The sequence below is a fragment of the Chamaea fasciata genome, unplaced genomic scaffold, assembly GCF_029207755.1.
Source record: "Chamaea fasciata isolate MVZ Bird 193981 ecotype frontalis unplaced genomic scaffold, bChaFas1.0.hap1 SCAF_36, whole genome shotgun sequence".
In the NCBI taxonomy this organism is placed as follows: domain Eukaryota; kingdom Metazoa; phylum Chordata; class Aves; order Passeriformes; family Sylviidae; genus Chamaea; species Chamaea fasciata.
This window is the reverse complement of record NW_027094121.1, coordinates 1011695-1082125: the sequence shown is the minus strand read 5'-3', so window position 1 is coordinate 1082125 and position 70431 is coordinate 1011695. Positions and strand designations below refer to the sequence as shown.

Genomic DNA, 70431 nt, shown 5'->3' with positions numbered 1-70431 from the left:
AGGAGCTGAGGCAGCTGCTCCCAGCTCTCCTGCCTCCTGCTCCAGCTGCTCGAGTGCTTCGGGACAGGCCTTTGGCCTCTGGGCCCAGCAGCGGCAGGGTGGGCTAGCAGAGCCAGGGCGGTGTTGGCGCTGCAGCTCTTGGTGGCTTCCCAGCACAGCCTTGTGTTCCATACAGGCCGGAGGTGTACGCAGCCTGCTTCCAAGCCTCCTGGAGCGGCTTGGTGATGCCGACGGAGAGGTGGTCGCCATGTCCCTCGCTGCGCTCACCAATGTGTGCCAGCGGAAAGACTCCGTGATCGGCAGGACCACTGCCCTGAAGCTAGCCGACCTCCTCCTGTCGCTCTTTGGAAACGTAAGGCTCTGCGTGCCACGGGCATTAGCTGCTGCCCAGAAACTTTGTGCCCTGGGGATTTTTAGGCTTTTGCCTGGCTGGGCTGGAGAAATTGGTGCTGAGGCCTCTTCCGCTTCCTTTCCTTCAGGACAACAGCCACGTGCAGCTGCTCTCCATTCAGCTTTTCCAAAAGGTGATGGGCTTGGTAGCGGATGAGGGCAAAGAGCCACTGAACACAGTTGTGAGCCAGAGCCTGCTCCCACTCTACTTGCACTGCCACGAGGTGAACGAGCGCGTGGCCAAGGTGAGGCGTTGTGTGATGCCGGTGCATCCCTGACAGGGGGCTCGGCTGCCTCCTGCCCGGGCACCTCTCCCGGCTCGCAGCCTCCTGCTGGCCCTGGCGCAGGGACGCAGGGCCCGTGCCCTGGGCTGGGCTGCGCTGCCAGCTCCCGTCTCTGCTGCTCCCCAGGCCTCTCGGGAAACGCTGCATTGTGCGGCCGGCTTCCTGAAGAGGAGCGACCTCCAGCACGTGCTGAAGACGGAGAAGCTGTTCAAGTTCACCGAGTGCGTGGTAAGGACGGCCTCTGGAGAAGCCCCCTGACGGCGGGGCTCGGTGTGCGGGGCTGGCAGCCGTGGCCCCTGCGCAGCGCCGCACGCAGGGGCTCCGGCCTGCGCCCCACACGCCGCTCCCTTCCGTGGGGCCGCGCGGGCTCTTCTCCAGGCTCCTGTGCCCCGAGTCGGGCGCCGACGGAGCGCCGGCCCAGCGGGGCCGCGGGGCGGGGCGGCACCGCGGCTCCCCGGGCAGCGCCCGGCCCTCCGCCCCCTCCGGAGCCCGGCGCCCGCTGGCCGGGCCTCGGGGCTGTGCGGGCAGCGCAGGCCGGGGCTGGGCGCCGGGAGCGCCCGGCCGAGGGGCTGAGCCCGCGCCAACCCTTCCCTCCCTCCTGCCGTTCTCTCCAGCTGGCAGACGACAAGAGTCGAGCGGCCGAACACCTGCGCCTGGCCCTGCCCTACCTGGAGCACCCACAGGAGCCCCTGCGAGAGGCGGCCATCAAGCTCATCGGTGAGCCACGAGCCCGGGCTCCCTCCCAGCCCCAGCCCCAGCCCCAGCCCCCGTCCCGGCAGCGGCATCCGCGCCCGGCGCCGTGGAGCCGCGCCTGCCCTCGGGGCTGCTGCCGCCCTCTGCGGCCGTGCCCTGGGGCGGCAGGATGCGGCAAGGGCCCGGGCCGAGCCCTGCCGGGGCAGGAGGCCGTGTGGCCACAGGGCTGGCAGCGCCGCTGGCAGGGCGCCGTGCCGCTGGGGCCCTGACAGGCTCTGTGTTCCCAGGGATCGCCGGGGTGCGCCTGAGGAGGCAGAAGGAAGAGCTCCAGGCCCTCAGCGAGGGTGAGTGAGGGCAGCGGGTTCTCAGCGGGGCTGCCGGGGGGAGCCGCAATGCTCGCGCAGGGGGCTGCAATCCCTGTCCTGCCTGCGGAGGGCCTGGCTCCCTGTGCGGACAAGGGCTGGCGTGCGCAGAACACGGAGAGATTTCGGGGACGCGTGCGGGGCGATTCGTGTTTAGCACCTTGCGGCGAATCCCGTTGGCCCCTCTCTCCTCTCTTGTGGTGGCCACGGCAGGAGCTGGCTCGGATGGCCCTTGGCAGGAGGGTCTCCTTGGACTCCCGCACATCCGGGCTCTGACCGGGGCTCTGTGCCTGTCTCTTCCAGCTCTTCAGGCCCTGAGAGACGACGACAGCCCCTCTCGGATAAGCCTCTTTGTCCAGCTGATGTTCGAGGAGCGAATTGCAGAACTGCAGTCATCTGCTGGCTCAGAAAAACCGGTGGCCTTAGAAGACCTTCAGGGGCCACAGAAGATGAGACCGCCTGGAGACGGAGGAGCCGGAGCTCCAGGCACAGCTGATGATTGACGCAGCTGATGCCTGTGGGAAGCTCCCGTGCCTTCAACCCTCTCCCTGCCTTGCTACACCATCCGTCCCTTTTCCCTCCACCCTTCCTCCCTTTGGACAGCTCCATGTCTTCAGCCCTCAGACCATGCCCCTCCCCTTTTTTCCCTCCCAGCTCATCCCTTTGCTTTGCCTTCCATTAATAAACATTCAAAGAGAAGTTGATTGAAGGCACTGAGGTGCTTTTCCCAAAGACTGGACTCGGTTCCATGGGATCACAGACTGGTTTGGGCTGGAAGGACCTTCAAAATCACCTTCCACCATGCCAGGGTGCTCCAAACCCCAATGTCCAGCCCGGCCTTGGACACTGCCAGGGATGGACACCCCAGGATGGACACCTCGTGCCAGGACCAAGGCTGGTGCACATCAGGCACCCAAACAAGCCCCAGCAGCTGCAGCCTCGGCGGTTTTAATCCCAACCATCCAACATTCCTGAGCCGGCAGCGCGGCAGTGCTGACGTCTAGTGAGAGGCCCCTGGAAAAGGGAGGATTTCTTGGGATAAAGTTCCCTTCCCAAAGCCTCCAAAGGCAACACCAGAACCCTCAACAACCAAAAAAGCACGGGTGACAGTGTCCAACGAAAGGTTTTCTTTAAAAAACACCCCAAATTCACAAGGAAAGCGTCCAATCAAAGCCTCAGGGCTGGTCCCGAGGAGCCCAGAAAGGACCAGGACAGCTCAGGGGGACAGGGAGCTCCCAAACTGCTCCTTTGGGTCCCCTCATTGTCCTCCAGAATCCAGAACTTTCACCCAAAATGTCCCTCGGGAAGATGAGAATTTTCCAGGCACGTCAAAGAAATCTCCACTGCACAAAAATCTCTTTTAAAACCAAGCTTTAAGACTGGGAGTTCTGCTTAGATTGAAATGATGAAATTCAGGATATTCTACATCAAATGCAGCTTTTTGATTCTAACGGACTCCTCTCCCTGCAGCCAAACAAACGTCAAAGGCTCCTGAGCTTTTTGTGGCACACCAGGATTCCCTGGAGCCATCCCAGGAACATTTCCTGGAGTATCCCAGGAATATTCCCCATTCCTGGGGCTCCACAAACCTCCTGCCCCTTTACAGCAAGCTCAGCTCGGGTCAGAGATAATTGATCCAATTACCTATAGGAGGAATGAAAGCAAAGCAAAGCGCACTCTGCAGGAGCCCTGGGAAGTCCCTGTTCAGCAAGGAGCTTCCCACTGAAATGATGGGAAAATGATGAGTTCCAGCATGAAATTCAAGGCTTTTCCCTCTGGAAGCAAAATCCAGTCCTTGCATTACCTCTTTTTATTGGTTTTAGTCACTAAGTCTTAAAAAATAAATCGGTTTTCACATTGTTCAGGCTTGGAGAGGTTAGTGCTGTTCCTGAGCTGGGATAAATTCCTGAGGCTGGGCACTTTTTGTACTTCTGGAACTGGAGATTCCTCTGCAATATTCCCTGGGGAGCTTCTCCTCACCTTTTCCTCCCCCAGAAAAACGAAGCAGAGCAAGGAAGGTGTCCAAGAAGGAGAGGCTGGAGAAGCCCCACCTCCCTCCAGGCTCATCCCAGCACTTTCCTGATGGAATTTTCCCATTTCACAGCCAGAGAGCAACCCCTGGCCCCTGACTCAGCTACTCATGGAGTAATTAGAGCCAAGAGGCTGGAGCAGGTACTCACAGGTTCCACCAGAGCCACCATCCCCCATCAGGATCCTCTGGATTGTCCAGGAAGGAGGAATTTTTAGGCAATATTGGAAATCTAGGATCTAGGCTTGCCGCAAAGCACGGAGCGTCTGCTGGCGCTGGGCTCTGCGTCCCAGGAAATTCAGTGGATTCCTGCTTCTCCACAGGGCCAAGCTGCTATTTCAACACACTTCTGTGGGCCAGGGTTGAGAAACAGGAGGAGTAATGAGCTGGGAGCTGCAAAAAAATAAAATTCAAGACATTCCTCAGCTTCTGAAATGGGCCAACCTTCGAATCCTTTCTCTTCATTAGATTTTTCATTACTGGGAGGTTTCTTCCTGAGAACAAATCCCAGGGATTTCACTCAGAGGTGGAGTTGCTGGCTGGTAAAAACAACCAAATCCTTTAAATAAACCCCTCAGCATTCTGGTTTTTAATCAGTGATACCTGAGTTCCAAGTTTGGACAGGTATTTATTCCTTAAACTAAAGGCATCAGCTTTTGGCAGCAATTTGGCCAAATCATCGTCCTTCTGTCTCCTGAGCCTCTCCTGCTCTTCTGCTCTGCAAAAGGAAAGCGGCGAAAGATGGTTTGCCCTGAGGGAAAAGCCTGCCAAAGCAGGGAACTGCTGTTATTTGAGTGTTAGTTCATATTTTAATGTTGTTGTTGTTGTTTGAACACCTAGGAAACGCTTTGGGGCAGCAGGTGAACGACCCTGAGAGGCGCAGGGCTCAGTAACTCAGTGTAAAGAAAGAGAGAGGCTGATTTCTGCAGGTTCCTTTTATTTCACTCCAAGATTTCAGTAGAAAGAGAAACCTTTTGTTTTTTCCCCAGATTACAAGGTGCTCCTTTTAGGATTTTTTCAGATGTATCTCAGGAGGAAAGAGCATTTACCTCTCTCACCTGTGGAAGCAGCCTGGGTTTGTGCACACTGCCAGAAAGAGTCAAACATGCCCACAGGCTTTAGTGCGTGTTGCTTAAACACATGCTCTGGACATTTTCCTACTGGCAGCAGAAAGGATGATGGGGACAGTTACATCAATCGAACTGAACTCTAGAATTCCATATCTAGTTTTTTAGTTCCTTTTTTTATGCATTTGCAAACCATCATCTTACCTTCTGCCCCTTCTCTTACTGTTATTGGATATTGTCTTGTTGGATGTAATGTTTTAGGGTAGCTCAAAATAAATTTTAACAGCTTGAGATTTCCTTACACCTTAATTATAGAGGTTGTAAGTCAGTCCGTATTTTTTTCTGACAGATGCCTCATTTTTATACCTCAAGCTTAGTGTATTAAAGTCTCTACTGTTTCAGAACCCACAGTTATCATGGATACAAAGAACAGTTTAAAATGCATCATTTAGTAATAGATACAAAGCTGAGGGGCAAATGGGCATTATGTACCCTTTGTGAGAAACCAACTCCAAAAGCTGTACAGACACATTGCCACTCACATCTCAGGGAAGGGATAGATTTTTTCATTTAGGTCAGCAGGAAATGGAAATTTTCTGGCAGTTTGAAACTTATCACCAACTCCTGAAGTTTTGTGCAAAATCCCAGTGTGCAACATCTGGGTATTTTGCAAAGTCACCTGGCTGCAAACCTCAGCCTCCAACAAATGAAGTGCAGCTCAGCTGTGAGGATTTTTCTGTAACATCTTTAGAACATAAGAGGTAATTAAAACCAGTTCTGTTGCCTAGTGTTACAAAATTGATTACAACTACATGCAGTAACTGCTTTAGACTTGGGAGTTATTTTTAAAAGAAAAAAAGTCCACCACATAAAACATTGCCCAAAAAATCCCCTTGCAAGGTAGTTTTAATGAATCTCTCATGGTTCAATGAGCTATTGTATTAGGTCATTCTCCTGATGAAGCAATGCTCCAGTCTCATTACATTTAGTCAGAAAGAAATAAGCTGCTAGTGTTATTGGATTTCTTATAATTAGTTAAAAAGCAATTTTTTAGAATTTCCTTTCATAGGGTTGGGGGAGGAGGGAAGTTGAGACAAGTAATATTGTGCTGCATATAAGTAAAATATAGTGCTCCACACACAATAACCATTCCCAGCTGAGATGTGCTTTAAGGTTTGGGTAAGTCAGCCTCTTTCTCCTGTATCCTTCCTTCCCGCTCCTGTCATCTCTGCTTTTCCAAACAGCAAACCTGAGAACGATCTCAAAAGGCTGAAAGTCCAAAGGAAAAACACCAGGCAGTCCCCATAGCTGGTGGTAATTAATAGAAAGTGAATCAGTTGCTTTGTACAGCAGATAAAGGAAAAGCCCAGCCAGAATAACCTGCCTCATCACCACATTGTGTTCCCAACAGAAATTAATTTTGTGAGCTGTGGGAGTTTGAAACAAACATGTGAGGGCTAAAAAGACCTAATGCCATCATCCCAGCGTGGAGAGGAAGACTGAAAGGTGCTTTCAGGAGAACGGCTGCAGTCTCTGGGTAGGGACAATGTTTTCCCCCCTGTGGCCTTTATGAAAAAAGAGTAGAATAAATAGTGCCACATGTCTGCACAGCTGGAACATCTGTGACTGGTTGGCACAAATTTACAATCCTACCTGACCGCCTGAATCTGGCTGTAATTGACAGACACGGCCGTAATGGCAACATCCTATCGATCTTCCCTGGGACCAGAGCACCTCAGGCTTGAACGACTAAATTGTGGAAAAAGAGCATGAGATCCCTCAAACATTCACAGAGAAAAAAAGCATTCTCACATTTTAGAACGTACGCCTGATTTTTCATACGAGCCCAAAGGCAGCCTGCACAAGTTGATGTAAAGGCATCTGATGAAGGTTGCTAAATACACAGAAGCTCATTAAGTGCATGCTTCAAAAAAGCTGGAGCCTGGAAAAACTTTTCAAAATACCAAGTATGCTTATCCGGCATCTGGGTAGAAATCTGCTGTCAACACAGCTAGAAATGGGCTCATTGAACTCCATGGAGTTCTCCTAAATCCTTGTTTAACACGAGATACAACGGATGTGATTGCAAGTCCTTGTATGTAGGTGATAAAGCAGCCCATCCACAACAAAATAAATGCTATTTTATAAAACTGCAGCTTCTTATTCAACATGCTGAAGGCACCTAAAAGTTTTGCAGTGCAGCATGAACTATATTACCCCAAGTAAACAGCATGAAAACACAACTGGTGCGAGCAAAAACCCTCTCAGATTTTCAATACCTCCACTCTCCTCCCCACATTCAAGTTTCCTCTAGATTCAAGATTATTCTAGTATAAATTCCTAAAGACATGATTCCATCTTTATACTAGTTGGCGTTTTTATTTATTCCCACTAAAATGTGTTCTGCAGAAAAATATTTTCCAATACAAAACTCCAAAACATTTCACAGACATACTTCAGAAAAGAAGAAAATAATAGGTTTGCTAAGGAACTCACAGGCCTGCCGTGCATAACTACAAACCTCTTTCAGCTGTGATCAAGACACCTTCTGTAGTTATAAATCTTAAAACTTAAGTCTTATTTACTGGATAGAAGCTTGGGTTTTTTTGTTTTAGTTTTTTGGGGGCTTTGGGGGGGTTTTTTGCTTGGTTAGTTTTTGAGGTTTTTGGTTTTGGTTTTGGTTTGGTTGGTTTTTATTTTGATTTTGTTGGTTTTATAAGAAAGAAAAAGCATGCTGTGATAAGACTGTGAGATTTTTTTTCCTGGGTTCATTTCTTGCTTTGGGAAGCACTGCCTTTTTAACAATATTTGCAAAAGAGGTTGAGGGATACACTGAAACACACTCTAAAATACTACAGAGATAAACAGGGATCCACCATCCCTGTGTGCTGGATTCCTATCCCTCATTCCCACTCCTGGAAATGCTTTTGATAACAATAAAACATGTTGAACTCTTTTTTGTACTTGCTGACACCACTGCTAAATCCCAATAAGACATAAAAGATTTGCAGCTTGCTTGGATTTACATCCAAAAGAAACAAAAGGCACAAGGCTGGGAAAGGGTGAAAAGTCCTCCACAAAAGCAGTCATGCTTTGCAATGTCCAAATGAAGGAAGACACACAAATATTTTCAGGAAGACCGAATGTAGAATGGAAACACTTGGAGATGGGCAAAAATAATAGAAAAGTGAGCAACCTGAAACTCCTGGCATGCCCAGAGACCTCCTGACACCACGCCAGCCTTAAAACAGACCTACTGCTGCTACAGAATAACCATTCTAGGGAGGCTATTTTGAATTATTTCACATAATTTCAGTTCCCAAAGGGGCTATATAGCACTATTGGTAGTCATCTGTACTACAATCATTGATCTTAACTTTAATTATTATTAATGCAAAAATATTTATGAACCAAAGCTATTCCCTTCCATTTCTCTGTCCCTTTCAAAGCTGCTAAGAGCTGGATAACTAAGCGAAGGAGTGCCCTCTGGGAAGTCAGCGGTGATTGCCTCATCCTCAAAGGGGAAATTGGAAATTCAGAGTAGGGCAAGAAGCTTAACTCCAGCTATTGAACAGCTGCCATAAAAGAAAGAGTTAAGTAGACAAGGGCACTTGTGTGGAGAAGAGGCAGCTGAAGAAAAGGTAAAAAACAGACAGCTGTGAATGCAGGCACTGAACAGAAAGCAATTATTCTTTTTTAGAAGAATATGGAAACATCAAACTAAACCAGCAGAATGAAGACCAGGATTCCTCGCAATGTGCAATGGGGACACTTTTGGACAATCCTATGTCCCAGGTGCACAGTTAGGGACTCTTCCAGAGCCAAAAGACTAGACTGGAAATCCCCTTAACTGGATTTAGCACACGCCTGCAGCTTCATTGTGTTCAGAGGAACACTCACCGTAAAGGTAAAATCCCCAGGAAGCCACACACAGCACACTGTGGAACAAGCAATTTCCTCTTAACCCATTTTAGTTCTTTTGCCAAGACCCAAAATTAGAAGAATGGCAGCAAAGTGGATTTTTCCCCTGATATACCTAATCTTTCTATCAATTAAATGTATTCCCAAATGCTTTAATAGACGGGTTTTAATTATTACTTCTACCACTTAAAAAATAGTCTCAATAATTTCCTTAAAAATCGCTGAAGCAAGGCACCGTTCAAATGAAGGATACAATTAAATGGGGCTATTGATAAAAATTTTCTCCATATTCAGAATTTTTCCTGTGATTTACATGCATTAGCAAAAACAGTATCAACTCTTCCCTGCCAGAGTAGTTGAGCATCTTCCTGCTACTAATTCAGCACACATATTTCAGCCATTACCCAGGGAAGGCAGTGATTAGGCAGCTTTCCAGTAAACAGTCCTTAAAACAGTTCATAAAAATTCCATTTAGAAAAAGGTTTGTTTCCTGCTCGACAATTTGATAAGATGTTGCAATTACTGCTTAGGGATATATTTCAAGTCCACCAAGTGAGGTAAATTCCATTTCCACACACGCTATCATAGCGTTTGCAGGTTAAAATGCCATAGAGTAGTTCTTACGTACTCAGAAGATGCAATTAATTTGGGTGCTGCTTTTTTAGAAACACACGCTTAGAAAATCCTAAAAACTTGCAATGAAAAAAGTGAAAATACCTACAAAACAGGCCACAAAAGGCAGATTCTCAAGTAGAAATCTAGTGGCATTGTCTGAATCACAACTTGCCCAGACCAAAAACTGTTCCTAGTAATGGAGAGAAAACAACATCACAATCTATATATTCTTTTGACATCCCACCTGAGGTAAGACCCCTAGTTCAAAGGTCCCAGAATAACCAGAAACAGTCAGTTTTACAGGTTACAAGGAAATCAAAGAAATACTCAAATTTTGGCACAGTAATTCCTAAACTTAGAGCATCAGTTTGTTATCTATAAATGGAAATCATTTAGCTTGTTTTAACAACTTCCTAAAAAAACCAAAATTCAATTGCAACATTTATTATCTAAAAGTGTTCTGGTCAAAATAAAAATGAAACTCAAAATTATGAACCCTTTTTATGAAAATAGCTGATACTTATTAGGCAATAAACGCTTGCTCTCTCCTGTTTTTATTTCCTCAAAAAAGCAACATAAACTAAAACAATGTAATCTCATGTGTTCAGGCTCCATATTTGTTGTTTTGAGAAAAGGCTTTATAACAGCATCATTGAGGGCTCTTTAAGAAACTAAATCTTTCTAGTTTAATAGAGTGACAAGGTGTATATGAGGGCATCAAATGAAAAGGAAAATGAGCTGTCACAATAAAGTACTACTGAAAGCCTCAGCACAAACTGCATGACAAGCTAAAAGAAAAAGAATTATTTTGTTCCTTTTGCTTTAACCAAAGTCCTAACACTTAGGACCTGCAAACCGCTGCCATTTTAGAGCCAATCTGTATTTTAAGTGGATGCAACTAGCCCTAGCAAACGTAGCAAAAAGTGAAATGTTCTCAAATTGGTCTTAGCATGTGCACTAATCCATCCACACCACATGAGACGTATCTTGTAGTTGATAATATTTTACATGCTTACAATAATTACTGTAATTCAGAACCTTGACACCCATTTTCCTAAGATAAATCAACGTAAGAAAAATTATTCAACCTCCCTTTTCTTCTAAGGGTAAATGCAAAGCAGTTTGAAGCTCACTGTAGGTTTAAATTTTAATCCAAGGGCTGATGGTCTGCAATATGATTACAGTCCTTCCAATGTCAAAAGTTAACAGAGGAGTGGAGTCTATTTCAAATGACTGGCTCTAAACATCTCATAATTACATTAGATAAATTACACTTTACACATAATTGCAACAAGTTTTTGCCTTATTAGGCACCGGTCTGAAATACTTGGCAGTTTCGCAGTGAAACACTATTCCTCTTGATGCATTTGGATGAGGTCCTTACCCTTCTACCGTCACAGTCAGGGATCTGCCACTGGCATAAAATTCCAGATGGATAATGCCAGCAATCCTAACTACTTCACAAAACAAACAGGTAAGGAGGGAAATTGATTAATATGCTGTTCTTTTCCCCTTTCAACTGACAGAAGTTTTGCATGCTTAAAAAAAACAATCCGGTTTTTCCATGACATCATTCGGCTTGAATACTAATGCTTTTCCTTAATGCAACTACATGTACACGGATGTACAACTTCTCTTCACACAGAAGCAATGCCCAACTTTACATGTTTTTCTTTACTCTGTTTCCCCTGATTATAATTCTAAGATCCTTTCTGATTTTTACGCCATTTCCCTGTCTTAATTCTTCAGTGTTGTTAAATGAAGTGCCCCTCTCCATTCTGTGAAGATAGAGTGATTTACAGCAGCTGAGAATCAGGGGATTGTCCAGTAATTACAGCTTTTCTCAGTAAAGTAGTAGTATTGGATTCATTAACAGTGTTTGGATTCATTAACAATTAAAGTTTATTTCACTGAACAACAAGAACAAAGCTGGGTCAAGCTCCCTTGTTAGGCTTTGACACTTCCTTCAGGAAGACTACAATTCAACCCAGGGTTTCATTTTCTGTTTGGCTGCTTGTAAAATAGAAGGCATCTTGAAAACAATACTTCCATTTAGGGCTCTTACTGTGGACCTTACAGGCACTGTAAATGTGGAGTGGCTTTGTCTTAAACAGCCTAATCCTGCCCATTCCACAGAACAGACATTTGGAGTACAACGACGATGGGAGCATGAAAACGCAACATTAACAACTTCTTCATTGCAAAGAGTAAGCGCAATCCAAGTCTTGCTGTTTCCTTGGTAAGACCATAAGAAATGAGGCAGGGAAAGTGAATGTTTTGGGCTTGCAAGCCATTTTCCTTGAGCTGGGACATCTGCTGATTGCAAGGGTGTTGGGGGTTAGGTTTGTTCTTTTTTTCTCTAAAGAATTTTTTCCCCACAAGTTACCAAGGAGACCAAGTGTTGGATACTTGAGAGTACTTAACCGAAACAAAGAGGTGGACAAAAAGTGGAAGGGGGAGATAACGCAAGTAAAAGACAAAGCTTGAGGCAGCTGCGTGCTTTTCTTCTTCCGGCGTTCGGGGAGACGCGTGTCTGCCGCTCCTCGAGGAGCTCAGCCGCCGCAAAGCACGCCGAGCGGAGAACGGCTGTTGCTGGCTGGAGGAGTTTCACTGTGGCCAAAGGGATCCAGTCCTGGGAAATCTACTATCACCGGTTCGACCTGAATCCTGAGTTTTTCTCTGCCACTCGCGGAAGCTGGGCCGCTTTCTGCCTCGCCTTCGGCTTCTTCGGCGCTGCTCCTCTTGCTGCAGCGTGACCCTGCACCCCCTTCGCTGCCGGGACATCCTGCCCCTGCCTGCCGGGACGCCCTGCCATCCCAGCTACCAGCCCGGGACTTTTCCACTGTTTCAGCTTGGTGCTCTGAGGATCCTGCAGAGACACCGAAACCAAACTGCCCTGGGTTTTGTGAAACAAAGCCCTCAAGGTTCTTGGTACTGTTGTCGTTTGTCATTAACGCTGTAGTTGTTTGGTGGGGGGGGAGGTATTTTTGTGTTTGTTTGCTTTGTATTACATACTAGTGAAGAACTGCTATTCCTATTTCCCAAATCTTTGCCAAAGAGCCTCTGATTGTAATTTTACCTAGCAGATACCTGTCTTCCCAAACCAAGACAGATTTTGGTGCCCAAGTGTGGGGCTTGAGGGCACTGAGAAAAGAAAAGGGAAGAGAAATAGCAGTTCTTAACTAACCTAGTACTTTCTTTTGTGTGCGTTGGATATAAAAACCTCATTAGGCTGCATCATGTGGTCTAACTTAGCCTGGTTTGGGTGGCATGTGGTTGTGGCTGTATTCCTTCCATTTGCAGGCCCTTATCTAAACATGGGCCCTATAACTAAGGCTACTGTGACTGTCATCCAGTTTATTTTATGGCTTAATAAGGTGAAGAACTCATGGATTTTTAATTTCCTCTGGAAGGCAGGCACATGGATTCAGGGCTATCGTACACTAACTGTGTGTTTTTGGAGTTACTTTAACAATGGTACCTACTGTGAGGAAATGACACCGGGGGAAGTTTCTTTTTCCCAACCCTTTACCCATCTCTTTGGGTCTGCCCCACCAGTTTTTGAAGGGTTTAAATCCTCTCTGAATGCTAATGATATCATACAATGGCTGGTGCTGCTAATATGCGTATTCTATTTAGCATTCAGAGATAAGGGAAGACTGACCTGGATAACCACCCTGATACCTACCCCACAGAACAGGGATGATACTCCAGAGCCTGACTCTGCCCCACAGCCTGCCTCAGAAAGGACCCACCCGGATTGCGTTGAGGTTCTGGTAAAAGAGATACATGAGATGGGCCAGATGCTGAGGGAGTACATTTCCCCAGCTCATGAAAAACCCTCCCCCTGCCCCGAGAAGGCAGAGACTGATGGTGCAGCAGTGGAACCCACAGATGTTACAACTGTCCAGGTTCCAGCTGAACCACAAGGGCAGCCACAGCCAGCAGCAGTCGCCCCTGTGGAAACAAGGAAGTGTAAAGTGAAATCGTCAGATCCTGGTATTAAGGATAAGAAAGGAGGGTCCTCACAGTCCACAGAAGAGCCACAGGTTGAGATCATCACTGAGTCCCTGACATATGAAAGTCTACGTAATCTGCAAAAAGATATTGCACGACGAGGACGTGAGGCTTATACAGCCTGGCTACTTCGAGTCTGGGACCTTATGGGTACAGGTGTGCAACTGGATAGTGCTGAAGCAAGGAATTTGGGACCCTTGACCCAGGACTCAGGTATAAATCAGATATTTGTAAGAGAGCAAAGGCCCCTTCCCCTTTGGGAACGACTTCTAATGAGTGTGAGAGAGAGATTTGTCCACAGAGACAGAATGCAAGAGCACAACAATAGAATGCGATGGAAGACCCTTGAGGAAGGAATCCAACAGTTGAGAGAAGTGGCAGTATTGGAAGTAGTTTTTGGGAGGACCGGACAGCATGATAATGACCCTAACAAGGTTAAATGCACAGGGCACATGTTGTGGAATCTGGCAACTCATGGACCATCCCAATACGCCACATTCATCGCAACAATTAATGCCGAGGATAACCGAGAGACAGTGGGTTCTGTTGCCAACAAGCTCAGAAATTATGAAAGTATGATCAGTGGCCCAATGCAGGCTCATGTCTCTGCGGTGGTGAAGGAACTCAAAGAGGAGATAAAGGAGGTGAGAGAGGAGATGAGAAGGAACAGTTCCCATGTAGCACCGGTGCGAGTCACAGGCCCCAGAATCAGAGCCCAACATCCCCCAGCGAGAGAGAGAGGGTACACCCCTCGAGCTGACCTGTGGTTTTATTTGCGAGACCACGAGGAGGACATGGGAGCGTGGCATGGGAAACCTACTTCTGTCCTGGCAGCACGGGTACGTGAGCTCAAGGAGAGAAACGCTAACAGAGGGAGTTCCACTAGAATGAAGGTAGCCTCAGCCTCCCATGAGCAAGCTGCCAGGTATTACGGAGGTGGGAATGCTGTGTCAGATTCCCTAGAAGGAACCTCTACCATGTATGTCCAAGAAGGGAATAATAACCAGTGTTAGAGGGGCCCTGCCTCTAGCCAGGAAGAGGCACGGGAAAATCGGGTTTTTTGGACTGTGTGGATTCGATGGCCTGGCACATCAGAGCCACAAAAATATGAAGCTTTGGTAGATACTGGGTCGCAGTGTACTCTAATGCCATCGGGACATGTGGGGGCAGAACCGATTTCCATTGCCGGGGTGACGGGGGGATCACAGGAACTGACTCTGGTTGAAGCCGAGGTGAGCCTGACCGGGAAGGAGTGGCAGAAACTTCCGATTGTGACCGGCCCAGAGGCTCCATGTATTCTGGGCATAGACTTCCTCAGGAATGGATATTATAAAGACCCTAAAGGACTCAGATGGGCTTTTGGAATAGCTGCTGTGGAGACAGAGAACATTAAGCAGTTGAACACCTTGCCGGGACTATCAGAGAACCCATCTGCAGTGGGACTCTTGAAGGTAGAAGAACAACAAGTACCTGTTGCCACCTCGACAGTGCACCGTCGGCAGTATCGGACAAATCGGGACGCCGTGATCCCCATCCACAAGATGATCCGTGAGCTGGAGAGCCAAGGGGTGGTCAGCAAAACCCACTCACCCTTCAACAGCCCCATCTGGCCTGTGCGCAAGTCTGATGGAGAATGGAGACTGACTGTGGACTATCGTGCATTGAATGAAGTGACTCCACCGCTGAGCGCTGCTGTGCCGGACATGCTGGAACTTCAGTACGAGCTGGAGTCCAAGGCAGCGAGGTGGTATGCCACTATTGACATTGCCAATGCATTTTTCTCCATTCCTCTGGCTGCAGAATGCAGGCCTCAGTTTGCTTTCACCTGGAGGGGCGTGCAGTACACCTGGAACCGGCTGCCCCAGGGGTGGAAACACAGCCCCACCATCTGCCATGGGCTGATCCAGGCTGCACTGGAGAAAGGTGAGGCTCCGGAACATCTACAGTACATCGATGACATCGTTGTGTGGGGAAAGACTGCAGCTGAAGTATTCGAGAAAGGAGAGAGGATCATCCAGATTTTGCTGAAAGCCGGGTTTGCCATCAAGAAGAGCAAAGTCAAGGGACCTGCCAGAGAGATCCAGTTCCTGGGAGTAAAGTGGCAAGATGGACGGCGGCAGATCCCCACTGAGGTCATTGATAAGATCACAGCAATGTCTCCACCGACCAGCAAAAAGGAAACACAAGCTTTCCTAGGAGCCATAGGTTTTTGGAGGATGCACATTCCTGAGTACAGTCAGATCGTGAGCCCTCTCTACCTAGTTACCCGCAAGAAGAACAATTTCCACTGGGGCCCTGAACAGCAACAAGCCTTTGCCCAGATCAAGCAGGAGATTGCTCATGCAGTAGCCCTTGGCCCAGTCAGGACGGGACCAGATGTGAAGAATGTGCTTTATTCTGCAGCCGGGAACAACGGTTTGTCCTGGAGCCTTTGGCAGAAGGTGCCAGGGGAGACCCGAGGCCGACCACTGGGTTTCTGGAGTCGAAGTTACAGAGGATCTGAAGCCAACTACACTCCCACAGAGAAGGAGATCTTGGCCGCCTATGAAGGAGTTCAAGCCGCCTCAGAAGTGATTGGCACAGAAGCACAACTCCTCTTGGCACCCCGACTACCAGTGCTGGGGTGGATGTCTAAAGGAAAGGCTCCCTCCACGCACCATGCCACCGATGCCACATGGAGCAAATGGACTGCCCTCATCACACAGCGTGCCCGTATTGGAAACCCAAATCGCCCTGGGATTTTGGAGATAATTACAAACTGGCTGGAAGGAGAAAACTTCGGTTTCACGGACGAAGAGGAGCAGGAACAAGTGACACGGGCTGAAGAAGCTCCTCCGTACAACCAACTGCCAGCAGAAGAAACACACTACGCTCTTTTCACTGATGGTTCCTGTCGCATCGTGGGAATGAACCGTAAGTGGAAAGCAGCCGTATGGAGCCCCACATGACAGGTTGCAGAAGCCACTGAAGGAGACGGGGGATCAAGTCAGCTTGCTGAACTCAAAGCTGTTCAATTAGCCCTTGACATTGCTGAAAGAGAGAAGTGGCCAAAGCTCTACCTCTACACTGATTCGTGGATGGTAGCCAATGCTCTGTGGGGCTGGCTGGAAAGGTGGAAAAAGGCCAACTGGCAGCGTAGAGGAAAACCAATCTGGGCTGCTGATGAATGGAAGGACGTTGCCACTCGTGTAGAGAAGCTGCCTGTGAAAGTCCGCCATGTAGATGCCCATGTTCCCAAGAGTCGGGCTAATGAGGAACACCAAAACAACAAGCAGGTAGATCAGGCTGCCAAGATAGAAGTGTCAAAGATAGATTTAGATTGGCAACACAAGGGAGAGTTGTTCCTAGCCCGATGGGCCCATGATGCCTCGGGTCATCAGGGCAGAGATGCCACCTATAAGTGGGCCCGAGACCGAGGGGTGGATTTAACCATGGACAGTATTTCTCAGGTTATCCATGACTGTGAGACATGTGCTGCAATCAAACAAGCCAAGCGGGTGAAGCCCTTATGGTATGGTGGGCGGTGGTCCAAATATAAATATGGGGAAGCCTGGCAGATTGACTACATCACCCTTCCCCAAACTCGCCAGGGCAAGCGTTATGTGCTAACCATAGTGGAAGCCACCACTGGATGGTTGGAGACCTACCCTGTGCCTCATGCTACTGCCTGGAACACCATCCTGGGCCTGGAAAAACAAGTCCTGTGGAGACATGGCACCCCTGAGAGAATCGAGTCAGACAATGGGACTCATTTCAAGAATAGTCTTATAAGCACCTGGGCTAGAGAACATGGCATTGAGTGGGTGTACCATATTCCTTATCATGCACCAGCAGCCGGGAAAGTTGAACGGTGCAATGGCCTGCTTAAAACTACCTTGAAAGCACTGGGTGGGGGAACCTTCAAGAATTGGGATACTAATTTAGCAAAGGCCACCTGGTTGGTGAACACTCGAGGTTCCACCAACCGAGCAGGTCCTGCCCAATCTGAGCCCTTGCAAAAGACAGACGGAGATAAGGTTCCAGTGGTACACGAGAGGTATGCTGGGAAAAACTGTTTGGATTAATCCTGCCTCCAGCAAAGACAATCCCATCCGTGGGGTTGTCTTCGCTCAGGGACCAGGTTGCACCTGGTGGGTGATGCAAAAGGATGGAGAGACCCGATGCATACCTCAAGGGGACCTTGTTTTGGGGTGAACTACCCATGACAATGTGGCTGTATCCATATTTGCATATATATATGTATTTTTAACAGTTAAAACTCAATGTAATATGTTGGTATGGGAAAAAAATTCGGGGTGGATAATGTTGGGGGTTAGGTTTGTTCCTTTTTTTTCTCTAAAGAAATTTTCCCCACAAGTTACCAAGGAGACCAAGTGTTGGATACTGGAGAGCACTTAACCGAAACAAAGAGGTGGACAAAAAGTGGAAGGGGGAGATAACGCAGGTAAAAGAAAAAGCTTGAGGCAGCTGCGTGCTTTTCTGCTTCCGGCGTTCGGGGAGACGCGTGTCTCCCACTCCTCAAGGAGCTCAGCCGCCGCAAAGCACGCCGAGCGGAGAACGGCTGTTGCTGGCTGGAGGAGTTTCACTGTGGCCAAAGGGATCCAGTCCTGGGAAATCTACTATCACCGGTTCGACCTGAATCCTGAGTTTTTCTCTGCCACTCGCGGAAGCTGGGCCGCTTTCTGCCTCGCCTTCGGCTTCTTCGGCGCTGCTCCTCTTGCTGCAGCGTGACCCTGCACCCCCTGCGCTGCCGGGACACCCTGCCATCCCGGCTACTAGCCTGGGACTTTTCCACTGTTCCAGCTTGGTGCTCTGAGGATCCTGCAGGGACACCGAAACCAAACTGCCCTGGGTTTTGTGAAACAAAGCCCTCAAGGTTCTTGGTACTGTTGTCGTTTGTCATTAATGCTGTAGTTGTTTTGTGGGGGGGAGTTTTTTTATTATTGTGTTTGTTTGCTTTGTATTACATACTAGTAAAGAACTGCTATTCCTATTTCCCAAATCTTTGCCAAAGAGCCTCTGATTGTAATTTTACCTAGCAGATACCTGTCTTCCTAAACCAAGACACCAGGGCTCCGGCAGAGTGCGCTTTGCTTTGCTTTCATTCCTCCTGGAGGTAATTGGATCAATTATCTCTGACCCGAGCTGAGCTTGCTGTAAAGGGGCAGGAGGTTTGTGGAGCCCCAGGAATGGGGAATATTCCTGGGATACTCCAGGAAATGTTCCTGGGATGGCTCCAGGGAATCCTGGTGTGCCACAAAAAGCTCAGGAGCCTTTGATGTTTGTTTGGCTGCAGGGAGAGAAGTCCGTTAGAATCAAAAAGCTGCATTTGATGTAGAATATCCTGAATTTCATCGTTTCAATCTAAGCAGAACTCCCAGTCTTAAAGCTTGGTTTTAAAAGAGATTTTTGTGCAGTGGAGATTTCTTTGACATGCCTGGAAAATTCTCATCTTCCCGAGGGACATTTTGGGTGAAAGTTCTGGATTCTGGAGGACAATGAGGGGACCCAAAGGAGCAGTTTGGGAGCTCCCTGTCCCCCTGAGCTGTCCTGGTCCTTTCTGGGCTCCTCGGGACCAGCTCTGAGGCTTTGATTGGACGCTTTCCTTGTGAATTTGGGGTGTTTTTTAAAGAAAACCTTTCGTTGGACACTGTCACCCGTACTTTTTGGTTGTTGAGGGTTCTGGTGTTGCCTTCGTAGGCTTTAGGAAGGGAACTTTATCCCAAGAAATCCTCCCTTTTCCAGGGACCTCTCACTAGAGGTCAGCACTGCCACGTTGCCGGCTCGGGAATGTTGGATGGTTGGGATTAAAACCACCGAGGCTGCAGCTGCTGGGGCTTGTTTGGGTGCCTGATGTGCACCAGCCTTGGTCCTGGCACGAGGTGTCCATCCTGGGGTGTCCATCCCTGGCAGTGTCCAAGGCCGGGCTGGACATTGGGGTTTGGAGCACCCTGGCGTGGTGGAAGGTGATTTTGAAGGTCCTTCCAGCCCAAACCAGTCTGTGATCCCATGGAACCGAGTCCAGTCTTTGGGAAAAGCACCTCAGTGCCTTCAATCAGCTTCTCTTTGAATGTTTATTAATGGAAGGCAAAGCAAAGGGATGAGCTGGGAGGGAAAAAAGGGGAGTGGCATGGTCTGAGGGCTGAAGACATGGAGCTGTCAAAAGGGAGGAAGGGTGGAGGGAAAAGGGACGGATGGTGTAGCAAGGCATGGAGAGGGTTGAAGGCACGGGAGCTTCCCACAGGCATCAGCTGCGTCAATCATCAGCTGTGCCTGGAGCTCCGGCTCCTCCGTCTCCAGGCGGTCTCATCTTCTGTGGCCCCTGAAGGTCAAAAAGGCCACCGGTTCTTCTGAGCTAGCAGATGACTGCAGTTCTGCAATTCGCTCCTCGAACATCAGCTGGACAAAGAGGCTTATCTGGGAGGGGCTGTCGTCGTCTCTCAGGGCCTGAAGAGCTGGAAGAGACAGGCACAGAGCCCCGGTCAGAGCCCGGATGTGCGGGAGTCCAAGGAGACCCTCCTGCCAAGGGCCATCCGAGCCAGCTCCTGCCGTGGCCGCCACAAGAGAGGAGAGAGAGGCCAACGGGATTCGCCGCAAGGTGCTAAACACGAATCGCCCCGCACGCGTCCCCGAAATCTCTCCGTGTTCTGCGCACGCCAGCCCTTGTCCGCACAGGGAGCCAGGCCCTCCGCAGGCAGGACAGGGATTGCAGCCCCCTGCGCGAGCATTGCGGCTCCCCCCGGCAGCCCCGCTGAGAACCCGCTGCCCTCACTCACCCTCGCTGAGGGCCTGGAGCTCTTCCTTCTGCCTCCTCAGGCGCACCCCGGCGATCCCTGGGAACACAGAGCCTGTCAGGGCCCCAGCGGCACGGCGCCCTGCCAGCGGCGCTGCCAGCCCTGTGGCCACACGGCCTCCTGCCCCGGCAGGGCTCGGCCCGGGCCCTTGCCGCATCCTGCTGCCCAAGGGCACGGCCGCAGAGGGCGGCAGCAGCCCCGAGGGCAGGCGCGGCTCCACGGCGCCGGGCGCGGATGCCGCTGCCGGGACGGGGGCTGGGGCTGGGGCTGGGGCTGGGGCTGGGAGGGAGCCCGGGCTCGTGGCTCACCGATGAGCTTGATGGCCGCCTCTCGCAGGGGCTCCTGTGGGTGCTCCAGGTAGGGCAGGGCCAGGCGCAGGTGTTCGGCCGCTCGGCTCCTGTCGTCTGCCAGCTGGAGAGAACGGCAGGAGGGAGGGAAGGGTTGGCGCGGGCTCAGCCCCTCGGCCGGGCGCTCCCGGCGCCCAGCCCCGGCCTGCGCTGCCCGCACAGCCCCGAGGCCCGGCCAGCGGGCGCCAGGCTCCGGAGGGGGCGGAGGGCCGGGTGCTGCCCGGGGAGCCGCGGTGCCGCCCCGCCCCGCGGCCCCGCTGGGCCGGCGCTCCGTCGGCGCCCGACTCGGGGCACAGGAGCCTGGAGAAGAGCCCGCGCGGCCCCACGGAAGGGAGCGGCGTGTGGGGCGCAGGCCGGAGCCCCTGCGTGCGGCGCTGGGCAGGGGCCACGGCTGCCAGCCCCGCACGCCGAGCCCCGCCGTCAGGGGGCTCCCCCAGAGGCCGTCCTTACCACGCACTCGGCGAACTTGAACAGCTTCTCCGTCTTCAGCATGTGCTCGAGGTCGCTCCTCTTCAGGAAGCCGGCCGCACAATGCAGCGTTTCCCGAGAGGCCTGGAGAGCAGCAGAGACGGGAGCTGGCAGCGCAGCCCAGCCCAGGGCACGGGCCCTGCGTCCCTGCGCCAGGGCCAGCAGGAGGCTGCGAGCCGGGAGAGGTGCCCGGGCAGGAGGCAGCCGAGCCCCCTGTCAGGGATGCACCGGCATCACACAACGCCTCACCTTGGCCATGCGCTCGTTCACCTCGTGGCAGTGCAAGTAGAGTGGGAGCAGGCTCTGGCTCACAACTGTGTTCAGTGGCTCTTTGCCCTCATCCGCTACCAAGCCCATCACCTTTTGGAAAAGCTGAATGGAGAGCAGCTGCACCTGGCTGTTGTCCTGAAGGAAAGGAAGCGGAGGAGGCCTCAGCACCAATTTCTCCAGCCCAGCCGGGCAAAAGCCTAAAAATCCCCAGGGCACAAAGTTTCTGGGCAGCAGCTAATGCCCGTGGCACGCAGAGCCTTACGTTTCCAAAGAGCGACAGGAGGAGGTTGGCTAGCTTCAGGGCAGTGGTCCTGCCGATCACGGAGTCTTTCCGCTGGCACACATTGGTGAGCGCAGCGAGGGACATGGCGACCACCTCTCCGTCGGCATCCCCAAGCCGCTCCAGGAGGCTTGGAAGCAGGCTGCGTACACCTCCGGCCTGTATGGAACACACAAGGCTGTGCTGGGAAGCCACCAAGAGCTGCAGCGCCAACACCGCCCTGGCTCTGCTAGCCCACCCTGCCGCTGCTGGGCCCAGAGGCCAAAGGCCTGTCCCGAAGCACTCGAGCAGCTGGAGCAGGAGGCAGGAGAGCTGGGAGCAGCTGCCTCAGCTCCTGAAGCCCAGCCAGCCCAAGGGGCTGCTTTCCCCAGCGCAGCTTCAGCCGCTGCCCCCTTCTCACCATCGAGGGCTCCTCGCTGAGCAGCACAAGGCCTTTGAGCGCCAGGTGACGCCTCTGCCTGCACGTGCCCCGCAGGTGCCTTGACATCTCCTCCAGGACACGGCCTGCGCATTCCCTCAGGTCCAGGAACTTGATGACCTGAAAGGCACAGGGCAGTGACAGGTGACCCGAACAGCAGGAGCCCAGAAGCGCACAGGGCCGGGCCCAGGCAGCAGCAGCAGCAGCAGCACAGGGCTCGGGCACCGGCCCAGGCAGCTGCAGCTACGAGAGGGCAGAGGGCTGAGAGGCAGCTGAGCGAGGCAGCGCTGGCTCACCTCCACCAGGAATGCCAGGGAGGGCAGATCCCAGCGTGGCTCCTCCCTGCTTAGTGGCTGGAGTAGGTAGAAGCCAATGCGGGAACAGGTGTGGCCCAAGTGACGGCGCATCTCCCTGTCAGGGGGAAAAAGGCAGCAAGAGCCTGAGGTGGGGGGGACAGTCTTCTCCCAGGAGGTCTAACTCACAGGTCCGGTCTTTCCCCAGTATCCCTGGAGGGGGATGTGGGCGCTTTGGGAGGCGGCCCCTTCTGGGCACCCTCCTCTGCCAGCCTTTTCCAGTTGGCTTGGCCGTCCCTCGGTGACGAGGCCCTCGAGGCCATGAGCACAGGGACTGTGTGGGGCACAGGGGACAAATGTGGGAGAGAAGGGGTTCTCACCTGGCCAGCAGACCCACGGCATAGTGCTGGGTGTCAGCACAGAGCAGCGTGTCCCAGCCACGCTTGCGCTCCATAGCCATCATCTCTGTGTTCCACCACATTTGGCTGAACAGAGCCTTCATGGCCTGCACTGCAAACCTGTGTGCAGAGCAAAACCCAGGTCACACGGCGAGCGCTGGCGCCGGCCACAAGGACATTGAAAAGACAGGAGGACTGGCACCTGTTGGGGTTGCTGGGAAGGCCGTGTTCCTCCTGGCACGCTCTCCAGAAGTTAGCAACTTCCACTGGCATCTCTTGTGTGGTGATGACAATGTGGAAGAGGAGAGCAACAAACAGACGGGCTGAATGAAGGAGCACTGCCCTGTGGCATTTGGGCACCTGGACAGTCAGCCACAGCCCCAGAGTTGCCTGCAAAAGAAGCAGCCCGAGACAGAGCTCAGTGCTAAGATGTCCGTGTGGCAGGGCCCGAGGGGAGACGCGGGGGGAGCGACGGGCCTGGAGCCCCCTGAGCCTGCCCTAAGCCAGTGCCTGAGGCAGGGAGAGGACGGAGAGCTGATGGAGAGGCGACCGGGGAGCAAGCAGAGGCCGGTTCCAGAAGCTCACCGCCAGGGCAAAAACGTCCTCGTCGTCGCCATCGGAGGTGGTCGTTGTATGCAGAGGCCAATCCTCCATCACGCGGATGAGTGCTGGCAGCACCTTCTCCGCTGTCACAGCCGACGAGCCTATGGCTCTCCACATGCTTGCAGCAGCTCTGTGGGATTGGAGCTCTGTGTCAGGGCCGTCTCAGTCACAGTAGCATGCCCTGTGCAGCTGTGGAGGCCCAGGTGACAGAGCCCTGGTGCCCTGAGGGGCAGGGAGGGAGCATGGCAGCAGGCTGGTGGAACAGAGGGGCCCAAGGGTCCTGGACCGCTCCGCCTGTCTGGCAGAGCCCATTGGACAGGCTCTGCAGGGCAATGGGCCCTAAAGGCTGCTGAGCCCTGAGCTCTCAAGGCAGGTGGGCCCCATACCTGTCACACGTTGGGGCACAGCGCAGGAGGGTCAGCACAACGTCAGCAGGTTGCTCTTCGGCCAGCCTCAGAAAGTCCAAGCGCATCCTGGCATCCAAAGTGACACAGGCCGCCAGTCTCTGGTGAAGGTCCTTCACCATGGCTGGCACCTGGAGGAGACATGGGGAAGACCTGGAGCGCTGTCCAAGGGAGCAGCTTTCCCCAAGAAGTGCTTCCCCTCCCGCCACACTCTCCTGGCCTCCAAGACTCAGGGTCTCTTTTGTGTTGGTGTTTCTGAAGGCCACGCACTCAGTCACTGCCATGTTCATATTTGCTGCGTCATTGATTGCAGCATCCAAGCGCTGAGCCAAATCTGGGCTGACATTGGGCTCTGCCTGGAGCTCAGTCGGCCTGCGGTCAGGCTCAGCTGTTGCACGGCTTCTGGTCGTCCTACGCCGAATGGGCACGAGCCTCCGGAACATCTGCAGGAGAGCAAAGGACAGGGAAGAGAGACGCGTTCCATGGAGTGCTCCAAGCGCGGAGCTCGGCCGAGCAGTGACAGCAGGCCCAGCCCAGGCGGGGATGGCTGCACGTACCTTCAGTGATCTGCGGAAGCGGCCACGGGTGGGCTTCTTCTCCTGTGTCTGCTCCATGGTTGCATCTGGCAAAGAGCGAGCGCAGCCAGAGCTGAGGGGTTGCAGGAGCGGCCAGAGAAGCCAGCCCTGCTCTCCCCAGGCAGGGACAGCCCCGGGATGCCCCAGGGGATGGAGCACAGCTGCTGCAGGGGCAGCCTCGGCCCCTCTTCCATCCTGTCAGTGGGCGGAATGGGAACGGGGATGGGATGGGATGGGGCCAAGCTGTCCGCAGCCATCGGCCTTGTGGCCCGGCTCTGCCACTCACCATCCTGCTGTGGCTGGAACTGCTCCAGCTCTTGAGGGGGTTGTGCTGGAGCATCTCCAGGGCTTGTATTTCTTCTCCTCCAGCAAATTGTGAAGAGGTCGCGAAATCTGCCCGCCATGTCAGCGTCTGGCCTCGAGGGCACCTTCAGACAGATGCCTCTGAGGAAACCAGGGAAAACCCTGAGGCAACAAGTCGTGCAGTTGTGCCTTGAAGGCACCTGCGACAAAGAAGCCTCAGGAAGGCTGCAGGACAGCAAGTCCTGCACACTGGTCTTGAGGGCTCCTGCCACAAAGACAGGAGACTCCTCGTGGTGCTTCAGGTCACCAGATCCTGTGGTCTGGCCGCGAGGGCACCGACCGCAGGGTTGGGAGATGCCTCGGGAAAGCTCCGAGTCACCAAGTCCCGCAGTCTGGCCGCGAGGTCAGCTGCAGGAGCAGCGCTTCGGAAAGGCTCCGGGTCGGGCACAAACGAGCGGGCTGTGTGGGAACTCCTCACAGCACCTCTCTGGCGCGTCCTGTCCCGTGGCGTGCTCCGAGCACTGTGGCGTGGCTGCGTTGTTGCCAGCACCTATGTCACCGCGTGTCACAAAGGCTCCTCGGACACCCTGTGCCGTTCCCTGCCATGGTGACCACGCTGCTGCACCGTGTCACAAAGGGCCCATGCACACCCTGCCACCTGCCCCGGCCCTGCCCCCGCTCCACCCAAAGTGGCCCAGGTCCGAAGGAATCCCTCGGCCCAAGTGTCTAAGAGAGCCCAACAGGACCTTGAATGATTTGATGGCTCGAGCCATCGGCAACCGCTGCCCTGCTCTGCGGGCTCAGGGCGGCAGAAGGAGTCCCCAGGGCTGCCGACGCAGCCGCAGCGGGAAGGGCAAAATTTCCCCAAAATTCCTGAAATTTTCCCAAAAGTCTCCAAAATTTCCCCAAAATGTCCCAATTCCCAAAAATTCCTCAAATAATCTAGCCAAATCTATTAAAATTCCCCCAGATCTTCCAAATTTCCCCAAAAATCCCCAATTTTCCCTAAAATTTCCCCAAATTACCTAAAACCACCAAAATTCCCCCAAATTATCCCAAAATTTCCCCAATTTTCCCCCCAAATTCCTGATTTTTCCCCAAATTTTTCCCTAAATTTTCTCAATTTTGGACCCAAATTTTCCCAAATTTTCCAAAATTTTTCCCAAATTTCACCAGTTTTGACCCAAATTTCCCAAATTTTGGCCCAAATTTCCCAGAATTCCCTATTTTCCAAAAAAACCCTTGCCAAATTTCTCCATTTTTGACCCGAGTTTCCCAAATTTCCACCAAAATTTTCCAAAAGCTCCTAAAATCCTTTAAAATTTCCCATGTCCCCCCGAAATTTCACAAATTTCCACCCAAATTTCTCCAATTTCCCCATTGTTTACCCAAATCCGAGGGATTTCCCCCCATTTCCTCACGTGGGGGGAGGGGCAGCTCCAGCTCCGGCGCCTCCACTGCGGCAGGAGGGGAGGGGAGAGAAAAAGTCACAGAAATCGTCAAAATTGACCCAAAATTGACCCAAAATGGCCAAAAAATGACCCAAAAATATTCAAAAATGAGTCAAAATTGTCCAAAATTGACCCAAAAGGAGCCAAAACCACCCAAAATGATAAAAAGATCAAAAATGTCAAAAATGTCCAAAATTTGGCCCAAAAGGAGCCAAAAATAAGCCAAAAAAAAAAAGATCAAAAAATTGACCAAAATTGACCCAAAAAAATGAGGAAAAAAAAGTGAAATGCAATAGGCGAGCAGGGGCCGGCAGCCAGCACGGAGGGGCAGAACCCCGCAGCACCGCTCGGAGCCCCTGCCTACAGCAAGAGGCACTCGAGGGCAACAAGAAGAGTCTTGGTGGGGGCCAGAACAGTCTGTAGACAGTCCAGCTGCTTCTAGCCGAGTGTTCACACCCCTAAGTCACCCAGATGTCTGATCAATTATCCTTCTCTGTGCTGCCAAATTCAGGTCCCTTGTTTTGTGTACAACGCAAACAGTACCTGCAGTAAGACGGATTCTCCCCACACTCCCCTTTTTGATTAAAGTAGCTAAAGCATTGCTATTGTAAATGTACATTGACTCTTTTTTACATGGCAATAGGAAGTTCAAGTATTTAATAAAAACCTGAAGTATGTATTTACACGGTGATCTGATCAATTGATTTTGGTCAAAAGGTGATAGATACAGAAACTACACATTTACTGCTGGAATAAAGATATTTCAGATCCTGTACATTACTTATCCTGGAATTCAAATGTGAACATGATGTTGTGACTAAACCAAACCTTGTCACTCTTCCCCCATCACCCTCTCAGCCACTGAAGGACTAAGCAACAGTTTTCAGTTACTTTGACCAATTAATTCTTCACGACAGTAAAATCAAGGAGTCGCACAGATTTCTGTGCCACTTTCACAACAATAGATTAGAATCCCATTTGGATCTATTTCTTATTTCTTACCAATATTGTCACTAGTTAGTCTAGTCACAGCTAATGAGAAAGTTTCATTAGCTTCCAGCTGTCTTTGAAAACAGATGTAATCATCATGTGTGCATATACTTACATAGATTTACAATGGGCAGCTTAAATTCCTTCAATGCTGTTAGTGATGCAGAAGCCCAGAGAACTTTATTAACCAATTATCTGGTATCAAACTTCTTTTGATCCGCATGTCTAAGGATCAAGGGTTTACAAGATTTGCTGAACTGACATTGGTTTCAACTAAATGAACTCAAGAACTGAATCAGAACACTTTCAAATTCTCCTTAGTTTTACTGTTGTTTCACTCCTCTGGAATAAAGAAATTGACCAGTTGAATGTTAATCTAAAGCAAAAAATATGCAATATTATGGCCACCACTTAAAACCCAAACTTTTGTAATAAAGCATTATTCCATGCACATGTCAAAAATGCTTAATCAACCCAAAGATCAGAAATAATATGCAAGAAAGGAAATAAACATCTGAAAGCCTTTAAAGCTCAGTAACACTGGATATGTTCAATAGCAACTAAGACATAATTGGCTTTATTTTTTTTTCAAGCTCCATCATTAAGAGACTGATTAATTACACAGTGCAGAAATTAAAATCTCATGGCAACTCACTCCAAACAGTCTGCACTGCAAAGCATCTGTAATTCAAATAGAAGTTTCAGATAAATGTAGTGTGCAGTGAATTCCAGCAGTACCTCAGGCTCTGGGGTACTGGGTAGACGGAACCACACAGATGCCAAACCCTGCTGATCTCTCACACAAGTGAGCCTATGTGGCCAAAGGCTTCTTTTGCAAAAACCCAGATGCTTGTGCTGGCAGGCAGAATGCAAAACACAGTGGTCTGTAGCACCTGCCTCTTCTGCATCTTCACATTGGTTAGTCCCCAGAAGTTTTAGTTATGTCTGCTTTATTCTCTGTTCCAGTTCATGCTTGTGTTTAATAAGCCGTTCTATTTCTGTTCCTAAAGTTTGCAGGTTTTCCTTCGTGGGAGGGGAAAAAATGATAAGTTATACAGGGAAATTAATCCATCAGCACAAAATGCACTAATAAGTCAAAATTAGTGTTTATGTCAGCAGGTTGATACTTTCAAGTATCCAGAACAAATGCAAATTATCAGAGTCAGAAAAAAAACAAACTCATTTCAATAAAAAACTCAAAGCTCTTGGCAAGTCCTATTTTGCAGTTACCAGTACTCCATAGGATGCCCAGAAGGTAGAATGCTAGTTCCCCTAAGCATTTAAGGGAAATGATGATTACAGGAAGAGATCTCCAGCTTGTGCACAACCCTGCAGCCCAGCTGGCAGCCTGCACACCATTTTCCAGCCTGCCAGCTCTCCGTGGCAGCAGAGGTGCTGCCCCAGCAGCTCAGGAGGGCCAGGCAGGCAGAGCCCATGCTCCTGGTTCCACATGCCCAGGGGAGAGCATGGAGAGACCCTGCCCTGCTGAAGGCACAGGCACTCCAGGTCTTATCTCAAGCAGCAGCCCATTAGTGCAGCATACTCTGAGGGTACCAAACTGGAGGAACATGGCATCATGTCACGTAACTCCCCGGTTAACCTCAATGCTATCAGTGGCACCAAATCACAATGAGCTGACTTCTGAAAAGCCTTTCACAGCATGCAGTGAAGGAAGCATCTAAGAACCACAAGAATGTGCACAAGAACTGGCACAGCTACTCACTTTCAATGTAATATTCTTCAGGAATGTATCTTCTAACACAGCCTGAAGCTTCCTGTTTTATCTCTAAGGAGAGTTCCAAGGTGAGCCCACTGTCTGCAGGGTGAGATGTATACAGAGATGCCATAATCCCACCACGCCTGCTCAAGTGAACTTTGTTGAAGTCAGAGGCCTCTGATGAGAGGGTTCCAGCCTCTTCCCTCAAAATATAGCTCTGAATAATTCTGGAGGATAAAAAAATAAAAAAAACAACATCATAGCATTGCACGGCAGAGAAGAGTCTGATGCTGAAATAACTTTAGATTCCTGACATGAGTAATTTTACTTTCAAGCAGTACTGTATTACCAAAAAAAAGCAGTAAAAGTTTACTCCTGCAATTTCTATGCCAGAGGAAAACCTGGGATACCAGTAGTGATACAGGAAATGCTGGCAAATCAAGAGACTACAATGTGCAGCATTTACTTATTTAAAAGTATTCTGAAAAGATACTGGGACAAGAAAGATCTTTCTGGTAAAAAGTCTACTTTTCTTTGCTGAAGGACTCCAGACACGGAATCTTAAGCTTTCTACACATGAGAAAAAAATTACAAAGTCACTTCTCAAGAGTTTAGGAGGGGCTGGTTCAGCTCAGCCTTGCTGATAAAGCAATTTGGGTTTTCCCTCATCAATCTGTTTCATTAACTACAAATGCAGAATTGGAGAAGTTGTTGGATATTTTTGCGTTTTTCTGCAGCTGGCGGCAGGAGACTTTGCTCAGACTGGGGGTTGGGGCTGTCCAGCCTGGAGAAGAGAAAGACCTGGGGAGATTTCATTGGGGCCTTCCAAGACCACAAGGGAGCCTGAAAGAGCTGCAGAGGGACCTTGGACAAGGACCTGGAGTGCCAGGACAAGGGGGAATGGCTTTAAACTACAGGAGGAGAGATTTAGATGGGATCTTGGGAAGGAATTCCTCCCTGGGAGGGTGGGGAGGGCTGGGCTGGAATTCCCAGAGCAGCTGTGGCTGCCCCTGGATCCCTGGGAGTGTCCAAGGCCAGCTTGGAGCCCCTGGGACAGTGGGAGGTGTCCCTGCCCGTGGCAGGGTGGGGCTTGAAGGTCCTTCCACCCCAAATTCCATGATTCCAACCCAAAGATAACCTGGATTGGAGGCGGCAGTGCCTGGGGGCTAAAGCACCTTCCCAGCTGTTATCAGAACAGGAGTTGCAGACATTTTATCCCTGGGTTTTCTTCCTTGTCCCTCAGCTGGGAGGTGATGGGAACGACCAGCAGGAGCTTCCCCAGGCCCTGGGAGTGGGACACTGGGAATGGGACACTGGGAGTGGGACACTTTGGGAACGGGATACTTTGGGAGTGAGACACTGGGAATGGGACACTGGGAGTGGGACACTGGGAGTGGGACACTTTGGGAGTGGGACACTTTGGGAATGGGACACTGGGAGTAGGAGACTGGGAATGGGACTCTTTGGGATACTGTGGGAATGGGACACTTTGGGAATGAGACACTGGGAATGGGACATTTTGGGACAGTTTGGGAAGGGGACTCTTTGGGAGTGGGACGCTTTGGGAGTGGCACTTTTACAACCACTATTGGCTTTGTGGTTTATCCTGAGACAACAGACCCAACCATAAATTGTCACTTCAGGGCCAGCATTTAGTGCCAGCTCAGGGAAATGCAGGGTGGTTGTGGCAGGTATTAAACACCCCCAATAAATCCTGGAGGAGGATCCCAGGGTAACAATGCCTGCTTGCCAAATCTGTTTGCAGAGCGCACAAAAGCAATGAGGAAAACATTGCAACAGCACAAAGGTTTTCTCACAGCTCCACCACAGGCTTCTGCCTCAGCAAAGCTGATTGTTGGTGCTTTTCTTCCAGCCCCAAACTGGGATTGAGCCAGGCCCTGCATCCATTGGGACTGGGATGCTGTGGCTGTAGGATGAACCCCCAGCCAAGCCCCGCAGGGAGCCATTTATCCTGTTTGGAGCCCGTTTATTTTTCCTCCTTCCCCTGAAGATGTGTGTGAGGAGCAGAGATTCAGCCAGGCCCTCTTCCCAGGCCCATGGGATGTGTGTTTCTTTCCCGTTTCCTGGAAGCGCTCGGTGTTTGGGGAAGGTTGCTGGGCCACGAGGAGCTGCTGGACACCATCCATAGCCCCTCTCAGGCATTTTCTGCTGGGTGGGACTCCCTGAAAATCCCTTCAGCTTTGTAGGGAAAGCACTTTTCCTACGGGGCACACAGGGTGTGAGGCTGGCTCTGGGAAAGAAATATTCCCAGGGAAGAAAGGCTGGGAACGTGCTGACGGCAGCACTGCTCTTTCAGGTGTCACTGTAAGAAGCTTCTAAAAAGCTCCATTTCTGCTTGGTGGGCAGAAAGTGCAGGAAAAAGTGCTGGGAATGTGTGGAGTCGGAGCTGAAATGATGTTGGGACAGCTCGGGCTGGAGGCAGGAATGCTCAGCAGGGAAGGAACAGGCAGCCTTAAAAGAAGAGAAAGCTTGAACATGTGAATTCTAGACAAAAGAATTTATACAGAGCTGATGAATTATGACCGATTCGCAGTGTGTTTGGGCTCCTGAAGACACAGATTTGGGGTCCCTGACTGTCAGAGCTGTGCTGTGAATTTTGTGGTGGTGCCATCCCCTCCTCCCCAGCACCCCCAGAGCAGGGCTCAGCTGGGCCTCATCCCACCCCTTATCTCCAGTGCATCTGCTGGCTCCAATTCCCCGCAAGAATCAGATTTGAAGGAGTGACAAAAGACCTCATCGGTTGTTTCTCCTCTTTGGGTGGGGATGTAAACTCAGAGAAGCCAAGGAAAAGAGCCCAGTGCTTCGCAGGGCTTGGGCAGAGTCCCAGGGGTGAATTCCCAAAGGAATGAGGAGTCTGTTCCCCAGCAGGCTCCATGTTCAGTTGGATCCAGGGAATTCAGCTGGACATCCTGGAGCCAAGGCCTGCCCCAAAGCTTTTCTTGCTGGGGTGGAACATAAGAAGTGTGAGTTCCCAGTTTGCCAGGCAGCTCAAACAAGGCAGCAAACACCCCACTGCAGGCTGGGATGTTCTGACTTGGCGTGGCTCTCTAAAGCGGGATTTTAATCCGTTCCCTTTCCTGAGGTCACTTTTCTCTCCCCATTTTCCCCTCCCTATCGCTTTCCAGAGCCATACCCTTGGCACTGGTTGGCAAATGTCAGATATTTCGACTTGGAGTTGTGTTTTCTATGAATGTTTTGTGATGTGGATCTCAAATTTCCAGGAAAAAAAACACCAACAAACAAACAAACAAACAAACCCAACAACAACAACAACAACAAAACAGTATTTACCTTCCAGATAAGGAAAAAAAAAAAGGAAAAATTCATTCCTTTTTTCTTCAGTTTCTTCTAATCTGACTTCATCTCCTGGTTCCCATGCAGGGAGTGGTGGAGTCCCCAGCCCTGAAAGGGTTTCACAATCCTGTGGATGTGCTGGGTTAACAGCTGGGCTGATGCTCCTGGAGGTCTTTTCCAACTTTAGGGATTCTGGGGTGATTCTAAAAGGACAAAGAACTGGTGGTTCCAAAGGGTTTCAGCTCCTCTGGCTGTAACCCAAGCAGATTCCACAGGAGATGTGCATGGCCAGGTCAGCCTGGTGGGATTTCCTTCCCCATCCAAGGGGAAACTGGTTCCTATGTGCAGTCACAGTCATTTACATCTTAGTATCTTTGGGAATGTTGTTCCCAGTGGAAGCAGGGAGAGGTAAAATCCCTTGTGGCCTTCCCAAGTCTCTGGGATCCATTCCTCGTGCTGGTGGTCAGGGGTGGGTGGAATTCAGGATTTGCCCAAATGGAAGAACTAAAAATAGAAAGAAACCAAGTTGTGAGGGAAAGCTTCTCACAATTTCCACTAAAACAATCCGAGAACTTGCTTTACTCATTTCCTTCTGCTCAAACCAGATTCTTGTCAATGAATCCTGTTCTTTTTCCTCCTTCTCAAGGAGCATGTGGAGCCCAGGCCCAGCTGTGACTCAGGTGAAAGCACAGCACCATTTTTCCTGCCTCGGGGGAAGAAGGTGAGTCCTGGAGGTCCCCTAAGAAATGACCAAATTTTGCAAGCCAAGGAAGCTGGGATGAATCTTTCCTTGAAACTCTGGGCTGGGAATAATTCCCTTCACATTTCCTGAGTGGGGATGAGCTGGTTGTGGTGCCAGGAAAGGCCAGGGGAATATCTCAGATACTCCCCTGTATCTGAGGATTTGTGTTTTATTCACTTGGCATTTGTGGGGAACAGCAAGGCGAACACACTCGTTTCCTTCTCTCAGGCCGTGAATAACACTGAGGAAATTGTTTGCACTTGGAAACCACAAGGTGGGGAGCTCAGGGACATCAAAATGCAAAGAATTGTAATCTGTGGGTGAAACTCTGAAATCGAGTGTTGAGCAAGATGCTTCTAAAGGAAACAGTATATTTTCAGAATTAGATCACTAGGGATTTTTTTTTTCTGCTGTGCAAAATAATTTCTCATTCACTCTTTGAAGGAAATAAGTTACAGTAATTACTGCAATAATTACAATTTTCCACATAATGTCCGCAATAACTCTTAGTCTATCTCTTCGTAGTTCTGAGTGAGCTTCAGCTTCAGTTCGTTATCACCTGGTGTGATCTTCCAGATTCCTTCTGGGGCTTTCTTCACTCGGGAGTGATGGATCCAGGCTTTCTGTTCTTTGATCTTGATTGCAGTGAAGGTAGTAAGAAGCACCTGGAATGGTCCTTCTCACTGTGGTTCCAAGGTCTTTTCTGCAAAAGACTTAACATATACATACTGGCTTATCTAATTCTCGGTTTTGAGCTTCGGCCACGTATTTCTCAATTTCTCGAAGTTGTTTATTTAAAGCCTTTATATACTCATGTAGGGTTTCTTCCCCTACTTGCATGGGTGTTGTTCTTTTTTGAACTGCATATGGCCTTCTATACAGTATTTCAAAAGGGCTTAGTTTCTTTTTTTGCCCTTGGTTTTGTTCGAATTTGCAATAGTGCCAATGGGAAAGCCTGGGGCCGGGGCAAATTTACTCCTTGCCCCAATCTCACAATTTGTTGTTTAATCAAGTGCTTCATTTTTTCCACTTGACCACTAGATTGAGGGTGGTATGGGGTATGCAATTCACAATCTATTCCCAGGTGATTACTTATTTGCTGCACAGTTTTTGAAATAAAGTGTGGCCCTCTGTCTGAGGATATGGTGGCTGGAACTCTAAACTTCGGTATTATTTCTTGTAACAGTGCTTGTTTACCTTTCGGGCCTTAGCTGTCCGGCCAGAAAAGGCTTCTGGCCATCCTGAGAAGGTATCAGCTAACACCAATAGGTAACGATGTCCTCCCTTCCTGGGCAGCTCTGTAAAGTCAATTTGCCATTGTTGCCCAGGTCCACAGCCTTTCCCAATTTGTCCCACTTTAGGCTTTGGAGTATTTTTGAGATTAGTTGGGAGGCAAAGGCTACACTGACGAGTTACTTGTATCACTGTGCCCTGCAATTTCCTGGCCATGATCTTTTCTTTGAAATGGTTAGACAGGGCATCCATTCGCCAGTGTGTTTTCTCATGCTCCGTCTGTACTAATGCCCACAACAAATAGGAGGGTACTACAAGTTTCCCTTCTTCTGTTACAGCCCATCCCTCCTGGTTATAACTTGCCTTTTCTGCCTTAATGAGTTTTTTATCCTCTTTATTGTATATTGGCTTACCCTCAATAGAAATTTTTCCATCTGGAATTAATGCTGCTTCAATTGTCTCATTAGGTATCTCACTTTTTGCTGCTTCTTTTGCCTCTCTATCTGCCAGCATGATCCCCTCTTCCAATTCCGAGCTCACCTTCTGGTGTGCCTTGATATGCATGATGACTGCCTTCTCAGGTAGTTGTACTGCCTCCAACAGTCTCAATATTTCTTGTGCGTGTTTAATATTCTTCTTTTGTGAGTTTAGCAGTCTTCTCTTTCTCCAAGTGGCTCCGTGGGCATGCACAACTCCAAATGCATACCTTGAGTCTCTCTGCTTGAGGTAACTGCATACTCAGCATGCTTTTTCCTACTGTTGACATAGCTGCTCCCATCAGTAAAGCAGGTCTGGGCATTTTCAAGTGGGCTATCTTTCAGATCCGGGCGACTGGAGTAGGTGGCGTCAATGGTCTCCAAGCAATCATGGATCGCTGGTTCTCCCATGCTTCCGCTGAGGAAGGAAGCTGGGTTCACAGTGTTAGTTACCACAATCTCAACATCATCCTGTTCCACCAGTATAGCTTGGTGCTTCAGGAATTTCTGTGGGGAGAGCCAATGCCCCCCTTTCGCTTCCAGGACTGTACACACTTTGTGAGACACTAGCACCGTCGTCTTCTGGCCCAGGGTGAACTTGCGTGCCTCTTGGATGTTCACTGCCACTGCTGCAACGGCTCTGAGGCACCCTGGCCACCCCTTAGCTGCCGTATCCAGCTGCTTAGAGAGGTAGGCAACTACCCTTCAATACGGGCCCAGGTTTTGTGCTAGTATCCCTAAAGCGATCCTTTGCTTCTTGTGAGAAAACAAAAAGAATGGCCTACTTACATCTGGAAGTCCCAAGGCTGGTGCTGACATGAGGGCTTTCTTTAGCTGGTCGAAGGCTCGAGCTGCTTCTTTGGTCCACTGAAGATCTCTGCTTCCTTCCGTGATCAAGGCATACAGAGGTTTAACAAGTAATCCGTAATTATAAATCCACAGTCTGCACCATCCTGTGATGCCTGAGAAGGTTCTCAGTTCTTTCACTGTCTGAGGCTTTGGGGTCTGGCATATTGCCTCTTTGCGATCTTGCCCTAAGGTTCTCCGTCCAGCACTCACTTCATAGCCCAGGTAAATTACTGTTTGTCTCACCATTTGGGCTTTCTTCTGGGACACCCGATACCCCTGCAGGCCCAAGAAGTTGAGGAGGCATACCGTCCAGTCCACACATGTTTCCTGGGTCTGGGTGGCTATTAGGAGGTTATCCACATACTGGAGCAACTGTCCTTCTCCTGGTGGAGGTTCCCAAGACTCCAAATCTTTTGCAAGCTGTTCCCCAAATATGGTGGGGGAGTTTTTGTACTTTTGAGGCAAACACACCATGTGAGCTGAGTTTTTCGTCTACTTTTGGGGTTCTCCCACTCAAATGCAAAGATTTTCTGGCCAGCTTCATGGAGAGGGAGGCAAAAGAAAGCATCTTTCAAATCTAAAACAGTAAACCAGGTTAGTTCAGGGATTAAACGAGTTAAAAAGGTGTAAGGGTTAGCAGCTACTGGATACGAGTCTTCAGTTATCTTATTAACAGCCTTTAAGTCTTGTACTAGCTTGTATGATCTCTTAGGCTTCTTCACTGGCAAGAGAGGAGTGTTAAAATCAGACTGACACTCTTTTAGTAGTCTTATCTTCAAATGTTTTCAATAATTGGACTAATCCCTTCTCTGTCTTCCTTCTTTAGGGGCTATTGTTTAACTTTTACTGGCTGCCTTCTTTCTTTAAGTTTGACCTATACGGATAGTGCATTCTTTGCCCTGCTTGGTATGTCAGAAGCCCACACCCCAGGAAACACTTGATTTATTATTTTTTTGAAATTCTCTTCTTCATTGGCAACTTCAATTTCTTTGGTTATCATCATTAAGCTTAACAGTTCTACATATTGTTGATCTTTTACCTCCAAAATAATTTTCCAATTCTTAAATACTATTTTTGTCTCCAGCTGCTCTAGCACATCTCTGCCCAAAAGTGCAGATGGAGCTTTAGGCATATATGAAAATCAATGAATTCTTCATTGTTTTTCAATTTATACTTCAATGGTTTGCAAAAAAAATAAGCTTTTTCAGATTGGCCAGTTGCTCCTTTTACCATAACATAGTCGTTGTTTACAGGTATTAGGGCCTTATTCAGCACTGAAAATGTTGCCCCTGTGTCTATTAAGAATTCTGTTTTTTTTTTTTTTTTTAATGCTTTTTGATCTTATTCTAATTCTTAAGTTTCACTTGGTATTATTCTGGTACAAAAATATGCTGGCCACACTCAACTTTAGGAATTTGTACTGGTTTCTTTAAGATCTTTGAAATTTCGTTTTCCAGCAACTCAAATATTTTACTGCTGCGCGGGCTTATGGTTCCACTCTTAGGTACTAGCCACTTGTACCCTTATCGGACCCACGAGCCTTGACAGAGTGCACCACGAAGCACAGTCCACTGCTTACAGTAGCAGCCCCTCCTTGGGCAGGGGAACTCTTTTGAACCAGCTTCCCAATTCTTGTGCCTCCTATTCCTGGGCATATATCAAAATCAACACAAGAGAGAAAAAACAACAAAACGAAACAAAAACCAGTTTGTTGACTTTAAAAAGGAAAAAGTTAGCTGTACTTTCAGCTGTTGAGGAAAGAATTATGGTTAAAAAGCAAAAAAGGAAAAATCAAAACAAGGCTCGAGGCATAAAAAGCAAAACAGATGTTTTCAAACTAAGGCTCGAAGCATTACCTGTTGAGACAAGAACTTATGGTTAAGAAAAGGATAAACGTCTTTTTATTAAAGCAAACAAACGAAAAGCAAAAACAGACAAACGAAAACTTTTCCAATCAGTCAGGCACAGTTTTAGGCTCGCAAAGGAAGCAGCCAAGGTGGGGGGGAGATCCTCTATGACTCTGAATACATTCTTAAAATCCTACAGACTTCGGCCGGGACACAGCACAGACCCTCCTGCAGGAAAGGGGGGGCGGGGCTCGATCCCACACTCCCCCTTCGCTCTTCTGCAGTTGCAGCCGAGGACTACAGCACTTTGAAGATATTATCACACACTCTGGCAATTGCAAACTTCCACTTGCCAAAAATCCCTGGGCGTTTTACAAAGAGCTGGGAAACATAGCCTTAGGCTGTGAGTTCAGCCTGTTGTCTGACTACCAAGGTGACACTAAGTACCCTTGATCACCAGCTATGTCAGGCATAGATAGAAAGAGAGGGGAAAAAACCTCCTTGCCTGTTTTGTTCCTTTTTTTTTTCCTTTTTTTTTTTTTTTTTCTCTACAAACAGTTTATTCACTCAGGGGGCTTTTCTACTGAACAACAAACTGATTGAAGTCACACTATCAGTTAAACGATCAAAACTAGCACACAGCCTTCCCGTGAGACGCCACAGCCTTCCCAAATCCCTTCTCCTTCTCAGACAGAGGTATCTCTCCGCCAATGAGCGGGGGTTTTAAAATCTCTTCTGTGTTGCAGAATTTCCAAAAACACAGAGATTAGAGATTAGTAGCAGATTCCAAAATTACACAAACAGAAACGACTGCTCTACAAGCTTTCACAAACCGCAGCACAAACGGTACAAAATTGATTCACAATCACAAAACCTCGGGATCGCCAAGCAGACACAGATCTGCCCGCAATACACACACACACATCCGGTGCGCAGGCCCACGACTCAAAACGGGACCCTTTGCATCTCAAAACTCAGGCTAGCCCCTCAGATTATGCTTTACCAAGGTGCACCTTTAAACTACAAGCCGAAACCGGAGCTAGTACTGCTTTAGAACCAACAAGACCCTAGACCAGCGGCTCTGCTGCCGCCGTTGCTGCCCCGCCACTCGGGATGCAGCCACCAACTGCCAGGTTCTTTACCTGGAAACAAAACAACCATCTACGATACTCCGCGGAGTTTTTCCAAAACTCATTCAGGCCTCTGCTTTGCATAAGACGTCTCTTATGACTTACAAGCTGCCTCTATTCAAAGGTACCTGTCTTCAGTATTTGTTCTTGACTTTATTTTTTAAACATACCTTTTTGTCCGTAGTTCCAGCAGGCTCTGGTCTGTCTCCAGGGGCGTCAGGGGGTCGCAGGAGCCTTCTACCCAGAAAATCCTGGGGGGCGCCCAGAAGGGTCCTAGACCCCGATGGCCCCCTTGGCGAGAGAGAGCAGGCTCCTGCCTGGCTCGCCATAATGAATTATTAAAAAAATATGAATATCGCCCTAATGCCGATATCCAACTATGACGGACAAAAGACTCTCTAAGAGTTTAAAGTTAGAAAGTGTATGTTTAATTGGGCAGCCTGTGGGATAGCTCCCAAACACATGCGCGCTCACAGAAGATCACAGGGTCTTTTTATCTACAGAAGTATTGAATACCCAAAACACAAATGTATATTCATGACTTTAGTGCATCCCATTCCCCACTTCGTATGGTAATTAGCCAAAAGCTATTAAGCATGCGTGGTTTGTTCTTTGAAATGGGTCGGTGGTCTTTTTTATGGGGCGGGGTCTCAAAATAATGAAGTAAGTGAGTCTTCTTTGCTTTGACTTTTTAACCTTTTAGTGTTGTGTGACAACTGAATCCTGTTTTCCCAGGAGTATTTTATTTATGAATTCATTGTCCTTCTTGAAGCCTATTGATTAGTCAGAATACACAAACATAAGTTGACAGGCCTCATGATTTATCAGTTTCTTAAATCCAGCTTCTGCTTATCAAAAGGGAAGTCTATCTGTCTTACTTCAGCAATATCTGGTTCAACTAAAATCTTTAATTCTTCAAAATGAATGTTTCAGGAATGGAGCTGGAGCACCGGGAGAGGCTGAGGGATGTGAAGGGGCTCAGGAGGGACCTCCGTGGTCTCTACAGCTCCCTGACAGGAGGGGCAGCCAGGTGAGGGTCAGGCTCTGCTCTCGGGTGACATGGTGAGGCAGAAAGGCTCCCAGAGGAGGTTTAGGTTGGATCTGAGGGAAAATTCCTCCTGGAAAAGGCAGTCTTGGCCCAGGCTGCCCAGAGCAGGGGGACTCCCCATCCCTGGGGGGGTTTCACAGCTGTGTGGATGTGGCACTTGGGGACGTGGCCCGGGGTGACCACAGCCTTTTCCAACCTCAGCCATCCCCTGATCCCTTTGGGACCAAACACCAAAAACTCCGGGTTAAATTGTGCCTCGCCACCCCGGGGGGCTTTCCTTGGCCTCTCCCCCCAGCCTGCATCCTGCCTGCCCTGCTCTTCCCTCCCTGGAATCCTCCCCCTTTTCCTCTCCCCAGGTGCCGGACGGAGCCCCCCCTTCCCCCCGGCAGGACTCTGGGGTGAGTGGTGACCCCCCCCGGACACTCCCTGACCCCCGTGTCCCCATCCCTGCACCCCAGACCCCCCCTCACCTCAAACCTCACTCCCCCCATCCCCCCCCCGCTCGCCGGGGCAGCAGAGAACGCGGGGGCGGGCGGGATTTGGGGGGGCCGAGCTGGGAGGGGTGGGGGACAGGGCAGGGGGGCACCGGGGAGGTGAGGGGGGCAGAGCAGGGGGGCATTGAGGGGGTCAGGAGGGGCCTGGGGGGGGCAGGGGGCGCTGGGAGGTATGGGGGGGGCACTGGGGGGCTGGGCACAGCGGGGACGGGGGAGGCACAGCGGGGACAGGGGGGCACTGCCCGTGTCCCCCCATCCTGTTCAGGTCCTGTCTCCCCCCCACCCCCTGGGTCCCACCCAGGAGGCAAAGCAGCATCTTATCTTATCTTATCTTATCTTATCTTATCTTATCTTATCTTATCCTATCCTATCCTATCCTATCCTATCCTATCCTATCTAATGTAGTCTAATCGCCCATCTCTACGAGAGATTTAAAGGGGTCGTCCACAAAGTCCATGACATCCGTGTTGGGCAGCGAGGCCTGGATGTTTTCAGCCCCTTGCTCCAGGAAGCTGCAGCTGGGGAGGAGATTCTCCGGTGTCTCCTCGTTCCAGGTAACCTCCAGGAAAGCCGCGGCCGTCAGGTTTTCATCCAAGCCCGGCGTGGTGAGGCCGGGCTCGGCGGGGATTTGCTGCTGCTCTTGCTCCCCTGCCGGGCACAGGGGCAACACTTCAGCCAGGGTGGAAGGTGGCAGCTCCAGGTTGTCGAGAGCGAGGAAATCATGCTCCAGGGAGGGGCTGAGCAGAGCCTCCCAGTCAATGCTGCCCATCAGTGCGGTCAGCTCGTGCGGCTCCTCGGGGTCGCCCGGGGCATCGCTGGGCAGGCAAGAAGCCTCGGCCACCAGGGCTGTGGGGCAGGGCTCTGGGAACTGCTCCGGGAACTGTTCTGGGACCTGCTCTGGGAACTGCTCCGGGAACTGTTCCGGGAACTGCTCCGGGACCTGCTCTGGGAACTGTTCTGGAAACTGCTCCGGGAACTGTTCTGGGAACTGCTCCGTGACCTGCTCTGGGAACTGCTCCGTGACCTGCTCTGGGAACTGCTCCGGGAACTGCTCCGGGAACTGCTCCGGGACCTGCTCTGGGAACTGCTCCGAGAACTGCTCCGGGAACTGCTCCGGGAACTGCTCTGGGAACTGCTTCGGGACCTGTTCTGGGAACTGTTCTGGAAACTGCTCCGGGACCTGCTGCGGGAGCTGCTGCGGGAACTGCTCCGGGACCTGCTGCGGGAACTGCTCTGGGACCTGCTGCCCCTCCTCGTTCCCCATGGGATCGCTGTAGAGGTTGCTCCCAAACTCCTCGAACTCTTGGAGCGGCTGCTGCAGCTCCGCGCCCACCTCGAGGCTGCCATGGGCCGGGCTGGGCGCACGCTGAGCTGCTGGCTGGGCTCGCTTGCTGGAGGCTGGCGGGATTTGCTCTGGAAACGCCCCGCGGCCCTCGGAGCTGCTGCTCTTGGGCCACTTGGTGTATTGAGGGTGAAACTTCCAATAGGCGCCTCTGCCCGGCTCCCCCTTGTCCCAGGGAACTTTGACGAAGCGCTTGTTGACGCACAGGTTGTTCCGGATGGCGCTCTAGATGCAAAAGAGAACAAACCCCAGGGTTGAAGTCCTGCCAACGGCTCCTACCTGCCAGCTGGGATGAGCGCGGCAGAAGTAGCTGAAGTTGTCGCGGATCCACTTGCAGATGGCGGCCAGGGTGAGCTTGGACTTCCCGCTGGCTTCCATGGCCGTGCAGATGAGGGTGGCGTAGGAATAGGGCGGCCTGACGTGCGGGTTGGTTTTGTAGTCGACGTCCTCGGCGGGCGGAGGGGACCTGGGCACGGTCTGGGGCAGGGACGCAGTCACCTCGCCTGCGCTGGAGGCGGAGGAGGAGGACGCGGCCGTGCTGGGAATGTCGAGGAAGTCGCAGAGCTCCTCGGAGGTCAGGGAAAAACCCGGGCTCTGGAAGTCCACCAGGCTCACCAGGTTCTCCCAGATGCTGCAGCGATCATTGGGATCCTCGGAGATGGGAGGCAGGCCGAGGTCGGCGCCCGTGAGATTGACCAGCCACGGCATGTTGGGCTCCTCGCGGCGCTGCTGCTGCTGCTGCTGCTCCTGGCTGGAGCTGGATTGCTCCTGAGCCTCGAGCACGGGGCTGGGGCTCGCCATGGCCTCGGCGCCGGGCAGGGCTCACGTGGAGGCAGAAAATGCACGGGGCAGATGCTGCAGGGAGAAGAGGCAGAGGGTTGAGGTTCAGCGAGAAGCAGCACCCGGACAGCGCCGGGTGTCCCCGGTGCCGCTGGGTGGCACGCGTCCCCGGGGTGCTGGGCGCGGGAGCCGCAACGTCCGCTCCGGGGGGGAGCTTTAGCAGCCCTGAGCCTCGGGGAAATTCCCTCGAAGCCTCGCGTCCCCGGGCCCCCCAAAGCTAACCCCGCCCAGTGCCCGGCGAGGTTTTGGCCGCAGAAAGAATGAAAGAAAATCAACATCCCCTCCCCGCCCTCAAACAACACGAATCCAGTCCTGCTCTCCCACCAAGCAAGGCGGTTTCTCACACCTGCCACGGGTCAGGACGGCACCTCAGAGTCCGACACCTCCACCCCACGAACCCTAAACCACTCGTCCATCCCCTCCCGCCCCATCCTATCCCATCCCCGCTCCCTTCGCTCTGCTGCTGTTCGCCATTCCCCCTGCCCCCGGTCCCCCAAACTAACCCGGAGCAGGGATCCACCCCAAGCGCGGCGTCCCTCGGAGCGACCCGGCGGCTTCAGCCTTGGGGAAATGCCGTGCGGGGGACGCGGCCTTGGCTCCGGCCTTGCAAAGCCGGGATGCCGGCGCTGCTTTTGGGCCAGGAGACCGAGAAACGGAGAGAGTCAGAGTGCGGCCGGAGCGCAGCAGCTGCCGCTGTGCGGGCTGGAGCGGCTCTGGGGCAACGGCAGCGCTGCCGAGCCTTGGGCTCGAGGGGGACGCTGCCACCAACGGGCATTTCCCCGCCCGGCCGCTGAACGGGCTCCTCTGGCGCCGTGTGGGGCTGAGCCCAGCCCCCGCCGCTTCCCGCAGCCCCTCGAGGGCAGCCCCCCAAGCTTCACAACTCCATTTCCGGCCATGTGGGCATGGTTTATTGACGCCGTGGGGGGAGCTTGATGCTGATTGGGCCGTAGGGGCGGGGCTGCTCCACTTGCAGCCAATGAGCGGCACCGAGGTCTGGGGGAAAGGGGGCGGGGCTTCAGTGGGCAGAATGTAAGTGGGAAGTGAAGTGGGAGGAGCTTAAAGGGGTGGGGTTATAGCAGGGATAATGAAAGTGGGCGGGGCTTGTGTGAGCAGGGCTTAAAGTGGAAATAGGCGAGGCTTAAAGGTAAAGGGGTGGGGCTTAAATGGGTGTGGCCAAACGGGAGTGGGCGTAAAATCGGGTTGAGGAAAGTGGGCGGGGCTTCAGTGGGCGGGGCTTGAAAGACAAGTGGGCGTGGCGTAAAGTGGGTGGGGGATAATGCGGAGGGAAATGAAGAGGTGGGGCTTAAAGCATGGTTTAAGGGGAAGTGGGCGTGGTTTATGAGAAAGGGGCGTGGCCAAAGCCCACCCAAGCTCGGCCACCAGGGGGCGTGGCCAACCCGGCTGAGGATGGCGCCAAGCTCCGCCCCTTCTGGGGGCTGGGCGTGGTCAAGGAGCAGCCTGGGAGGGGGAGGAGGAGAAATGTGGGAAAAAATTCCCAAAATTCCCCGAACAACTGTGAAAGTTCCCAAAAAATTCCCCCCAAAATTAAAACATTGTAATTAAAAATATCAGGAAAATCAGGCAAAGTTTGGAGGAATTTTGGCCAAAATTTGGGAAAAATTTAATTCAAATTTCATTAAATTTCAATAATTTGTTTTTAAAAATTTGTTAAAAATTGATCCAAAGTTCTGACTCAAAAAATCGCGAAAAATTTCTCCAAAAACACCAGAATTGAACCTGACCAAAATCATCCCAAAAAAGTTTAACAAAAACATTCCCTAAAATATTTTTGGAAAATCAGGAAAAAATTCCCGAATTTTTCCCCGAGTTTTCTCAAAGTTTTGATGGTTTTGGGATGAATTTTTGAAGAATTTTGATTCAAATTTTTTACGAAATTTCTACAATTTGTTTTCTTCACAATTTTTCCCTTAAATTTTCCTGATTTTTTCCCAAAATTTTGATGAATTTTGGACAAATTTTAAAACAATTTCGACAAAATTCCAACAAATTTTCACCGACCCCCCCAAAAGATCTCCAAAAAATCTCAAAATTCTCCCCCAAATCCCAAGAAACTTGGAACAATCCCCCAAAATCCCACAAATTTCCCCAAATTCCCAAATTTCGCCCTCAAAATTTCAGGATTTCACCTCTTGAGATCGAGCGTCGGTGGCTGCGGAACTTCCGGGACGACCTCGGGGGGCGGGGCCGGAAGGGGCGGGATGGTAATGAGGGAGAGAAGTCGTGACATCATCAGGACACGCCCCCTTCTTGACATTCTCACCCTGAGCTCATTTTGTGTTTAAACGGTGTCATGTCCTTTTTAAACCACGCCCACGTCCGGTTTTCACGCCGGCAACTTCCTGTTGAAGCTCCTCCCACTCATTAGGGACAATTAAAATTGCCAGAATCTCAATGTCCGGATTTCTCCGCCCACTTCCGGTTCAAGGCCCCACCCATTTACTGTTTACACGCACACACTTCCGGTTTAAGCCCCGCCCACCCGGCCGCCATTTGGGTTTTTTCTTTCTCTATCTCAATTTTCCTTTAAAGTTTCCCAAATTTTTTTGGTGGAATTTCTCCCCATTTTCGGTTTTTGGTCCCGCCCCGACTCGCATTCTGCTTAGGCCCCGCCCTCTTCCGGTTTAAGCCCCACCCGCTGTTGGCCGCCATGTTGGTTTTTTCACCGTTTTATTTTATACATTGTCTCCGGAATTTCTCAGTATTTTTACGATTTCTTTGGGAATTTCGCCCCATCTTTGGTCTTGGCCTCGCCCCCGAGTCTCGTTTGGGGCTCTGGCTCCTCTCACTTCCGTTTTAGGCCCCGCCTCAACGTGGGTTCCTCCTCCAGCGGCTCCAGCGAAAGCTCTGAGGAGGGGGAGAGGCAGAATTAGCGAAAAATTCCCAAAAAATCCCAAAATTTCCCCAAAATTTTCTCAAAATCCCTCAAATTTCCAGACATTTTCCTGATTTTCCTGAAATCCCCCAAAATTTTCCCCCAAAATCCCCGAAAAAAACCCCAAATCACCAAATTTCACCAAATTCCCAAAAATCTCCCAAAATCCATAAAAATTCTCCAAAATTTCCCCCAAATCCTCCAAATTTCCCCGGAAATTCCCGATTTTCTGAAAATTTCCTAAAATCCCTCAAAATTGTTCCAAAATTTCCCCAAAATTCCCAAAAATCTCCCAAAATCCATAAAAATTCTCCAAAATTTCCCCCAAATCCTCCAAATTTCCCCGGAAATTCCCGATTTTCTGAAAATTTCCTAAAATCCCTCAAAATTGTTCCAAAATTTCCCCAAAATTCCCAAAATTTTCCCAAAAATCTCCAAAATTTCCCCAAAATGTCCGAATTCCCAAAAATTCCTCAAATAATCTCCCCAAATCTATTAAAATTCCCCCAAATCTTCCAAATTTCCCCAGAAATCCCCAATTTTCCCTAAAATTTCCCCAAATTACCAAAAACCTCCAAAATTCCCCCAAATTATCCCAAAATGCCCCAAATTTTCCCCCCAAATTCCTGATTTTTCCCTGAATTTTTCCCTAAATTTTCTCAATTTTGGACCCGAATTTTCCCAAATTTTCTGAAATTTTTCCCAAATTTCACCAGTTTTGACCCAAATTTCCCAAATTTTGGCCCAAATTTCCCAGAATTCCCTATTTTCCAAAAAAACCCTTTCCAAATTTCTCCATTTTTGACCCGAGTTTCCCAAATTTCCACCAAAATTTCCCAAAAGCTCCCAAAATCCTCTAAAATTTCCCATTTCCCCCCAAATTTCCCAAATTTCCACCAAAATTTCCAGAATTTTTCAGAAATTTCCCAGTTTTTGGCCCAAATTTTCTAAAATTTACCATTTTTCCCCAAAATTTCTCCAAATTTCTCAGTTTTTGACTCCAATTTTTCCCAAAATTACCCCAAATCCTCTAAAATTTCCCATGTCCCCCCGAAATTTCCCAAATTTCCACCCAAATGTCTCTAATTTCCCCATTTTTTACCCAAATCCGAGGGATTTCCCCCCATTTCCTCACGTGGGGGGAGGGGCTTCTCCAGCTCCGGCGCCTCCTCTGTGGCAGGAGGGGAGGGGAGAGAAAAAGTCACAGAAATCGTCAAAATTGACCCAAAATTGACCCAAAATGAACCAAAATGTACCAAAAATGATGAAAAGACACAAAGTTGTTCAAAATTGACCCAAAATTGACCCAAAATGGCCGAAAAATGACCCAAAAATATTCAAAAATGAGTCAAAATTGTCCAAAATTGACCCAAAAGGAGCCAAAACCACCCAAAATGATAAAAAAGATAAAAAATGTCCAAAATTTGGCCCAAAAGGAGCCAAAAATAAGAACATCAAGGTTTGAGAAGCTTGACATAGAAAGAACAGCTGAGAGAAATGTTCTTGCTCAGCTGTCAGAAGAGAAGGCTCAGGGAAAGCTTTAGCACCACATCCCAGTATTTAAAGGGTGGCTACAGAGAAGGTGGAAAATCCTTTTTTTGTATGGACTCCCATGGAAAAGACAAAGGATAATGGATTCAAATCACTTCTGGGGAGATTCCAGTTAGACACAGGAGTAAAATGCTTCGCAATAGGAAAAATCAGCCATTGGAAAAATCTCCCCAAGAAAGTGGTGGATTCCCCAGCACTGGGCAATTTTAAGATTCAGCTGGACAGGGTGCTGTTTTAAGCTACAAGAAAGCCTAAATTTTTTGAATTTATTTTTTTTAAAGAGGTTTGAATGACAGGGAAGTACTTCTTAGTGCCTTATTTCTTAGTTCTTCCTAGGCATGAAGATTACTGGGCTAATCTTAGGGACAGAGGGACAAGGGGCAGGGAGATGATGAAGGCGGTATGATCATGATTGCCCTGTCTCCTCGCAATCTCCCACATAACAAGTGTGCCTACTCTGATATGCAATGCTGAGTGCTTTGGCAAGTGGATTTCTTGAAATCCCACCACATCCCACCAAATCCCACCTAATTTTCCTTCTCCTTGTAAGAGCAGCCTCTGATCCACCCAGCTTCTGCTCAGGCTAAAGCTAGGGGCTGGAGGTTCATGTAAGCCAGGAGAAGCCTTTCCTCTGACTTTAGTAGGTGGTATCTAAAGCACTGAGAGAAAACTCAGCAGTCCTCAGATGTGTTTTTCACTTTTGAGAATGCTTAGTTTAGCAGACAGGATCCTAGACTTAAATACAGATGATTTAGACTGAAACACTGTCACAGCCAGATGCCAAATGACTTAAGGCAAAATAGCCGTGCTTCAGCTACTTCTCTGTGAACAGAGATAATTATTCCCTGCTGTACAGAACATGTAACAATAAAATCCATCAGTGATTTTCTGCACTTCAATAATAAGTACAACAATTTAGGCACTAAAATAGATCAGATTAATTTAGTTTTTGGTGAAAGCTTAATTGCACGGCATTGGGAACACCTGAGATCACGTCTGACTAGCAGCATAAACCTGCAGCAGTCTTGAGGATGAAGTGTATTTTCCCATGAAGATAGAGACATGGAGGTGGGAAACAAAAGTTGAAGAAAAGGGAAAAACACCTTGTACAGAAGAGAAAGAGGAATAAAGGACAAAGGAAAATGAGAATAGGTTGGAAATGGGAGATGAAGTGATGTACGTTCTCGGCTGCAGGGCAAAATTCAAATACTTTAAAATACAAATGCATCAATTTTATGTATCAAATCTCAGCTTTTTGCATAGCTCCCACAGCCATTTCCTGAACTTGTATGAAATAAACTTGTGTTACTGGTTCAGCTGTGGGTAATTATGCCCACAAGAATGCTCAGAGGCCTGGAGCGCCTCAGCTATAGGGTCAGGCTGGGAACTGGAGTTGTTCATCCTGGAGAAGTCTCTGGGGAGACCTCAGAGCACCTTCCAGTACCTAAAGGTACAAGAGAGTTGAAGAGGGACTTTTTACAAGGGCACGTTGCGATCGGACTCGGGAAAATGGCTTCAAACTGAGAGAGGACGGGTTTAGATTAGATATTGGGAAGAAACCCTTTGCGAAGTGCTGGCACAGGTTGCCTAGAGAAGTTGTGGATGCCCCATTCCTGGAAGGGCTCAAGGCCAGGCCGAACGGAGCTTGAAGTAACCTGGATTAGTAGAAGACCCCTCCGACCTTCCTCCCTCCTCCCGGGCCGCGATGGCGGCGCAGCGAGCGGCCGGGCAGCACACGCCCCGCTCCGCCCCTGAGGGTCGGGGTCCCGCCTGGGCGGGGCGGGATGGGCGGCCCGGACCCGCCGGCCCCGGCTGGAGACGGGCCTGGCCTCCGGGGGCGGCTGCTTCCTCTCTTCCCGCCCGTGCGCCTCGAGTGAGCGGCCGGCCCTGCTGCCCGCGTGGGGCGGCGCGGACGGCGGGGAGGAGACCGGGGTGAGCGCTGCTCTGCGGGGATACAGGGGCAGGGGCCGGCCCGGGGTGAGCGCTGCTCTGCGGGGATACAGGGGCAGGGGCCGGCCCGGGGTGAGCGCTGCTCTGCGGGGATACAGGGGCAGGGGCCGGCCCGGGGTGAGCGCTGCTCTGCGGGGATACAGGGGCAGGGGCCGGCCCGGGGTGAGCGCTGCTCTGCGGGGATACAGGGGCAGGGGCCGGCCCGGGGTGAGCGCTGCTCTGCGGGGATACAGGGGCAGGGGCCGGCCCGGGGTGAGCGCTGCTCTGCGGGGATACAGGGGCTGGGGCCGGCCCGGGGTGAGCGCTGCTCTGCGGGGATACAGGGGCAGGGGCCGGCCCGGGGTGAGCGCTGCTCTGCGGGGATACAGGGGCAGGGGCCGGCCCGGGGTGAGCGCTGCTCTGCGGGGATACAGGGGCAGGGGCCGGCCCGGGGTGAGCGCGGCTCTGCGGGGATACAGGGGCAGGGGCCGGCCCGGGGTGAGCGCTGCTCTGCGGGGATACAGGGGCAGGGGCCGGCCCGGGGTGAGCGCTGCTCTGCGGGGATACAGGGGCAGGGGCCGGCCCGGGGTGAGCGCTGCTCTGCGGGGATACAGGGGCAGGGGCCGGCCCGGGGTGAGCGCTGCTCTGCGGGGATACAGGGGCTGGGGCCGGCCCGGGGTGAGCGCTGCTCTGCGGGGATACAGGGGCAGGGGCCGGCCCGGGGTGAGCGCTGCTCTGCGGGGATACAGGGGCTGGGGCCGGCCCGGGGTGAGCGCTGCTCTGCGGGGATACAGGGGCAGGGGCCGGCCCGGGGTGAGCGCTGCTCTGCGGGGATACAGGGGCAGGGGCCGGCCCGGGGTGAGCGCTGCTCTGCGGGGATACAGGGGCAGGGGCCGGCCCGGGGTGAGCGCTGCTCTGCGGGGATACAGGGGCAGGGGCCGGCCCGGGGTGAGCGCTGCTCTGCGGGGATACAGGGGCTGGGGCCGGCCCGGGGTGAGCGCTGCTCTGCGGGGAGAGAGGGGCGGGCGGTGGTCTCTTCGCTTTCCCCCGGGAAAGGAGCCGGGGCCGGCCCGGGGTGTGCGCTTTGCTGAAGGGAGAGAGGACCGGAGGTGGCGTGGTGGCTGCGAGCTTGGCTGGAGGCCGTGGGACGGGGCTGTCTAATTTTATTCTGAGTTATTCAAAATGACTTAATTTTAATAGCACCTGTTTAATTAGTTGCCGTTGTTGAAAGCGCGTTACTGGTGGAGTTGGTTCGCAGCGTCGCTTCGAAGACTACTCTGCTTTATTAGCAGCTTCGTTTTGGTTTGTTTTCTCCTATACTTTTCACTTAAAACAATTATATTGCGTCTTAGCATTTGGAAGGCAGGTGCTGAAGACACCTTTCAGCAGAGCCCAGGGCACTGCTTCCCCTCGGGCAGTGCCTCCCCTCAGGCTCCCGGGCTTGAGGAGCCCAGGAGTGCAGCCTGTGCTTTTCGTTACTAAAAACTTCTTTAACAGAAGCACAGCGAGGTGTCTCCTCCAGTGACACAGCGAGCTTCGCCTGCAGGTGTTGATGGTCACTCCCGTTTGTCAGTGTGATCCTCTCCTAAAGGAATTTTCATCAATCTGCAGTATTCATTGTTGAGTTCTTTAATGCAGAAAGTGTTTTGCTGTGCAAATAGAAGAAATAGATGGTAGAGAATTAGCCTTCCAAAGTGAATGCTTAAATATATCTTCAGAATATGACCCAAAAATGCTTTCATTTGTGTGCCTACCTGAATTAATCTTTAAATCCATGCTTTTGCAGTTACCTGGCTGACAGCCACCTTTGGTTATACTCTAATGGTAACCTTTACATGATGGCAGAACCACTTAATCTTCAACATAATGAAGTTGCAGATGCAGATTTAAGCAGCAGGGTCACAGGTACAAACTTACTGTTGAAAACTTTTAGTTTTGAGGCTGAGTTTCTGAAATATCTAACAAAATCCAATATTTTGTAAGCAAACAGTAGAGGGTGTTTTTGGCAAATGTAGAAACAGTACAGAAAGTTTTAACAGCAGCACAAGTGCAATAACGAGAGACTTTGTCCTAAGCTTGACAGAGGTATCTTGATTTTATTCTTCTGTGATTGTGTATATGCTTTATTATTGATGCACATCATTAGTATGAGTATAGCTTATAAATACAGCTACTAATTATCCAAACTTCTGCCTGCTGAAATGTCTCAGAAACTAAAAAAACCCACCAGGATAATTGAAGTGTTAGGGAATTTGGACTGATATGTGGGAGTTGGAGTTCCTTCAGCAATGTTTCTTGCTTCTTAAGTGCCTCAGTACTGTCTGATCCATGGTCTCTTACTCCAAGCTGGGGAGAGGGGAAGGCTTCACTTTGGGAGATCTGAACTAGCTTTATGTAAAAACACCTTAGGTCTGGAGAGCTCATGGAGTTTGATTTCATGTCAGGCAAGAGTTATAGTTCAGGCAGAGTTTACAGGATTAACTTGCTTCCAGGTGGGGAAAAAAAAGGCCATGTAAGCTTTGTGCTGTCTCAGTGGAGACCTTCGACAGGCCTGCCAGGCTGGGACAAGATGTGAATGGCATGTGTAGCCTAGAACAGAAACAAATTCTTTGTAGCTGGATGAGTTGCCCACTTATAAAGAGAGTTCCTACTATACTGATATGCAGGCTTAGCTGAATGTCTCCTAAAAATTGTTTGGTAAAGAAAAAGTCAGAGGGTTTATAAGGCACTCACTGGAAAGTCAGAATCTCTGCTTTCAGAGTGTTTTGTTTCTCAGTCTTGAGTGATAAGCACAAAAGGTGAAACTGTTGTTTTAGTAATACCACTGATTGCATTACTGAACAAATGTGGTATCAGAATGAAAACAAGTGACTTCCAGAGTGTGTCATGGTCCAGGCATCTCCATTCACTCAAATGGGCTGGCAGAATAGTAGGAGTAGCCAAGAGCCTTGTTTCTTCCTGCAAATATTCCTTAACATAGGCATGTGTTAGCGTTGTTAATCAGATCCCTTTTGCAAATACTTCTGCTTCTAGGAAGTTCTATGGAAGACAGAACTGGTAGAGAGAACTGCATAGCTGCATCTGATAAAGAAAATACTGTGAGTTATTTCACTTTATAGTTGCCCCAAGTGTTCTGAGCATTTCTAGATAGAAGGAATTACCAGCATGTATTTCTCCTTCTAGAACTTAGAAGTTTTGTCTCCTTTTGTTGTCATATTTTTGTGTATTAGAATATTTCTACCCCAACGGGCAGCTTCTTTCCAGTAAGAATGACTTTGAGTTTTTCTTCCACAGGTGTCACATTCTAATTGGATAAATGGGAAGCCAAAGAAATGGCAATATTCCAAGGGTGCCTTTTCTGTTCGCTGTGATAAGAGTTTCTTGAGTTTATTAGTACCACCCCGTAAAGGGGGCACTTGCCGTCGTCGTGGTCTGTTTGGTAAGTGCTGTCCTGTAGTCTGTGACATACTGTACATTTATCAGTGAAACTAGATCAGGTTTGCTCAGGAATGTCTTTAAATGGATGTATATTTTTAACTCTCAGACACAAGTACAGACTGTTCAGAACATAGTTGGAGTAACAGAACTGACAAGCAGAAGACAGCATTTCCTTATCAAAAGTGGTGGGTTTTTTTCCTTGAAAAAAGAAGTAGAAGGAATTTGGGACATTTGGGGCAACAATGTCTGATAGCTGTATGTGAATACAAATGCCTATTTTTATTTGCTTAGAATTGCAGGGAAGTTGTTTTTGTAAAGCAGTTATTTAAACAGTTGTTCCTTCCAACACGTGTTTTGCTCAGACTTCTCATCTTTTTTGTTTGTTCTAGGGAAGTTCAGATGTTCACAGTATCTGCAAACATACTATTGCTCTGCAGATTGTCAGAAAAAAGACTGGCCAACACACAGAGTAGTTTGTGATCCCATTAAACAGAAGTAAGTTTGTTGGAAATTCTGCCAAATAATCTTCACAGAAAGACCACGTCCTTTCCACTACAACATAAATGACCATGGGAAGGCACTGTTACAGTAAAATGTCCTGCTTATTCTTAGGCTAGAACTGCATTATCTTATGCCTGTCATTATTACATATTACCTTATTTGTAATTCTGCATTATAGTGAATGAGGAATAAGGGGTGGCAAAAATCACATACTATGAACACAGCCTTTTATCTGTTTGCAAGTAGATTGTATTATTAATGCTACTTGTCAGTCTTTGGTTCTTCAAGTTGACATGTTTTTCTTTGATTACAGTTTAAGTAATAGCAAATCCAAGACAGAAGTTTGTCTTAAGGTATGGAATACGATTTTGACTATGTCTTGAATGGATCTGCTGTGAGTGAGTGACAGTGTGCTTCATTTAACCTGTATGGGAAATGAACAAGTTCCTCCTTTTAGAAAGATCAGTGCTTCAAACGAAAAGTTACTGGGGGACGCATTCAGAAAATTGTTACTTCTAGAGCTCTTAGAAGCACTTAGAATACAGATGTATTGTGTCCAATTCAGAAAACTTCTGGTGTCTTGTTTCTGTGACAAAATCATGAGCTGACCTAGAGCCTTGGACATTTATTAGAGAAATACATTTAATGTATTTTACAGTAACAGATGCAGGTAAGCTGTTGTTCTTTGCTGTGGAAGGAACTAGATGACACAGTTCTCCTTTGTAATGTGTTGAAATCTCTTGATCTTACTTTGAGCCAAACATTTCTTCCAGTTTTCCTATGAACTCTTCTGCAGGATTTGATTTTTCTTTGTGTTTTCTTGGGATCACATCTATGAAGGTGAATAAGTTTGCAAACCTCCAACTAGCCTGTAGAACTCCTTTGTCATGTACTTCTTTGAAGTAGCTTATTCATCTGTTTAACTTTTTGAAGGAATTTAGAAAGGAAGCTACATGTCATGGGACTTCTGTTAGCTCATCCTGTTAGTTCCTGTTGTGTGTGTGCTTGTGACTGGGTTCTAATGAAACTGATCAACTGATGGTGAGGGCCCTTTTACCAAATGGTTGCACAATATGAATAAAAAATTTGCAGTCACTTTATTTTCAAAGAATGAAAGGGGCTTTTTTATCTTGTTCACCTTTTGAAGCTCTCAGAAGTTCTGTAGAAGAGAGCTCAGATTGCATGTTGAATGATATTAAGGTGCGTTACATTAAATTAGACTTTTTAAAAATGGATGCCAGCAGATAAAGCAGCAGCTCTAATCTACTCTGGGGTGTTAAGGTTACAGGAAAGCAGGTGGAATTCTTTTCTTCTCATTTATGAGAGTGTTATAACTAGGAATTTTAGCTGAGTTGTCCTGTAAAACAGGTGTGAGGAGGTGAATGTGTGAGTCTCCGGGAGAATGTGTGAGTCTTGTTCTTCATTGATGTTCAGTGTATCTTTGCAGAGTTTCTTGAACTTCCTTACTCTAAGGAGCTACAGCTGAACAGCTTCATATTAAACATAACTTGTACTTGTTTTAAATAGGGTAGTTCAACTTCTGGGGATTCTTTATTTTTACCTTAATTTGCCAGTTCTTTGGAAGAGAGTGCAGAAGGTAGTTGAATTGATTGCACTTCAAGCCCCACTTGAAGCAGCTTTAATATGCAAGGCAATATTTCTGAAGGCCTTAATTATTTAGTCACTTAGGGAGAAATAATCTACTATCCCCTCTTGTTCCAATTATAATTATTTCCAGTCCATTAAGTGTTTCTTTTCCCATTATGTTCCAAAAGGAGAAGGATGTGATGTAGGCATTGCCAGCTTTTTTTTCCACAGCTCATGAGAAAGCGCTATTCACTAACTGGTGTTGATATATTACAGGAGGAAGTGAGGTTGAGTTTTGCTGTAGATGATGTTCTTCCAGATTCTCGTAAGTGCTTGATTGTGTGGGTAAAAATCCTACCACAATAAACAGCCCTCCCCAACACCTGTAAAAGATGAGTGCTTTTTCTTTTGCCCTCCTCCCTCTTGTCCCTTTCCCAACCACTCCCTTGACTTTTTTTTTTCAATTCTACTTTATTTCACCTTTCCATAAAATGTCAGTGCCTGAAATACCTTGCTAAGCTTACATGAAACGTGAGAAACTCCACTACAAAAATGCAAACATCAGAAAACTAAAAAAATCAAAGCAACATAATGGTATTGAAAGTTAGGACTACGGCTTCATGCATCAGGTATGGAGTATGTAATAGCTGAGAAACCCGAATTTACAAAGACATCTCAACTAAATCATTCCGTACTCAGTATTGTAAATAATGAGGTAAGTTACGAATCCTTGTGTCTGAAAAGCTATGATCAGTTTTTCAGCCCACAGTCTTTAGGGGCTGCAGGTAAATGTTGATTGTTACTGCTTTGCTCATTTTATGAAGTCAGACAGTCTTGGAGCTGTGAATGTGCTCAGAGAACTCAAGTAGTTGAGCTGCTCTGAAATTACCTTTGTTTTGCATTTTAAACACTAAGTGCTGAACAAATAAGTAGAACATGCTCACCTTGTGATAGGGATATAGATCTGGCTCAGGGGGTGGTTCTGAAGTGAAACTAGCTGATGGCTATTTTGTATGATAAATCATTTATTCTTGTATCTGTATTTTAGAAGACTGCCTAAATAAAGTTCCCTTAGAAATGAAGCCTCCTTTAACTTCAGGATGTGATGCCAAAGGAGACTCTCCAAACGGTAAGCAAGCAAATCAAACTGAACTTGGGGAATTTTAAGTCCTTCTGGGCTGCATAATATTCTAGCTGCTCACTAGCATCACTTCAGACTTAAAAATGTTGGCTAATGGAGCTGCCTTCAGGTCACTACTGGCATTAGCTCATATATATTTATATAGTACATAACATTTGTATAGTGGTTATTATGTGAGCATTAATTTCATAATAGGACAGGAGCTATCAAAATCCAAAGTATCAATAGAAAGAATAAACTATTCCAGTATGTTTATATTTTCAAAGTCAGCTAGCTTTTGACTGGCAACCTTTTTTTCTTTTTTATGTGCAGTATCAGAAAACCATTCGAAGGGAAGTGCAAAAAAATTCCCCGAGGATGAAGACTCCTCTCACTGTGCTGATTCAGTTGCCAAGTTTGTCTCTTTAAGTATCGGAGATGAATTTTCTGGTGTGGTTTCTCACATTAAAAATCCTGACACCTTTTTTTGTCAGCGGATGCAAAATGCCCGTAAGTGATGGGCTAGAAATGGGATGTAGAATTCCTAGTATGGCATTTTTCTCTTTGGTACGCAGTGGCTGGAGGAAGGTGATTTTTTCATCTGTGTCCATGTGCAGCCTTTTAATTCTGGGTAATCAGTAGCAAATTGTGTCCTTTGGGAAGAAGTGGCCTACCTCATCATCTGCCTGTTGTTGGAAGAGCTGTCTTCCTTGGTTTCTTCTTGGCATGCCTCCACTAGCTTGCTTTCAATTTGCACTGGCATCAACTTTGTCACTTTGCCAATGTTGGGGGTTGGGTTTGTTCCTTCTTTCTCTGGGGAATTTTTTCCCCACGGGTTGCCGAGGGGACCGGGTGTTGGATACTTGAGAGTGCTTGGCTGAAACAAAGAGATGGACAAAAGGTGGAAGGGGGAGATAACGCAGGTAAAAGACACAGCTTGAGGCAGCTGCGTGCTTTTCTGCTTCCGGAGTTCGGGAGACGCGTGTCGGCCGCTCCTCGAGGATCTCAGCCGCCGCAAAGCACGCCGAGCAGAAGCTGGGCCGCTATTCTGCCTCGTCTTCAGCTTCTTCGGCGCTGCTCCTCTTGCTGCAGCGTGACCCTGCACTCCCTGCGCTGCCGGGACATCCTGCCCCTGCCTGCCGGGACACCCTGCCATCCCAGCTACCAGCCCGGGACTTTTCCACTGTTCCAGCTTGGTGCTCTGAGGATCCTGCAGGGACACCGAAACCAAACTGCCCTGGGTTTTGTGAAACAAAGCCCTCAAGGTTCTTGGTACTGTTGTCGTTTGTCATTAATGCTGTAGTTGTTTGGTGGGGGGGGAGTTTTTTTGTGTTTGTTTGCTTTGTATTACATACTAGTAAAGAACTGCTATTCCTATTTCCCAAATCTTTGCCAAAGAGCCTCTGATTGTAATTTTACCTAGCAGATACCTGTCTTCCTAAACCAAGACAGATTTTGGCGCCCAAGTGTGGGGCTTGAGGGCACTGAGAAAAGAAAAGGGAAGAGAAATAGCAGTTCTTAACTAACCTAGTACTTTCTTTTGTGTGCGTTGGATATAAAAACCTCATTAGGCTGCATCATGTGGTCTAACTTAGCCTGGTTTGGGTGGCATGTGGTTGTGGCTGTATTCCTTCCATTTGCAGGCCCTTATCTAAACATGGGCCCTATAACTAAGGCTACTGTGACTGTCATCCAGTTTATTTTATGGCTTAATAAGGTGAAGAACTCATGGATTTTTAATTTCCTCTGGAAGGCAGGCACATGGATTCAGGGCTATCGTACACTAACTGTGTGTTTTTGGAGTTACTTTAACAATGGTACCTACTGTGAGGAAATGACACCGGGGGAAGTTTCTTTTTCCCAACCCTTTACCCATCTCTTTGGGTCTGCCCCACCAGTTTTTGAAGGGTTTAAATCCTCTCTGAATGCTAATGATATCATACAATGGCTGGTGCTGCTAATATGCGTATTCTGTTTAGCATTCAGAGATAAGGGAAGATTGACCTGGATAACCACCCTGATACCTACCCCACAGAATAGGGATGATACCCCAGAGCCTGACTCTGCCCCACAGCCTGCCTCAGAAAGGACTCACCCGGATTGGGTTGAGGTTCTGGTAAAAGAGATACATGAGATGGGCCAGATGCTGAGGGAGTACATTTCCCCAGCTCATGAAAAACCCTCCCCCTGCCCCGAGAAGGCAGAGACTGATGGTGCAGCAGTGGAACCCACAGATGTTACAACTGTCCAGGTTCCAGCTGAACCACAAGGGCAGCCACAGCCAGCAGCAGTCGCCCCTGTGGAAACAAGGAAGTGTAAAGTGAAATCGTCAGATCCTGATATTAAGGGTAAGAAAGGAGGGTCCTCACAGCCCACAGAAGAGCCACAGGTTGAGATCATCACTGAGTCCCTGACATATGAAAGTCTACGTAATCTGCAAAAAGATATTGCACGACGAGGACGTGAGGCTTATACAGCCTGGCTACTTCGAGTCTGGGACCTTATGGGTACAGGTGTGCAACTGGATAGTGCTGAAGCAAGGAATTTGGGACCCTTGACCCAGGACTCAGGTATAAATCAGATATTTGTAAGAGAGCAAAGGCCCCTTCCCCTTTGGGAACGACTTCTAATGAGTGTGAGAGAGAGATTTGTCCACAGAGACAGAATGCAAGAGCACAACAATAGAATGCGATGGAAGACCCTTGAGGAAGGAATCCAACAGTTGAGAGAAGTGGCAGTATTGGAAGTACTTTTTGGGAGGACCGGACAGCATGATAATGACCCCGACAAGGTTAAATGCACAGGGCACATGTTATGGAATCTGGCAACTCATGGACCATCCCAATACGCCACATTCATCGCAACAATTAATGCCGAGGATAACCGAGAGACAGTGGGTTCTGTTGCCAACAAGCTCAGAAATTATGAAAGTATGATCAGTGGCCCAATGCAGGCTCATGTCTCTGCGGTGGTGAAGGAACTCAAAGAGGAGATAAAGGAGGTGAGAGAGGAGATGAGAAGGAACAGTTCCCATGTAGCACCGGTGCGAGTCACAGGCCCCAGAATCAGAGCCCAACATCCCCCAGCAAGAGAGAGAGGGTACACCCCTCGAGCTGACCTGTGGTTTTATCTGCGGGACCATGGGGAGGACATGGGAGCGTGGCATGGGAAACCTACTTCTGTCCTGGCAGCACGGGTACGTGAGCTCAAGGAGAGAAACGCTAACAGAGGGAGTTCCACTAGAATGAAGGTAGCCTCAGCCTCCCATGAGCAAGCTGCCAGGTATTACGGAGGTGGGAATGCTGTGTCAGATTCCCTCGAAGGAACCTCTACCATGTATGTCCAAGAAGGGAATAATAACCAGTGCTAGAGGGGCCCTGCCTCTAGCCAGGAAGAGGCACGGGAAAATCGGGTTTTTTGGACTGTGTGGATTCGATGGCCTGGCACATCAGAGCCACAAAAATATGAAGCTTTAGTAGATACTGGGTCGCAGTGTACTCTAATGCCATCAGGACATGTGGGGGCAGAACCGATTTCCATTGCCGGGGTGACGGGGGGATCACAGGAACTGACTCTGGTTGAAGCCGAGGTGAGCCTGACCGGGAAGGAGTGGCAGAAACTTCCGATTGTGACCGGCCCAGAGGCTCCATGTATTCTGGGCATAGACTTCCTCAGGAATGGATATTATAAAGACCCTAAAGGACTCAGATGGGCTTTTGGAATAGCTGCTGTGGAGACAGAGAACATTAAGCAGTTGAACACCTTGCCGGGACTATCAGAGAACCCATCTGCAGTGGGACTCCTGAAGGTAGAAGAACAACAAGTACCTGTTGCCACCTCGACAGTGCACCGTCGGCAGTATCGGACAAATCGGGACGCCGTGATCCCCATCCACAAGATGATCCGTGAGCTGGAGAGCCAAGGGGTGGTCAGCAAAACCCACTCACCCTTCAACAGCCCCATCTGGCCTGTGCGCAAGTCTGATGGAGAATGGAGACTGACTGTGGACTATCGTGCATTGAATGAAGTGACTCCACCGCTGAGCGCTGCTGTGCCGGACATGCTGGAACTTCAGTACGAGCTGGAGTCCAAGGCAGCGAGGTGGTATGCCACTATTGACATTGCCAATGCATTTTTCTCCATTCCTCTGGCTGCAGAATGCAGGCCTCAGTTTGCTTTCACCTGGAGGGGCGTGCAGTACACCTGGAACCGGCTGCCCCAGGGGTGGAAACACAGCCCCACCATCTGCCATGGGCTGATCCAGGCTGCACTGGAGAAAGGTGAGGCTCCGGAACATCTACAGTACATTGATGACATCATTGTGTGGGGAAAGACTGCAGCTGAAGTGTTCGAGAAAGGAGAGAGGATCATCCAGATTTTGCTGAAAGCCGGGTTTGCCATCAAGAAGAGCAAAGTCAAGGGACCTGCCAGAGAGATCCAGTTCCTGGGAGTAAAGTGGCAAGATGGACGGCGGCAGATCCCCACTGAGGTCATTGATAAGATCACAGCAATGTCTCCACCGACCAGCAAAAAGGAAACACAAGCTTTCCTAGGAGCCATAGGTTTTTGGAGGATGCACATTCCTGAGTACAGTCAGATCGTGAGCCCTCTCTACCTGGTTACCCGCAAGAAGAACAATTTCCACTGGGGCCCTGAACAGCAACAAGCCTTTGCCCAGATCAAGCAGGAGATTGCTCATGCAGTAGCCCTTGGCCCAGTCAGGACGGGACCAGATGTGAAGAATGTGCTTTATTCTGCAGCCGGGAACAACGGTTTGTCCTGGAGCCTTTGGCAGAAGGTGCCAGGGGAGACCCGAGGCCGACCACTGGGATTCTGGAGTCGAAGTTACAGAGGATCTGAAGCCAACTACACTCCCACAGAGAAGGAGATCTTGGCCGCCTATGAAGGAGTTCAAGCCGCCTCAGAAGTGATTGGCACAGAAGCACAACTCCTCTTGGCACCCCGACTACCAGTGCTGGGGTGGATGTTTAAAGGAAAGGCTCCCTCCACGCACCATGCCACCGATGCCACATGGAGCAAATGGACTGCCCTCATCACACAGCGTGCCCGTATTGGAAACCCAAATCGCCCTGGGATTTTGGAGATAATTACAAACTGGCCGGAAGGAGAAAACTTCGGTTTCACGGACGAAGAGGAGCAAGTGACACGAGCTGAAGAAGCTCCTCCATACAACCAACTGCCAGCAGAAGAAACACACTACGCTCTTTTCACTGATGGTTCCTGTCGCATCGTGGGAATGAACCGTAAGTGGAAAGCAGCCGTATGGAGCCCCACATGACAGGTTGCAGAAGCCACTGAAGGAGACGGGGGATCAAGTCAGCTTGCTGAACTCAAAGCTGTTCAATTAGCCCTTGACATTGCTGAAAGAGAGAAGTGGCCAAAGCTCTACCTCTACACTGATTCGTGGATGGTAGCCAATGCTCTGTGGGGCTGGCTGGAAAGGTGGAAAAAGGCCAACTGGCAGCGTAGAGGAAAACCAATCTGGGCTGCTGATGAATGGAAGGACGTTGCCACTCGTGTAGAGAAGCTGCCTGTGAAAGTCCGCCATGTAGATGCCCATGTTCCCAAGAGTCGGGCTAATGAGGAACACCAAAACAACAAGCAGGTAGATCAGGCTGCCAAGATAGAAGTGTCAAAGATAGATTTAGATTGGCAACACAAGGGAGAGTTGTTCCTAGCTCGATGGGCCCATGATGCCTCGGGTCATCAGGGCAGAGATGCCACCTATAAGTGGGCCCGAGACCGAGGGGTGGATTTAACCATGGACAGTATTTCTCAGGTTATCCATGACTGTGAGACATGTGCTGCAATCAAGCAAGCCAAGCCAGTGAAGCCCTTATGGTATGGTGGGCGGTGGTCCAAATATAAATATGGGGAAGCCTGGCAGATTGACTACATCACCCTTCCCCAAACCCGCCAGGGCAAGCGTTATGTGCTAACCATAGTGGAAGCCACCACTGGATGGTTGGAGACCTACCCTGTGCCTCATGCTACTGCCCGGAACACCATCCTGGGCCTGGAAAAACAAGTCCTGTGGAGACATGGCACCCCTGAGAGAATCGAGTCGGACAATGGGACTCATTTCAGGAATAGTCTTATAAGCACCTGGGCTAGAGAACATGGCATTGAGTGGGTGTACCATATTCCTTATCATGCACCAGCGGCCGGGAAAGTTGAATGGTGCAATGGCCTGCTTAAAACTACCTTGAAAGCACTGGGTGGGGGAACCTTTAAGAATTGGGATACTAATTTAGCAAAGGCCACCTGGTTGGTGAACACTCGAGGTTCCACCAACCGAGCAGGTCCTGCCCAATCTGAGCCCTTGCAAAAGACAGACGGAGATAAGGTTCCAGTGGTACACATGAGAGGTATGCTGGGAAAAACTGTTTGGATTAATCCTGCCTCCAGCAAAGACAATCCCATCCGTGGGGTTGTCTTCGCTCAGGGACCAGGTTGCACCTGGTGGGTGATGCAAAAGGATGGAGAGACCCGATGCATACCTCAAGGGGACCTTGTTTTGGGGTGAACTACCCATGACAATGTGGCTGCATCCATATTTGCATATATATATATGTATTTTTAATAGTTAAAACTCAATGTAATATGTTTGTATGGGAAAAAAATTCGGGGTGGATAATGTTGGGGGTTGGGTTTGTTCCTTCTTTCTCTGGGGAATTTTTTCCCCACGGGTTGCCAAGGGGACCGGGTGTTGGATACTTGAGAGTGCTTGGCTGAAACAAAGAGATGGACAAAAGGTGGAAGGGGGAGATAACGCAGGTAAAAGACACAGCTTGAGGCAGCTGCGTGCTTTTCTGCTTCCGGCGTTCGGGAGACGCGTGTCGGCCGCTCCTCGAGGATCTTAGCCGCCGCAAAGCACGCCGAGGAGAAGCTGGGCCGCTATTCTGCCTCGTCTTCAGCTTCTTCGGCGCTGCTCCTCTTGCTGCAGCGTGACCCTGCACTCCCTGCGCTGCCGGGACATCCTGCCCCTGCCTGCCGGGACACCCTGCCATCCCAGCTACCAGCCCGGGACTTTTCCACTGTTCCAGCTTGGTGCTCTGAGGATCCTGCAGGGACACCGAAACCAAACTGCCCTGGGTTTTGTGAAACAAAGCCCTCAAGGTTCTTGGTACTGTTGTCGTTTGTCATTAATGCTGTAGTTGTTTGGTGGGGGGGGAGTTTTTTTTGTGTTTGTTTGCTTTGTATTACATACTAGTAAAGAACTGCTATTCCTATTTCCCAAATCTTTGCCAAAGAGCCTCTGATTGTAATTTTACCTAGCAGATACCTGTCTTCCTAAACCAAGACAGCCAAAAAAATCCATCACTGGTTTTCCCTGTCTGTTCCCTGACACACATGAGGGCTCTCTCTTGGATGTTAATGATTGAGGAGCCCTAGTCTGATCAATGCTAAACATTTGAAATAATCTCCATTAGATTACAAGATGTTCTTCCAGGCTTTGAGCTTAATTATTTTATAATGATTGCAAGACAGGCTGTGTTCCAAACCCTATGTGTTTTAACATCAGGTCAACTTGCTGAGCTTGAAGCATCTCTTAATGAATACTGTGACAAATTTCCCAGTAGTCCATCTTTCCGTCCTGCTGCTGGCAATGTGTGCTGTGCCCAGTTCACAGGTAAAAATGGAGTGCAAATACTAAGTTATGTCACTTAAATTTATTACCAAAAAGATGCATTTTGTAATTATGTTCAGAAATGTTTCATATAGAGTTTTTTGGTTTTGGTTTTTGGCTGTGGATAATGCTTGGTAGTGATTTAAAAACGATATCTGTAAAGTACCAAATTTAAAATGTCCCTTTATTGAGCAAACTCTTAATACTGGATTCAGATTATTTAGAATAGAATGGAAAATTTGTGGTTTTTATGTTGCTAAGTACTATTTCCCCAGGGTTGGAAATAAGTATATCTTTGACATTTCAGTCCCCAAAAGAAGCACAGAACAAATGGGATTATATGTAATGATGCTGCTCTGATAGACTGCTTCTCAAAATGCTACTTAGCCAACACCTGGTAGTCCTGAGCTGTTCTGGGATGGATGTATTTTTATATTGGCCTGTCAAAAAAAGTAAAATTGTGTTCTCAGACATTACATCTGTATCTTCCTTTCTAGAAGACAACCTTTGGTATCGTGCTGCTGTTACAGCTTATGCTTCTGAAGACACAGTTTTAGTGGACTATATGGATTATGGTAATTCTGACTCTCTTCCACTGACCAGACTTCATCCTATAATTCCAAGCTTAATGGACTTGCCAGCTCAAGCCATAAGATGTAGCCTGGCAGGTATGAAAGTTTCAAACTAGACAGGGGAACAACAAGTGGTATTACATAACCATCACACCTGTAGTTATCTCACATTGAAACATGGGGAAGGATGGAGGTAACGGTAGGCATTATTTCCAGAATTCTTAACTTTTATGGCATATCTACGAGATGCGACAAATATTTCAGAATGTCCTTGCAGTTGTTGTACCTGTCCACACATTGATGAGAGTTGGACTGACCTCAAACCTTTCCATACTATGCGACTTTCTAGATGTAAAGCCACCCTTGGGATCATGGACCTCAGAAGGTATTTCTTACATGAAAAGGCTGGTGAAAGACAAAGTGTTGACAGTAAAAGTAGTGGATAAAGAGAGTTCTGGATCTGTGGTGGAGCTTACAGATGCATCAGGTACCCCAGCAGTAAATATATCAAGCCTTCTCATCAAGGAAGGCTGGGCAGCTGAGAAACTGAGCATGGCCCTACCAGCAGCCAGAGGGAGTGATGATGAGCAAGCCCATGGTGAGTATGAACACATCTTGCTGCACTGGCATTATTTAACCTCCTGCTAGAGTGGGCACAGAGAATGCAAGCTCTTGTCTAGTAAACTTTTCAGTCTGGCTCATCAAGTCCAGCCTTCACAAGTCCATAAGCTTCTTTCAGGTGCCTGAGTATAATATACAGTGTCAATTTCTGTGACCAGTCTTTCTAGTCATCTTTTTTGCTCTTCCTCCTTAGATTGTTTCCAGTAGCCTTGGTGACAGTAGTTTCCCTCTTCTATGCTCCCTACCCAGTTTGCAGGAACCAAGGTTCCCCAGTGTCCCTCTTGCCCAGGCTGCTGCCAGCTAGTCTTTACCTTTCTGTGTGGTTACTCTTCCCTCTTATCTATGGCTTGCTCTTTTTGATAATGAAGAAATGCATCAAACAGCTGGCATGCTTTTCTTACTTGGTTTTAGTCTGCAAAGAGGCTCTCACTGGTAATTAGTCTGTTGGACAGTTTATTACAAGAAATTCGAGGATGGGAATAAGCATTTGGGATTTTTTTTTTCTTCCTGTAAAAGTTACTTTAATTTCTTTTAATTCTGTGCTTTTCTCTGTCCTCTCTAGAGGACACAACGAACAAAGGAATGTGCAAGTGGATTAAATTAACTCTTAACCAAACACTCAGTGTCATAGTATGTACAATGTACAATCCTGGAGAATTCTACTGTCAGATTTCAAACAGCCATGGTAAGTTTATTCAGCTTAATTCTGTCTGATTTGTCATTTATTATAGTTCTAATGAACTACTATGTCAAGTCAGCTTACAGCACGAAGGCTTTCCTCTGGAGTTTTTATCTAAGAATACAAGTGGAGTGACAAAGAAATTGGATCATGGTATTGAAATCTGAAAATGTTGAAGATAAGCAGTAGAGGAGAGTGAAAGAGTTACCATAACCTAGCCAAAGGATATCTTAAATTGTATTTCACTGAAAGAGTGGCCAGGCATTGGAATAAGTTTTCCAGGAAGGTGGTAGAGTTCTTGCCTCTGGAAGTGTGCAAGAGGCATCTGGATATGGTACTTAGGGGTGATAATGGTGGTGCTGACTTAATGGTTGGACTAAATGATCTTGAAGGTCTTTTCCACCCTTCATGATTTATTGATTCTGTTAATAAAAGCAAGTAAGAGAAATGTTCCCTGTGCCAAGACAGTGTTTACTGGAGCTCTCTTCTAGTACGCTCTTGTAATTTATAAAAACTTAAAGAGATCTAATAATGAAAGTGCAGCCATTGAGATGTGACTTCCTATTGGATTAGTTAAAAAGGAATCTTGTTTCTCTATCAGAAGCCTATATAAAGACTTCTGATTGCCACTGGCCTTTTAAGTGCTAGAAAAGGAATGTGACAAAATTCAGTGGCTGAAGAGGGAGCTAAAGGCATTCAAACAAAAAATACGGGGTAGCTCTTAAAAAGTCAGGGATGTTTGTTCATTGGCTTACATAGTCAAGGAATGCATTTGAAAGTTAACAAGGAAACTGTAGAGTGAACAGCATTGATAAAATTTAAGTCAGCTCATTTCACTGATCTCATCTTGTTTTTTCAGAGTTACTTGCTCTAAACTCACTTAACAAATCGTTGTCTGAATACTGTCAGAAAACACCTCCAGATGTTTTTGAGCCTGAGATTGGAGACCTTTGCTGTGCTTTCTACTCTGGCAAGTAACAGACTTAAAATGCTTTTGTTTTTATAGGGTGAGCATGAAAAATTAGCTGATAGTTTACATTGGCAGAGGACAGCAAAGAATTTTTTTTATTTACTAACAAGTGAAGGCTGGTAAACTTAGCAAATTTGTGAAGTAATTATTAATCTTTTCTTTAATCTTTTCTAAAATTAGAGGATGGTAACTGGTACCGTGGGGTGGTGCAAGATGTCACTTCAGATGGGAGTGTTCGAGTGAGCTTTGTGGACTATGGCAATACTGAGGAGGTACTACTGGATAATATCCGCCTGATCTCATCCTCGTTCCTGAAACTTCCATTTCAAGCCATTAAATGCTGGCTCTCAGGTGAATCCTGTGAACTTTCTCTTACAAGGGCTCTTGCTTTTAGAGACTTGCTGCTTTGGGGGAAGGAGGTGGTGACAGGGAATACTCTGCAGAGCTCTGTAATTCTGTAGTTTTGGATTTGTTTGTTTGCTTTCACTTCTCTGAACTCCTGCCAGTTCTCTGGAGTGATCTCCATGGATTTCACTTACTGCTTCACTGGTCAAAGGGTGCTTGTTTAGCACTGCGTCATCCTGTAGTGCTTTCTGGTTTTTGGTTGTTGCCCTGCTAGGAGTAAATGTGCTTTTGTTCAACTTTACTTCTCAAAATTTTTGAAGGCAAGGGAGCTAATCTGTTTTAATGAAGCAAGTTGGCCTTTCAGTTCTCTTTCATTTGGCACTGTACTCGTATTTGTACTTGTATTTGGCTGTTTCTCAATGCTCTGCAAATTCCTTTTCCACACCATTCAAAATTCTGCAGAATTTTTCTTTCTTTCTGATGTAGTCTGCTTGGTTTAAAAATGAAAAATGTGGAAACAGGAATAAGCTCAAAACCTCATTTTGTTCAAGTGTCTTTTGCAGTTCCCCCACCCACCCACTCTTAAAACACATAGGTTTTGTCTGCTTCTTTGATAAAAAGGTCTGATTATACTGATTCAAAAACAGTTTTACTGGTGTTGTTTGTGCTAAGGATTTACTTGGTTGAATCATAAAATATAGAAGATGAAACTCTGGAGTCCTGAGGAAATGTTGGCATTTAGAAAAAAGGAGGAGGAGGGAGAGCAGTTAACAGGATGAAGGACAATGTGTTGCCCTAGGGTAGTAAAAGTGGCCTTGATATTTCAGGGTATGCTCTAAAGAAATCTTTTAAAGGAAATTATAATGCTGAGGAAAATTAATATTAATGAAGGGAGATATTTTAACAGTTATTTTACTTCCTAGGTATAAAGCCTGGAAATAGCAAATGGAATCCAGAAGCTACAAAAAGATTTCATATGTACACTTCAGGCTTAGAGCTTCAAGCCACAGTAACTTCTATTTCTGAGGATGGGGCAGGTGTAGTGCTTACTGACAATTCCACAGATTGTCCAAAAACGATCAATGAGATACTAACTTCAGAAAATCTGGTTGTAAAAGAAGTTCTACATGATAAAAATAAGTTCCCAGACAAGTCTGTTGACCAAAAAGGTAATTAAAGGAATGTTAACTTTTACATTTAAAAAGAATTTTCAGTATTCCAGCCTTTAACTGTTATTTTCTTTTTTAACTACAATTAATATCAATGCATAGTTTTGGTTATATTGTCAGTTTTTACAGTTGAACACCAGCTGCCTTGCAGGTGGCATTACAGACAAAAAGAGAAAGGTAAAAATAGCTGTGTTTGTCTCAAATGAAGGTTGTTTGACTCTGTGGGAATCAGAGAATTAGAAGTTTTCTATGACTGAACCTTTTCTCATGTTTGCTTTTCAGGATCTTATTTTTTCTGAGGTGTTTTTTACTTGAGCTGTTTTTATATGCCAACAGTTTATGAGCAGCAAAGTTAGGATAATTTATCTTGGTTTAGATTTGTCTTCCTGAAGGGAAGATAATGTGTTTGTGTCTGAAATTGAAAAACTTATTCTAAATATCAAATAACACTTCCTTAAAATGTATGTATGCTTGGTGGACAGTGATAACACTGCATTTTCTTGCTATTTCTATTAGCAACCTCAGTTGGGCACTGGAAGTCAATTGAATTGGCTGTAGATGAAACCATGTCTGTCTGGGTAACAGAAGTTGTAAGCCCAAATTTGTTCTATGCTGTACCAGCTCCAAATAAAGGTAAGAAAAAGTGTTCATTGCTCCTAGTAGCAGTAAGAAGTCACTGTTACAAGCTAGTTAATAAAATGAATGTGTGTGGTGAACTGAACCGTGTGGAAATGTATCTTGGGCAGGAGGAAAATATAAAAAAATTATATTTTATATCAAAGGTGGGAGCAGGGGGGCTTAAGTATGCTCTTCATTGTACTGAGATGTGGTTAGTGAATGTGGGTTTTTTCTCTAGGTCAAAAGAAGCTCCTTAAGGAGCTGATTTCACTGGAAGACTATTGTAGATCTTGTAACAAAGAGCCCTTCCTACCAAAACTGGGTGAAGCCTGTTGTGCTCAGTTTTCAGGTGAGACAATCGTTTCTCCTTCCATTTCCTTGGCCAGTGTAAAACACAGCTTTCATTTTTGCTTTAGACAATGGAAAAACAACTTGAAAGTGCTTATGGATCTCTTAACTGTGCTTCTTGTCAATTGGCCTTTTATATATCCACCACAGTATTTAAAAATTTCTGGAAAACTCTATGGTTTCTTATTCTCAGGATAAACTGTGTTTATAAGATGATTCTTCAGACATGACCATTCTTGTCCCAATCTTTTCAGGCAATGGCAATTGGTACAGGGCTGTTGTTCTGGAAGTTTCCCAAGCTGCAGTGAAAGTACTGTATGGAGACTATGGCAGCACAGAAGTTTTACCCCTTTCAAAGGTGCTGCCAATCACAGATTCCTATTTGAAGCTGCCTTTTCAGACAATTACATGTTCACTTGCAGGTAAAAAAGCCTCCCCAAAATAAGCAAAAAAACCCCCACCCCAAAAACCCCTGACTGGTTTTCTTGAACATTATAAATTTCATATAATTATAACATAATAATAATAACATTATAAATTATACCACCAGAACAGGTGGTGGTGTTTATTCCTTAATACTGGTAAACAAAATGATGATCTTCTGAAATTGTATATTGGTAAACATGGTAAAAGCTGGTTTAGAAAACATGATTTTAGTTCATCATGTCTAGAATTTAAGCTATTTGTATTAGGAAAATTTAGCATCATATTTTCCAAAACATGTACGTACGATTCAAGTTAGAGCTTAAAGGAATTATTTATACAACAAACTTGATTTTCCTTTTTTTGCAGGAATAGAGAAAGCTGAGTGGTCTCCATTAGTGCTTGACAAGTTGAAAAAACTATTATTGAAGCAATATGTCACAATTACAGTGAAAGGGATTAATGGAAATGTTAACTTGGTCACAGTGGAGAAACAGTTTGACAATGGTTCTGTGAATGTAGCTGACAAACTGCTAAAGGAGGGTTTGGTCAGGTCCTGCAGTGCTGAAAACTCGCACCCTGCACATCAAGGTACATACTTTAGCTTGATTACTTCAGTTTACTTATTCTGAAGGGCTTGTAAGCACAGGGGGTGGCTAAATGACTTTCTCTTCTAAAAATCCTGGACAATGCTACATGTTACCTCTTAAATTAGGGAAGGAATGTACCTGTGTATTTTGCTCCTTCACTTTGGTTTTTGTAGGTAACGGAGGCGAGACCAGCTGCTGCTGCACGGAATTAAAAGTGCAAGTAAGATTCACTCCAAGCAATACTTTCTTTTTAATGTTTCCAGAGTTCAAAAGAAACCCTGTGTAGGAAGAAAATGGGAGTAGGAGGAGTAATAGCTACTGAAACATGGAAGTTTCATGAAATGTATCCTGACACTTTTTCTCAGGGTTTTTTTATATACAGTAGTAATTAGAGCACTCTGAAGCTGCTCGATTCCTGATAGCCACAAAAGGGATCCCAGAGCTGCAGCAGCCCAAGCTCCTCTCCCCTTTGCTGTGTGACTTCCTGAGCTGCTGCCTGCAGAGAGACGAGGCACGGCGCTGGTCTGCCAAGGAGCTGCTGCAGGTAAAATGCCAAGAGGCTGCAGGGGAAACAGTGTCCCAGGGACGGGCTCCTCCTGCACTGAAGTGCAAGGCATCAGGGGAGCCTCCTCCTCCTCGCCTCCACTCTTGGTGCTGTTCAAATGAGAACAGTCAGGAATCCTAGACTGGGCTGGGCTGGCAAGGGCCTGTAAGGGTCATCTGCTCCAAGTGCCCTGCAATATGACCAGGGACCTCTTTCAAGAGATCAGGATGCTCAGACCGGAGATATTTCCAGGCCTGGGGCACATAGCAGCTCTTGCAGTAAGCTGTGCCACTGTTGTCCCACTGTTGCTCCTTAGACCTACTCTGACTCAATCCCCTTTTCATTGAAAAAAAGATTACCCTGCCTTTGGGGCTCTTAGCTTGGAAAGTAATGGTTCATTCTTGGCTTTTTTGTTTTCCTTTGTGCAGCATCCATTTGTAACATCAGCCAAGCCTACATCCAGCCTGGTGCCACTCATCCTTACATTTAAGAAGTGGAAGGAGTTGACAGGAATGGACCAGTCACTTAAAAACTTTTTCCTCCATCACCAGCATCGTAGAGGATTGTAGAGTAGGATTGTAGCTAGGATTGTAGAGTAGGATTTTAGCCTAGGATTGTAGGGTAGTATTTTGGCCTAGGATTGTAAATAAAGTTTCTGAAACCTCAAGTCATTTTGAAGATTCTCCTCCTTCTGAGCCTGTGAGAATGCTCAACATTTCCTTCTGAGCTGTCCATTTTTGCTTAGAGGTGGAAAGTGACATTGATGCCTTCTTTGGTACGGTTTGAAGGGGGAGTAGGCTCTTCTTTCGTCACGCTCTCCAGACCGCAGTGCCTTTGGAATATGGCCCACTGGCTGGGTTTACCCAGCTGTGGCACT

The 70431-nt window shown here is 48.5% G+C and overlaps 1 protein-coding gene and 1 pseudogene across 1 annotated transcript; one reads left to right on the top strand and one right to left on the bottom strand.

The window, feature by feature from the left end:
- Positions 1–40229: 40229 nt before the first annotated feature.
- On the bottom strand, positions 40230–44675 carry LOC136303523 (forkhead box protein J1-like; annotated as a pseudogene).
- A 2382-nt stretch (positions 44676–47057) lies between these two features.
- On the top strand, positions 47058–69430 carry LOC136303533 (tudor domain-containing protein 1-like). The gene is made up of 21 exons (XM_066207180.1): positions 47058–48381; positions 50165–50283; positions 51412–51476; positions 51673–51817; positions 52206–52311; positions 52631–52670; positions 54181–54229; positions 54953–55033; positions 55358–55534; positions 62571–62678; positions 63173–63343; positions 63597–63845; positions 64431–64553; positions 65407–65517; positions 65698–65868; positions 66786–67031; positions 67548–67664; positions 67888–67998; positions 68252–68419; positions 68790–69011; positions 69184–69430. Exons 1-21 carry the CDS (start codon positions 48155–48157, stop codon positions 69294–69296), a joined length of 2919 nt encoding a protein of 972 aa, XP_066063277.1. The 5' UTR covers positions 47058–48154; the 3' UTR covers positions 69297–69430.
- Positions 69431–70431: the final 1001 nt, after the last annotated feature.

What these genes read in the sequence shown, in the direction of transcription:
- LOC136303533 (XM_066207180.1), top strand. Translation starts at nt 48,155, where the DNA reads ATGGCGGCGCAGCGAGCGGCCGGGCAGCACACGCCCCGCTCCGCCCCT. An exon ending in TGATGTTCTTCCAGATTCTC is followed by an intron (nt 54,230 to 54,952) that starts GTAAGTGCTTGA and finishes TCTGTATTTTAG; the next exon opens with AAGACTGCCTAAATAAAGTT. An exon ending in TCAGCGGATGCAAAATGCCC is followed by an intron (nt 55,535 to 62,570) that starts GTAAGTGATGGG and finishes TTTTAACATCAG; the next exon opens with GTCAACTTGCTGAGCTTGAA.